Raw genomic sequence first — 70,965 nt, 5'->3', positions numbered from 1 at the left:
TTTTCACTTGCTCAAGGGGAAGGAACACATACTCGGATGAAGCTGATATACCTTACCTCTACAGTATTTCACACAGTTTCAAGGAAGTCTCGGCAAAGTTTAATGTTGCTGTCGTCTTAACAGCTAAGTGCAAGATAAGAGGCTTTTGCGTGGCCATTAAAAAAAGGCTTGATAAAACTATGGGTAATCGTCCACAATGGACAGTGTCACGTATAAAAAGGTTCACCACTTTCAAAAGTAATGAAGTTTATTGCGTTCCACTGCCTTATGGCTGCAACTACTATGGGCAGACAGGCAGATGTCTGATTTTGCACCTGACTGAGCGCTTTCAATCTACAGGGGGGTAGGCAAATTCTAATCTGGCACTGCACACTCAATCTTTTGAATGCAAATATGAGGATGACCTCTGTCTTTGAACACCTTATTTCCGCAACACATCAGTGGTTTACGGAAGGGAGAAATCTGTCGGTAGATACTTGAGGTTTACTACATCGGTAACGCTAAGGACACGTGTGACTAAGCCATCGGTAAACTTTTGCCATAAGGAATTTGCTTTTTCAGATTCGTTAGTATGCCAGTGGCTTTCGATTGCATATCCTCCTTTCACTGCTTTGGGGTACTGTGGGCACGCATGTCTTTGCGGATCTTCTTTTGCGGCTTTCTTTCAATAAAATTTCAGTTATTAGTCCAGCCTCTTGTTGAGCTCATGTCCTCCTGTGTTGTGTCTTCTGGCTGGTTTTAAGTTGAGTCAGTATCAGTATATCTCTATTGGCTACTACCTGATGCTGTCACTTGTGTTTTGCAATTTTATGTTATAGGCTTTTCAAGAGCGCATCGAATATAGGCTTTTCTTTTCTTGCAAAGCTTCAAGTTGCGACTGCTTATTTCACATTTCTTGAAGTGCTCTTCGTTGAGATCTGGCTGCGTACATGTGCTTCAGGTGCTCGGTTTTAAACATTTTGCCTCTCTGAGAAGCAGCGCCGGCATTCGATGACTGTAATTTGCGTGTTCGAGGCCAAAAGGCGTACGCAGGCATCCTTTGCATGCAGATCAAGATGATCTTGGCCCTCTCCCGGTTTTCAGCTGGTTTTCAGTTTTTCATTTGGGGTATGACGGGGGAGGTTGAGCGCAATTTTGTAGGATTGTCTAATTAGAGCATCCAGGTCATCTCTTTCTCTGACTGTGAGGGTGACGTATGCTGTACAGTAGATGACTCTGATAAGAGCGAAGGCTTGGATTAGTTTCCTGGTCTCGGCTTCTTTAATTCCTCCTCGCCTATTTGCAATGCGTCTTATGAGAAGGGAGATTTGGTTAACGGTGTTTCTCAGTTTCCTATTCAGTGTGTCGTTTTTTGGTTCCCAATATTCTTAGTGTTTCCACTTCTGCGATGGCTGCCCCTTCCGCGTAGATTTTGATCTGAGGTGCTTTATTCTTTCTTTGATGCTTTGGGTGTAGGATGAGGACTTCGGATTTTTTGGGGGGACACGGAAGTCCCGCTGCTTGTGCCTCCTCTACTACTACATCTGCCGCTTGTTGTAGCGTATCTTGAATCGTGCCGATACTCTCCTTAGTGGTCCAAAGGACGATATCGTCCGCGTACAAAGAGTGTTCTAGGTCTGGGATTTTGGCGACTTCGTGTGCCTTTTTGTTGACGGTTATATTGAATAAGAAGAGGGACAGGACAGATCCTTGTGGTATTCCTCTGTCTCCTAAACTGAGGTGTCGGATCTGATTGTGCCAATTTGAATTTTAGCCATTCTATCAGAGAGAAAGTCTTTGATGTAGTTAAACGTTCTTTCGCCTGCATTCAAGGGGCTTTCCGAAGCACTTGCGACTTTATCTTTCCTGCTGATTTCATCAGGTCACTAAGGGATTAGGCGTAACATTCAGACACACCATCGAGATGCATCCAAGTATTGTCACTTTGTTTTTGCTGGCGCTGCGGTTTTTAGTGAGTGCAAGTTATTTTTGCGTGTGTGTGCATAAAGCTTACGTGCTTAGGTACGTTGCGTGCGTTTGCAATTTCAATAGAATTTTTGCTTTTTTTGCATTTTTAATCACAAAGTAAATGAAAAGGAAGTATTTCTAATGCCTATTGGAACAAACAATGGCAAACTGAAGAATAGCCGCTACATGGCAACTCAAAATAGTTTTGAGTAGGTAGCAGTGCTACTACTAATCTTTGCGCTACATATAAAAGAAAAAGTGGGGAAGCGCATAGGGAAGTGCCAGCAAGCAAGGAAGTGAAGCGCATGAAGACAGTTCTCGGTCGACATTGGAGCTGCGTTCGACAGGCTCCGAGGAACGCGAGCAGGCAAGTCGGCTGGCTGTCACGAGCAGTCAGTTTGGGCAAAGCTGTCCGCTTCCACTCCACTGTGTGAATTAATTGAATTGATCGGTGATCAATTCTTATTGGCTGGAGGTATCATTACTTCCTTTTCTTCTCCTGCTCAGAGTGCATAAGCCGCCACTGCCACCCGCCATTCGAACTTTCGCCGGGATTAGTGGTGAGGCTGCACATGTCGATGCTGTCGCCGGCTGGAGCTACATGTTCCGACGCGGAGCCAGCGGCGTGACGGTGATCTGCTACCCATTCGACAATGCCGAGCACAGGCTCGAGCCAGAGTTTTGGCTCCTGAGCTTGGCTGATATGAAAGGATGAGGCTGCAAGGTTCCCCCGGGTGTCCTCAACAAACTGCTCAATTCGCTCAGGGGAGACGGCGAAGCACAGCAGACCATGTTGTACCACCCTGAGGGATCACAGATCGGTGCGTTCAAGCTTTGGAGCAGCTTGTTTTAATTTGTGCACCGAACACTTGTGCAGATACTTTATTGTCATCTTTGCCTGATTGTACAAGCATTAAAACGGCACGCTCAACAGATTTTTTGACTCTAAGTCATAATGGGTACAAAACCCAACACTGATGGTGTGCGGACAGTTTAACCTCATTGAAGACATTTTGGGTGCCTTGTACAGTGCTTTTAAAAGTAGTAACTCTGATAACTTCCCTGAAAATGTACCTTTCTTCAAGAAGCTGCCCATAACAACCTGACTAATATACATATTTGTTTCCATTCAGACATTGGCATGGATTCCAGTGTTGTGCCCCTTGAAGACTCTGGTTATTCTCTGGTTCAAACTATTAATTACTTCTCTCCATCTGTTGAAGACACATACCTAGCTGTAAGTGCTCAACATTGTAAAAAAATGCTTACATGCATTTAGTAACCTGATGGTAGATTGTATTCTCAAACGTCAACATCACAGTGCTCTGCTGTCACTTAAGTCGACTGTACAAAAAATACCAAGTGTTATTTTTTGCAGAAAGTTATGTGCCTGTAGTTTTAATATCAGGTGATAAAACGAAACAAAGCAGTATTAAATATATATTCTTGTAGCCGTAGGAGTATCACCAAACTTTTTCTATAATCAGAGTTTCTAAGTGCTAAGTTTGTTAACTTATTGGCTAGTCTGGATAACAGGTCACTTACTGAGCAGTCTTATTGGGCTCAAAACCACACTATAAATATACTTTCTATAAACGTGTAAATAAATTGATTGTAACGATGTGTCAGTACGATAGCAGCGTTTGTTACCTTACGTCAGCGGTTGTTCTAGAGCCAGCCAGCAGCGCGTGCTCAGCGATAGCACTGTCGCTACTGCGTTGACACATCTTCGTTGTTACACAATAATGAATCAAATAAATGACAGGCCTCATGTTGGTGTCCTGTGCTGGCACCATGTGTACAAGATCTTTTCTTATTCATTGTTTTTGTTTGTTGCAGGGCAAGATAGTGTGTGCCAATGTGGTGTCTGATCTTTATGCAATTGGCGTGACCCGCTGCGATAACGTGCTGATGGTAATGGCTGCCAGCACTAAGCTCACTCAAAAGCAGAGGGACATTGTCGTGCCTCTTCTCATCAGGGGAGTCAAGGTAGGATCGGCCCCTGCTGCAGTAAAACCTAAGATGTTTGCATCAATGTTTTTAGGTGTGTGGAGACCATGGGTAGCCTATCAGAGCTAATCTGAGTGTGAGGGCACTAGTTGTGTAAGCTCTCAAAATTTGAATCCAGTCTCAGATTTCTTTTTCAAGTTTGTGCGCCTACCATGGTGAAGAGATAACATGAGAGAAGATCTACAAGAGATGTCTGTGTCAGAGAGCAGCTGTTCAAGTGTTTCAGCTTTTAACTCTTTTCACTGCCCGAGTTTATGCCCCAGTACTGAAGTCATAAGCATGGTGCAAATAGCTTGAATGGTATTTGTTTCCCCACAGGACTTGGCTGAACAAGCAGGCACAATGGTCACAGGAGGGCAGACTATGCTCAATCCTTGGCCTATGATTGGTGGTGTGGCATCATCAGTCTGCAGAGAGTCTGAAATCATCTCGTGAGTGCAGTAATCCTTTCCCTTTTTTTCTTTTTCCAATGAATTAAGTTTTCCATGCTATTTTTGTCTGTGTTAGCGTTTATGAAATGCAAAATGTCAGAATTCAGGCTCTGTCTGTTGGGTACTATGTCTGATGAATTTTTCCAGCATGAGCGTGGTTCTCAAAGTTCAGATAAACCTTACTTAATACCCAAATAATCACCACACTGATGATGTAGTTTGCTCGTGGAAATACCTGACTGTACAGCCAAAGCTCATAATTTGAATTTCTGGATAATTCGAACTGTACGACTGGGTCTGGCCATGCTCCACTGGGGTCTGTGTGAAACAAAGCCAATTAATTTGTTAATTTGAACGTTAATGGTTTGTGCCACCCATAATTCGAACAACACACCACCGCGCCTGGGGGGTGGGGGACGCGGTGAACCAAGAAACATTCCCACTAGGCTTCACCACCTCTTTGGAGAAGTGGGCAGGGTTAAAATGGCGTGAGAGGCTGGGTAAACGAGGGAGGGTTTCCTCCCTGTGCTAGCGGTGGCAACTAACTGAATGACCTCTGAGCCGGCTTGCTTGTATGTGTTGGTCTCGAAGGCTTCAGTAGCTTGCTGTGTTGGGTTTTGCTGTTGAGAAATCGATCACATGGCCAGCAACGATATGCTTACAGTGAATCAGACATGTCGCAGTGTCTCCAGCACTCCAAATCCGAAACCATGCGGTCGTGCGCGAAACTACGACGTGTGCAAAACGAATGAGTTGGAGCTTGGCTGATGTTTGCTGTGTGTATTTGTCTCGGTTTTTCAGTGCCCTTTGCATGTGATTGGTTGCGGCCGGAGCAGTCAACCTACTCGGTGTACCGCATTTAGAATTGTCTTCTGTTTGCAGTAATTACTGTGCCAAAATGCTTGAAGAGAAGGTTGGAACCATGCATGAAGTCGATGCCAGAGCATTATCGAAGCAGGATATCACCAAAAAGCGCACTCATTGGTTTGGCAGTGTGCGCCTTGAGCCAGGGGAGGCTGCAAAATCGGGCAATATACGTGTGGCCGCCCGGGTTACCTTTGCTTGTCGACTTCAATGCTTACGCAACCTCGCGACTCACAAGTGTGAATTTGCAAGTCACAGAGGTTGCACTATATGGTTTGGTCGAAAAGCGCCAGACGTGAGACGGTAGTCGTTTTGACCATGCTCAGTGGTGGTTGTATGCCTTTTGCAACTTCAGTGGGGCCCTCCGCTGCGGTAGTTTGGAAGCACTGAATGCTACGCGCCTCTTCAGTTTTGAAGGAGAAAAAAGGCCGTCAGATAAAAGGTAGGAGGTGATGAAGGAATACTTTAGGACAATGAAATGGCTAATCTCACTACCCGACTGCTTCCCAAATCCATATTCTGTTCACTTTTGTTTGTTCGAACTTCAGTCAGTTTGAACTGTCGTCGTCCCCGTCGAGTTCATATTAACAAGCTTTCACTGTACTGTACAATTCACTTCTGCACAAGTTCAAACCATGTCTTATTGCAATTGTCGTCATTATATCAAGTGCTACCCCGCACCCACCAAAGATGTTCTGATACCATTTTGCACTCCACTAAGTCAACGCTGACGCTTCTTGCAAGTAGAGTACTTATAGCAAAGGCCCAGCAGGTCAGTCGCAAAGACAGTGAAATTTTGAGAATGGCACTATAATGTAAACGGAAAAAGAATTGCAGCAAAAACCCTTGAACATATGCCTTCCCCCAGAGCAAAGAATGACAGCAATAGTAATGCTATGCCTGTCTCAACGTTATCCTTGGAGAAGGTTTGCTACAGAAGTAGTCACTGCGTCATTAAAAGCTAGCTGTTTCAGAACAGAAAAGGCTCTACACAAAAACTGGAATGTTCATCAGCCTGGCCATTTAACCTAATTGCTAAATATTACGCTTCCTTTACAGGCCAGACAATGCACAGCCTGGAGACGTGCTGGTACTGACCAAGCCCCTTGGCACCCAGGTGGCTATGAACGCTCACCAGTGGCTGGAGAAGCCGGAGCGCCATGCTCAGCTGGACAAGGCTGGCATCAGTGAAGATGTACGCAGGGTCTACCTCCGTGCAATAGACTTCATGGCACGTCTAAATCTCAATGGTTGGTGCTGATTTGTTCGTGTCTGCAGTTTTTTTTTAGTTGCCTATTTGCTTATGTGCTTATTTACGGCAGTCTCTGCAATGCTGTCCTGAAGTATTGTAGAGGTGAAACATGTACACTCACAGAAAGAGAGTGGACAGATACTAAAGTGCATACAAACTGTGAGCAATTCTTTAAGAAGGTGACAACAAAATAGTTGATAATTGAAGTACAGTGCAGTGGTCAGGGCAACAATAACAAATTCATGTCCCATGATGAAGACAGCTTCAACTACAGTAATCGTAACATAAATAATGAGATGGGATATGATAGAGCATTGAAAACGAGAAGTGCAGGACATTAGTGCAAACAAACAAAAAGAAGCTCCAAGAATTTGATCACGCACTTAAGGAGATGTTGCTGCACTTGGTAGATTCTGTAAAATATGCGAGAGCAAAGGACACCATGACATGTAAATGCACAAAGAAACTGGGGAGTTCATTTGGAGAAAAAGGAATGGGCAAGCAGGGAGAAGGATTAAAAAGGCAGAAGTGAAGAAGGGAAGATGTAAAAAGAACGCAAGAAGAGTGATGCTGTCGCAACTAGACAAGAGTTGGGAGAAAAGGAAAGTCGTCTTGTTGAAATATTCTGAAATATTGGTTAGGGGACTGAGGCTTCCCCTCACCACCAGTTGTTTGTTTTCTGTTGTGAAGCATCCCATCTTTGTGGCTGTCTCTTTACTACCACAGCCGTTCACTCCAGTGTGATGCCAACGAATAAGGAAAAGAAAAAAGGAAATAATTAAAGTCGTGTCTTTGGATAGTACAAACAAGGATACAGGTTAGATTAGATTGGAAAACACTAACCTTGAGAAGGTGGTGGGGCTGGGAAGTACTGTATTTTGCCCATCTGGATTTTGCTTCCTTGTTTATTGCATGGAAATATCTTACCTTGTTAGCAGCCCATGGGAAGGGGAACAGTGGTAACCTGGCGACCAACATTAAAGACTGCAGTAATTTAGTTACTACCACCTCACAGGGTATGTTGGTAGTATCTTTGCAGTCTCACATTTTGCAAGTGCAAGTATCTGTGTTCCATTTACTAGTACTTCACTGTCTGCATGCAAGAAGGCTACCACAAAATTGCAGACTTTTGACGAGGAAAACTTTTCATTTTGATCAAAGCAGGTCTTTATCAGACCAGCTACATTTTTTTCCTTTTATATCATGAAATGAGGCATTGTACGACTATTCATCAGTTGTGTATTTTGTGACCAAGTGAGCATTGACTTTCACTTCACTCCTGCTTGTGCAGAAACTGTGTTAAAACAAATTTTTTGCCTTTGTTGTTCCAGGAGCTCGGCTGATGCACAAGCATGGCTGCCACGGTGCTACAGACGTGACAGGCTTCAGTCTGCTCGGCCACACCAGAACTTGGTGCAAGTGCAGCAGCGCTCAGTGGGGTTTGTGATCCATACGCTGCCCATCATAGCCAAGGTTCCTGCCCTGCTGGCCGCCACGGGCACCTCCTTCAAACTAACGCACGGGCATTCGGCCGAGACCTCTGTTGAGCCACTGACTGACAACCAGTCAAATTTTTTTTCACTATTGTAGAATTTCCTTCTCATGTCTTTCACAGCTTCTTGAAAATAAATACAACACAACTTTTCAAACTTTCACTGTCAGGAAGTGCTAATATGTATGCAGAGTTTAGAGTTACATGAAAGTGATGGTGTTCCTGTCGGAAATCCCCAGTTGTTCCTTGGAAAGATATGTTGTTGTCTCCTTTTGGGTGAAACTCTTTTCAGATTTTTTTTATGTAATTCAGATGCTCTGCTCTGAGTAGTACCAGGAGAAAAGAAAACAAAATTGACAGGATGATCATGAAACCTGATGCGAGAACGCTGTAATAGCAGTTGTATTTCGCTCAGTTATTACTTTGATGCTTTTACTTTAATGAATGCTTTTACTTAAAGCCGAGTGCAACAGAATTACTCTAGAGGGTGTCTATGTTGGCGGCCCCCTAGCTAGTGGGGCATGGTGAGGCTGTGGCCGGTTGGGGATGCTTCTGGAGGGCAGCTGACTTTCCCACTGTCTCTTTGGATTTGATTTTACTGTTGCTCTTTTTGCTCTGCTGCTGCATGGGCTTCTGGTGTGTGGAGGCAGGCAACGGGTCGGTGATGGATGCGTGGTTCTTGTGGAGGGTGGAGTAGGGAGGTCTTTGGCACTTCTCAACGCTTCACATAGAGAAAATTTCTTGTCTTCACATAGATAACGCTGCCCTTAGTACAACTGTAGCCATAAATTTTTTTTTACTTGGCAATGCAAACTTCCTGGAAACGCCAATAAATGGCAACAGCGACATGGCGTGTGTCCCTTCCACAAGCTCTTTGATAAATCGGAGCATAGCGACGGATTCATCGCACGACTTAGTATCTTGGATCACCCACCAGACACCCAAGATGCAATGAACAAGTTAAATCATCATTTGGGTTGTTTTCTCAAATTCTCTTGCCTAATATTAGCATATGGAATTTATTTATTTATTTTATTTATTTATTTAGTCAATACCTTCAAGGCCCTTGAGGGCATTAGAGGAGAGGAGTGCATGAAAAATATATAATCAAAACACAGGAATTGCAGCAATTTTGCGGCAATACAGGATTGCGGTAAAACAGCAGCAATTTCATTTCAAGTTTATTTCATAGGTTGCAGTGACAGTTTATACTGTTATAATTTATGGCGTTAGTGAGTTACAAGTTTCCATTTTTTCTTTCTCAGGTGGACTGCTGATGTGCCTTCCAAAGGAGAATGCCGAAGCATCGTGCAAAGAAATTGAGCAGCAGGAGGGATACCCAGCGTGGATCATAGAGGATGTTGTTGAAGGGGAGCGGGTAGCAAGGCTGACGGACTCTCTACGCGTGCTCGAAGTGCCTTCAGCCGACAAGGAGTCTGAGCTGTGGTAACACAGGCTTGGGAATAGGGGACAGGGAAAGAATTGGTTGTGACGAAGGTTTCCAGCCTTCCAAGGAGTTTTGAAAGAGTGAGCTGTGAAGTTTTTACTGATGGGGTACCTTATGGCTGTCATATGCAACTACGAATGCCACATATACGAGTGGCGACAGCTTTGGTCTTATGCTGCATGCCACTGACATGAACATTAGCTAAATGGACTCCAAACAAACATTTTGTGTTGTGTTAGCGATATTTTATGCACTTTATGAGCACACCAATATTTTTGTTAGTCATGAAAGATAGTCTTCTACAAGCGTTCGTTATGTAAAATATTTTCCCTTATATCATATAGTGGTGTTGATGGTTTGTTCAGTTAAGAGACTGGCTGTTCCTTGAAGAGACCTTTATGAATCTGCGCTGACTGAATATTACGGTGGTGTGGAGGATGGTTTGTCTCCCGTGGGCATCTCCCACAGCCTGTCATTGCTTAAGCCTCAGCCATTTGCCATGCATTGGGAATAAAAATATTGCAAAAATTCTGGCTCTTGTCTGCTGAGAGTTTGCGTGGGCACACTGAAGCTTTATCCATCAGTATCATCATTAAGAGCAGACATTACTTAGCACCATTAGATACAGGTTGCTTCATCCAATTCTTTTATGTGAAACGACTTTTGAATTGAATTTTTGTGAAGACCTAATTTGCTCGTTTTGTCACGAACCATATAAACAGCACATTGCAAGAAATTGCTCCCGTGAATAATGTGGTTAAAAAGAGCGCTAAGGAGCTTGTCACTTATCCTTTTCAAAATTTATTCCTGAGGACTTTACCTGATTTTGTGAAATATTAAGCTTGAGAAAAATTACTTGTTTACAGTATCTCATTTCGGAACATGAACATTGTGCTTGGTCTAGTGTCTACTTTGGGTTCTGCACATGTCAACAGTGCATATAGCGCTCCTGCACATTACTGCGTGGTGGATGTAAATGTTAGGCGATGCAGCATGCTGTAACAAGACGGATTCAAACTAAGCTGCACATGATGCTGCCATCAGTGAGAGTTACAATGGGAACTTCGGTTGCAAGTGAATTAAACACTTGAAGGTTCCCATATCTGATCATGGGTTTTGGTTGCTGTAGCGTTTGGCATTGTCTTTAGCGCTGTCTTGTTGCCACTGCATGCCCCAAGTGATTGTGACGAAGCTAGCGCAAGGCACCGGCTACGTGCAAGGAGTGGTCACGTGATGATAGGTGAAGTCCATGGCTCTGTTTAACAGCTAGCACTTTAAAACGTTTTGGAAGCGGCGTGGCCTTCCTTCCGTTTGCCCCATGGCGTGCTGCAGCAATGTGCTCCCGAGACTCTTCGATGCCTGCTTCTTGTACTTTGATGCAGGTGTCACAGTGCACGGCTATCAGGAAACCTCTTTTTTCCTCTCTTCTTTCACTCCCTCCTTTATCCCTTCCCTTAAGGCGTGGTTCAGGTGTCTGCCAATATGTGAGACAGATACTGCACCATTTCTTTTCCCCAAAAACCAATTTTCAATTTCATTTTCATAGTGGTTACGGGTGTTCCGCTGCTAAGCTTTAGGATGGGGGATGAAAAGAAAATTTTGTGTTTTGAAAGGATAGGGTACCATCTCGGTGAACACCTCAACCCTGCCGTGGGGAACGGCAGAAAGTATATAAAGAGTGAAAGAAGGAAGAGAGAGAGGTGCCGTAGCAGAGGCTTCCTGATAATTCAGACCTGGCGGGGTTCTTTAATGTGCACTATAAACTGCCACTTGTTATACGGGACATGAACGTTTGAGTGCAGTGGGGCCGCGCAGGGGCTCAAGGACCTGTGTGTCCTAAATTTTTTTGTAGCGGGAGCTACACTAGGCTACCAGTCGAGCATTTCGTGGTACACGCGAGGGGAAAGTTGTGCACATGCGTCGATACCATGTTACATGGGAGAGGCCAATTGTGCTCATGCGCCGTTACCATGGCAACCGGGAAGGAGTGGGTGGCTTCGTCGCCGCTCACCCTCCTTTATTCCTTCCCTTATGGCGCGGTCCAGGACCACGTACCATCAGCAAGGACCGTATGCCTTGCTATGTGTAACAAAATTTTCTTTTCTACAAATTATTACATTTTGACTTAATAATTATTTTTAATCCCTCTCATTAATATTATTATTAGTATTAATATTATTTATTTATTTCGAAATCAAAACTTTTGTCCTTTCTCTTCATGAGGTAGAATCCACCGGTGTTGCGTTCCCGCATGCTTTTCGTTTTTAATAACTGAGTACAGGCGAACAGCCACCCGATTCTTGGCCGATCCCCCAGTGTGGGCATGTGTCATCCTTTGATAGGCTAACAACAATGACATATAAACTCGTATGACATCATAATCATCATCATCATAATTTTCATACACACGTAGAACGGCTGCTGCCAAGAACACTCGCACGTTGTGTCACGGCAGCTGGTGGATTGCGGCCGCTAGGCCTATCGCTTGTTCTTCTCTGGATAGTCCTCTGCTCAAACCTTCCTGGCTGCGCTAAGGCCCTGTCACGACCGGCGCCGGGCGGCCAGCCTTGCGTTATTTTGCTCCTAAAGAAGCTTGAGTTCGACGAGGGATCTTTGTTTTGCCTAAGGTGAGTAATTTTGCCTCCGCGACAGCGGCGCCCTTTATCGCGAATGCCTATTTAGCCTTGCGTGGAAGACTGCTCGCGCCAGCTGCAATGGCCGCACAGTTTTCTTTACAATATTTCTCCAGAGCACGTGAGGCCAGTAGGACTTCGAGATGCATTGCAGCGTCCCGACAGCGTTCGTCTTCTGTTAGACACGCAGCACGTTTGTGGCTCCCGTTTCCCACTTACGTGCAGCGTTCCGAGCATGACGCTCTGCCTCGGCTGCATCTATGACCCTTCCACAACGAGTCTTATGTGCCACTTCGCCTGTGGTAGCTCTATCATAACTGCTGCGGTTGGTACTGCACAGGAACGCAGAACGCTGCGTCGTCCAGTCACAGCAGGTTATCTTGGGACGCGTTTGTACCCGCTGCGGTGGCTCAGTGGTTGGGGCGCTCGGCTACTGATCCGGAGTTCCCGTGTTCGAACCCGACCGCGGCGGCTGCGTTTTTATGGAGGAAAAACGCTAAGGCGCCCGTGTGCTGTGCGATGTCAGTCCACGTTAAAGAACCCCAGGTGGTCGAAATTATTCCGGAGCCCTCCACTACGGCACCTCTTTCTTCTTTCACTCCCTCCTTTATCCCTTCCCTCGGTTCAGGTGTCCGCCGATATATGTGACAGCAATTGCGCCATTTCCTTTCCCCAAAATACCAGTTATTATTATGGAACGCATTTGTCGTTGTTTATAGCGCTTTTTGTGACATCTTTTGTTGCCCCGAGTGATTAGGACCAAGCTAGCGTGAGTCGCCGGCTACGGGCAAGGAGTGGTCGCGTGATCCTGGGTTAGGTCCATGTCTCTTCGGTTTAAAAGCTAGAGCTTTAAAAGGTACTGGACGCGGGGCGGCCTCCCGTCCGTTTACCCTGCGGTGTGCTCTGCAACGTGCTCCCGAACGAGCTGTCCACGAGATTTTCTTCGATGCTGCTGCCTGTACTTTGATGCTGGTGCAGCTGTGCACGTGATATCAAAACCCATCTTCTGCTGTGGCTTATTGGTTATGAAAAAGCTATTAAACCTTACGCCCCTAATCCGGGGCAGGAATAGCGCACTGACATCGCCTTAGCGTTTCGCCTCCATCGAAACGCTTAGGCGCCCGTGAGCTTCGCGATGTCAGTGCACGTTGAAGATCCCCAGGTGGTCGAAATTATACCGCAGCCCTCCACTACTGCACCTCTTTCTTCCTTTCTTCTTTCACTCTCTCCTTTATCTCTTCCCTGAGGGCGCAGTTCAGGTGTCCACCGATATGTGAGACATACACTGCGCCATTTCCTTTCCCCAAAAGCAATTTTCATTTTCATAGTGGTTACAGTGTTGCGCTGCTGAGTTGTAGGACGCGGGATGGAAAGAAATAAAAAATTGGGGGGGGGGGGGGGGGAGGAAAGGTACAGGGCCGTCTACTCTTAGTTGGAATGTCGCTCCGTGCTGCCGGCGCTCCGAGGGGCGCCTCTCGCGGGCGCCGGAGGGACTATTGCGCAGGAGCAGTGAGAGCTGTAGGCGGGGCTTCACGCGTCGTCTGCTACAGTGCGCTCTGTATTGCGGTGAAGTGGGCTTCAATTTTGAACTGCGTCCGCATAACGCCCATCGGAGAAACGTGAGAACCAAAACACTGCTGAGAAGCCTATCAGCCGCTTCTATCCCGTTGCAGCAACAGTAGCAAAGCTTTAACTACTGCGTGGCGCGGACTTTCTCCTGAGTGTCATTATTTGTAAGTTTCAAATTAACCGTGCAAGCAGAATACATTGGTACTGTTTCTCCAACAAAATAAAAGCAGCTGATAGGCTTCTTAGCAGTCTTTTGTTTAGTCAAAAACATTTTTGCGATCGGCGTTATGCGCACGCAGTGCAAAATTGAAGCTCACTTCACCGCTATACAGAGCGCACTGTAGCAGACGACGCATGAAGCCCCGCCTGCAGCTCTCACTGCGCCTGCGCAATAGTTTCTACGGCGCCCACCAAAGGCGCCCCGTGGAGCGCCGGCAGCACGGAACGACATTCTAACTCCGAGTGGACGACCCTGTACGTTAAATCTCTGACATCTCGGTGAACACCTCAACCCTGCCGTGGGGAAAGGGAGAAAGTAGAGAGTGAAAGAAGAAAGAGATAGAGAGGTGCCTTAGCAGAGGGCTCCAGATAATTCAGACCTCGCGGGGTACTCTAACGTGGAGTATAAATTGCCACTTGTTATACTGACATTGGCAAAACGTATATATGGAGAACAACCTATGCTTGCAGTGCTCAGAACATGTGTCAGTCAGGAATCGATAAAGGAGTGAGTGAAGCAAGGAACGGAGAAAGAGGTGGCGTAGTGGAGGGCTCCGCCAGCAAGCTCGGCAAGCCGTGGCATGTCTTTTTATCTTCATTCAATTTCACATTCCTGTTTATGCACGCCCCTGCGGCTCCATACTGCGTCTTGCCATTCCTCCTTGTCCTCCTCGCAATTCCAGCTAGGGCGGCTGCTAAGTCTTGCACAGCGATACGAGAAAGTTACTGTGCACTTTCCTCAAAACACGCAGCCGTGCGCACGTGAGCGCATTCGAATGCCGCGTTAACGAGGTGCGTTCTAGTCCACGATGGATATTGCGAAAGGTGTGTGCTGTGGCGTGCTCGGAGATTCGCCATGCCGGCAGAAGGGATTATTCTACATTCCGACGGGAAAGTCGATAGCATCCTGATATCGAGCTGAATAAGAACACACCGTTAGCGGCGGCGAAGACGGAACTACTGAACTACTTCGACCGATATGCCGGCGCCGTTGGTCGACCACATCTATCGGAAGAGAGAGTGTTGAAAGAATTCGTATGGGGGGGGGGGCAGTCGGCTTCCGCTGAAACCCGTAAGCATAGCTCTACAATTTTTTTTATTGGAATGTACATTGGCATGGTCCACCCTGCCAAGTGGCAGTTATTGTTTGATCGCGGGAGGTTGGTCAGCCAATGAACGCTGCGGCCTATTGCTGCAGTGCCGCGTGTCTGCCACAACGTTGTCAGCGCTAATGATTGCAGTCCACATCTCTCTAACCACCGCCGCGTACCTCAAAGCGCGATTGAGGTGTCCACTGACCCAGAGAGCCAGCTATGCGCCTTTCCTTTCCTCAAAATCAACGTAGACTTCGATGTCAGTGGCAACGCTAAGAACAGCTTTGTATATCCTGGATTAGCTAAGCAAATCCTCAGCCAAATTTTTTGTGCTGCAGAGTGGGAACAAATGCTAATCTGAACCTTCATGAATCCTTGCCCTTTTGAAACTATAGCAATGGAAGCAGCGCCACGCAGGAGAGGTAGTCGAACCGCAAGGCTTGTCAGAATTAGCGGCGCCCTGCTCGATGACAAGATCTCCGGTTCGTTGCTCGGGCTCATGCCAATGCAGACGAAAGTGGGAAAATGGTCTCAAGCTATGATTTCGGCGCTCACTGACTATGCGCTACGTAGCTGTTGTTCCGAACCACTCCATTGCGATGAAGAGCCGTAATCAACTAAGTCCTTGCGATTCTCAACGCGCCTCGTCCTTCATCGGAAGGACGGTACTGGCCCATAATAGACCAAGGCCCCTTGACGTATTTCTGGCCTACAAGCTTGTCATTCATCCGAAGCTCTCCGCTGCGGTGTCGCGCCGTTGTCGGCCCTGGGCAACCATTGGCGAGTGGGGCTGCTCGTGTTTTCAATTCATTCCAAGCATACCGATGCGATGCCGAGGTGTTATTAGTTGGATTGGTGCCCCATGTGTTCGTTATTCACCCGAAGCACTTCGCTGCTGTGCAGGCCCGTAATTGACCTAGGCATAATATTGCCCTGTACGGTCATCTTTCATCGAAAGCACTCCGCTAAGGTGTCGGCCTGTAATCGACCTATACCACCTAAACATGCGGCCCCTCGTGTTCGTCATCCATCCGAAGCGTTCCGCTATGGTGCCTTGCTTAGGCCACCTAGGCATAGCAGTGCCCCACGTGGCAGTCGTTCATCCGAAGCACTACGCTCCGATGCCGTTACGCAGTCTACGTAGGCCTTACACCTTGGTAGGTGACCTCCCTGATCGGTGGAGACTACTTGGAGGAAAAGAATCCTCTTCCGACACGCCAATTGCAACTTTCTGGTGCAAGAATCCTGATACCCTCTGGTTTTTGCAGCAGTCATATAGGGCGTTTTGCGAGATGTTCGTTGTTCGTCAATTGGCTAGACCCCTCTGCGATTCCGAGCAAGACTAGAAGGATGCGGTGCTTAATGTGTCAGGATGTGGTAGCGCTGTGTTAAAAATATAATAATTTGTCTTTGAGGAAAGGAAATGGCGCAGTATGTCTCATATATCGTTGGACACCTGAACCGCGCCGTAAGGGAAGGGATAAAGGAGGGAGTGAAATAAGAAAGGAGGAAAGAGGTGCCGTAGTGGAGGGCTCCGGAATTTCGACCACCTGGGGATCTTTAACGTGCACTGATATCGCACAGCACACGGGCGCCTTAGCGTTTTGCCTCCATAAAAATGCAGCCGGCGCGGTCGGGTTCGAACCCGGGAACTCCAGATCAGTAGCCGAGTGCCCTAACCACAGCCACAGCGGCGGGTGTGTGTTAACTGCAATCACAGTTTTTATGCCAGAATGAAGTCGTGGTGCCCAACATCAGGGATGCTGTCACTCATGCCCATGATGCAGCTTCTGTATTCAGCTCTAATTACTTATGCAAAGCCTCTTCGCAGCTCGCACCAAAGGCCAAGACAGCGAGCAGCTCCAGGTCCACCCGTCGGTCTTCTTGTGTGACTTCCGCTCAAGCAGAAGACATAGTCAAACTCAACTCATAAGCCAGTCGGCGAGTTTGAAATGGCACGATAGTCACCTGCCAATATGGAGCCTCCTGCAAAGCCGTTTCTTCCGGGGCCGATGGCACCGACGTCCGCGTTTCGCGCTCGCGACCGGCAGGACAACTGCCGGGAGATGGCGCTAAGCGTCCATTGTCTGGACTCCGGCTGGGGCACGCCGACAGCGTCTCAGCTTCGGCGGCTGCTCGGTCTGCAGTGCACCGTGGGCCAAGTGGTGGCCGGAGACTGCGGCGAGGTGACAGTCTACGAGAGCCCCACTTGGACGGCAAACGTGACGCTGCAACTGGAGCGGTCACCCAAGGACTCGTTCATGCATATCGTACTTAAGTGGTGAGTGCGCTACAAGTACTTCTGGCTTTGCCCTTAGCCAGTCATCGGTCGGCGTCAACAATCATATTGTCAAGCCTCTACTGTCGCGTAAGTTGAGAAACTCCTCATATGCGCTGACATGGGTCCAAAAGTCGGAGGTTAGCAGATTTGTGCGCACTGGAACTAACGTGACTGCAGTGCCATTTGAGCAATGCAGATGAATTGTGAAGCACTGCTCAGAATATGGTGATCGAGAGGAAGAGGTTGTAGAGCTTCGTAAACAACTTACTGCGCAAATTATTATCGGCATCTCCGTCTATTCAGTTTCAGAAACCGGGGGGGGGGGGGGGCGTGTTTATGGTTACATTTCAATTCAGAGTTTCTTGCCTGGTGCAATTAATGAACTATCGGTTTCTGCGGGCTCATAGCCGCCATATTGAGGTGGCTAGGGTGGTGAGAGTACCGCCATTTGTGTTAGAACATATGGCTTCTTAAGCTTGTACCAGCTCTTGGTTCCGCGCGTCAATTTTACATTCACTTCCGCAGGTGCGACCAATGCCAGAACGCCTCTAATAACGGCGCGGCTGCGGGCAAGTCCGGCCCGCCTGAATGGTGGCTCGCATCCGAGGAGCTCGAGGAGTTCTGCGACCCGTACAGCACCCAGATAGCCACGGAGCACAAGGACGTACCCGTAAACGCGTTCGCCCTCGGCTGCTTCCTCGGGTACAACACTTTTGTGGCGCACTTTGACAGCACCAACACCATGCCGCCTCCGCCATCGCCACTCTCGTCGGCCAAGTCATCGTCCTCCCTCTCCGGCAAATCAATGTCTGTGAAGCGGGGAAAGAAGGGAAGAGCGGTCAAGTCTACCTCCCCTTCAGATGGGACAAGCTCATCTGCGAAGACGTCTTGTCCCAACAGTGAGCTGACCTCGTCTGAAGGCTTTAAGGTGAGATGAGGTTCCCGTAGGGTGTTTTCTGACAGCGTCCGTCCAGAAGTTTGAGTTATGGCAGTGGCGGTTGCATGGTGGAAGGTCATGGAAATAAACTGCATTGCAGTCTGTGAGGACATAAAGTGTCGTATCCTAAAAACACCGTGTTTTTCTGCTGGGTAAATAGTTTAGATGATGCCGAGAGCCCCAGTCATAAGAGGGATATGAGAAGGGTAGTGAGGACTTCTCAATTCATCACTTTTCTGGAAGGCAGTGGCAGCTCATAGGCACAATAAATCTAACCCTTTTTTCCTAGACAGGTCTTCGGTACGTGATGGCAAAGCAGAGCTTCGGGCCTGATGGTCACGCACTTTGGCACATGGGCCCCTTATCCATCATCTGGTTCCTTACATGTCTAGTTGGCTTGCTTGGCGCGCAGCCTAAATTGTTGTGGGAATTGAATTCTGTGAAGAGCGGCTCCAGAAAGATTTAGAAACACTAGTGAGAGGGGAAGGGAGAGTTCTTTACACTGCGTGGATGATTTCAAACAACCAATTTTATGTACTCCTTCCTGTATCAACGACCTGCGATTCGTCGTCCAATTTTTCTTACGGTGCAGCGATTTGGGGTGACAAGGCTAGGTTGCATGACTTCGCAAATGATGAGGAAATGTATCGTCAATCTTAAAAGAGGACTCTGGAGGGGTTTGATATACTGTGCTTACAGTACATAAAGCTCTTCGAGGGCCTGGAACGTATTAGCCACGCTGCATGAATTGGCAAGTGCAAAACTGTACCAACATGGATAGGCATACTTAAAAAGTACGGCAGTTTCGCAGTCGGAGCGGAATAATTCGGTTTCGGCCCTTCTTCTGAATGCCTTCTCTTCCACCAGGTGACGCAGTGCAATGCACACTTTGAGCACTGTTCCAATGGGTTGTACCTGTACTTCGTGGATGTCCGCAAGCGTAGCTCCACGCGGTTCCGGCTGCTGGTGCGGTACTCGACCATCTGCCGCATCATTCTGCGCAAGACGTCGCCGACATCCACTATTGTCTACCTGCAGCTGTTGCACCCGCCGCTGCTTTACAAGGTGTGCGCTGGCAACAGCGCCACCAGCCAGTGCAATCGCGAGGGCGACTACCTGCCACAGGTGAGCAGCGCTATATCGTTAATTGCTTTGAATGGACTAAAAGAAAAAAACCCGTGTACAAACACACTCCTGTACTCTTACGGTTTCCCCTTCCGCTACAGTTTCCTTTAGTCGTAGAGTTCTACATCACTGCGTAGAAGGGCAGCTGTGGCGCAACACGGAAAATTGCAGGACTGCAAGGAAAGCTGTGTAGAAAACTGGACCACTGACTGCTGTGGTGAAGGGAATGTTAATGGGCGTAAAACGTATTTTAGGCGTCACCGGACTTCTGCTGCTTAAAAGAGCGCGGTGTAAAGCTTCACGACCACTACCAAGAGTGGACATACATCCTTTCGCTTCTGCGTCCTCTGCTCCTTGTGCACTTTCACTCTAACCGCCTAGCCTTTGTTTCCCAGTTACTGGTATCTGAATTTTTTTTCAACCATGTCCCGCTCCCCTTCTTTCTCGAGAGGCAGTAACGGACATCGGGCAATGGGAATCCACACAAAAATTCCAAAACGACTACGCCGGTATGCCAATAGTTTAATTTGACGGGGCAAGAGCCCATATATCCTTATCCCATTCACAGGGCATAGTGATAGTGTGGCAGTACAGTCGTGACCTCACTGTTTTTTGTTACACAAACATAAAGTTATGACAGTGGTGGCTCTAGAAGCTCCTTACTATTACAGCCATTAGTGTAGATTATGGGCGCTGAACTTAAGTCAGTCATCATCATCATCAGCAGCAGTAGTGTAACTGTGACAGCATAGGACAGAGGATTTTGCTCTTATCCCCAATTAACCCTGTCCTGTGCAGCTGCGATCACCTTATCTCTGCAAACTTCCTAATTTCATCCGCCCATATTAGTCTCTGCCTCGCACTGCTACACTTGCCTTCTCTTAGAATCCACTCTGTTACCTTAAGTGACCATCGGTCATCGTGCATTCGCATTACGTGCCCTGCCAATGGACTGCAATGCTATTTTTGATTTCTTGATTTTAACCAGAACATCATTAACCTGATTTTGTTCCTTGATCCATGAAATAATATTAAATTGATTTGAGTCAGCCTCAAAATAAGCCGCACAACAGCTTGCTCACCCACCACCTTTCCTGTCGCAGTTCGACCTGTCAGACACCACCCCGTGGGACCGGGCCGTCGAGTTCGGTGATGGACCCTTCAAGTGCGGTGCCGACGTTCTGGGCAGAAGTCGCATGATGCGCCTGACGCTCAGTGGACCGCGCCACTGGGCGCCTCTCTGCAACCTGATCCTGCGCACGCGCAAAAACGCGCAGGTTTTTTACGCGCCGGTGCGCGAGTTGCAAGCGCGCGAGTTGAAGGCAGTGGCCAGGCCCAGCGTGCAGGACTTCGGCGTCGTGTACGCCTTGCTCAGCGTCTGGTCCGAGAGCTTTCAGGTAGGGATTTAACTCATTGCGTGAATTTCTTGTAAGCTCTACCCCAAGAACAAGGGTCAAAAGCGGACGAATTAGAAATGTTCCAGGACGTCGGCGTGAAACCTCCGATCCTCTTGAATATTTCTTGTTTCAAACTTCTCGCTTTCTGTAGAATAAGTCAAAAGACATACAAGACAGACAGTACAAGACACCCTTTGCGTGTCTCTATATCCGTCGGAATTGGATCAAGTACATCACGTAATTTCCATGTACAGGACCTCCAAGATTAATGTCAAGTACGTTCTAAACGTAGCTGCCGCATGGGCTGAGTGGTTACGGTGCTCGGCTACTGACCCGGAGGACCCGGGTTCCAATTCCGGTCCCGGCTGCCACGCTTTAGTAGGGGCGAAAGGCAAAAGCGCCCGAGCGGTGTGCGCTGTCGTTGGTCGATAAAGATCCCCAGGTGGTCGGCATTACTCGGCAATCGCCTACTGCAACGTCCCTGATAGGCTAAGTCACTTCGGGATGTTCCCCCCATACCACACTATACCATTTCAAATGCAGAATCAATAAGGATTATCACGAGTGAATGCATATTGCTTCCAAAGTAAGGGTTACATCGATGGGTCGGATCTACGCTGTTGACGGATAAAGGTGATCTTCGTTCGGGGATTTGCTGCGTTGGCGGTTCTGGCATATCGCGCTGTGCCATGACCTGGCGTAAATATAAAACTGCGTCACTATTCTATGCGCGCATTTTTGCGGACCTACAATGTCATTTTGGGTTTCAATAGGGAGCTTCCCGAAGCGAAGGAGAATTAAGCGAACGGCGCTTGAAAACTGCACTGTCGAACGCAACACATAGATTACCACCTTTGCAGGTCACCGATGAGCTGGCGATGGATGCTCAGAGCTGCCGGGAAACGCTCCTCGAGTTGTCTGCGCGCGCCGAGGAGTGTCCCCGTGCCCTGGAAGAAGCCCTCTTCGAGATCTATTTCTCGCTTAGCCAGGGAAAGGTGAGAGCCCGGTTTTTCAGGCTGGCTTTAACAACAAAAGCTTAAGGGCCCTCTTTATGTCCGTAGCCCGCTCGCCTCGCACCTGGCCTGGCGTTCAGTAAGATTTGTTTTCTGAACTATGTTAAGTAAGCTTTTATTGCAGAATTCTGTACTCAAGACAGCAGCAGAAACCGTGTTCTCAGAGTGAAAGCTCGACTCTTCCCACTTCAACTCCCAAGGTCATGTTTAGTGCTCGTTTAACCTTGAACCGGCGCAACGAAGGCGTAGCAAGGAGCGTCATAATATGTAACTCGCTGTGGATTCGCCGCAGCTGCGCTCGCTCCGGGCCTCTTCGCTGCTCTGCCACGTGTCTAGCAAAAGGTTGCAAAAAACAGTTGCTTCGCTGGCGCTTGGTCTCTGCCTCGCCATGGATAACACGCGCACCAGACCGACTCCAGGGCCAAACCTTATGTACAGTTGCTTAACAATTGCTTTCGCTCATATCACTAGGTTAAACAGGCGCTAAACCTCTGTTAGCTTTTTTTAAATTAGAGTGTAACTACAGATGTGTTTTATGTAGCAGAGCATGTTCAGTTCGTGCCCATGACAACACTATACGCGCACGTATGCAGCAGTGGAACCTGGTTTTTTCTTGGATAGTGATGGTAAAATTAGGCCAGTGGCAACGTTAGGAAGCCAGTGTAACGAATTATGAAATTAAATTGAAAGAAATACATTCAAGTTTGCAATATCTTCTTTCTTGGGAACGCGCGACCGACCAGAAGCGATGGACCTCCTCCACCATGTGGTTTACTGGGAAGCACAAAAAACGGACGAGGGACGGATTAGGGGACATAGAAACACGTTCACAAGTGCTTGTGTCCCCTACTCCGTCCCTCGTCCGTTTTTTGCACTTCCGAGTAAACCACATGCATAAACAACTAGCCTGGCAGGTTGTTCTCCTGAACTCCTCCTCGAGTTTCCCCAAGATGAACACCTGAGTGGCACCTGCTTCTTTCCCGACGAAGTTGTTACAAGTGTAGTGCACTGTTGGCATCAGCATTCCGCCTCATTCCTTCACGGCGGCTTGCAGGCTATATAGGGCAATGGTAGCGGAAGTGTGGACTACCAGAGACTGCATCGGGAAGTGGCATGCTGCTTTCTTAGCAAAGTTTCACTTGAACCTTCCAAAGATGTTGTATCTGCATTATTGTCGGCACTTTGCATGCCGTGACCAAGCTTGCTCACGAGATTTTCCGTTACAAAATTCAAAGTCCGGTTTCCTGTGTATTCCCAGCATATCGCAAAAAATGTGGATAACGCTTGCTTTCATGCATGCGAGCCACCGTTGTCGGAAATTTTTTATTGTGTGCCTGATCGTCGGATAAATAGCATAGGAATGTGTGCACGCTGATATTAATATAGCTGCTCTTTGAACGGTTGCGAACAAATGAGGGGATAGGTCGTGCTATCTCTTTCACTGTGTTAGCATACGGTGCATACGGACGTTCAGGGAGCGCTTATTCAAAAGGTCTAAGCGTAACACCACGCGGGCGCCTGGGAGACCTCTGATGTTCGTGCAGAGCTGCATGAAATGGTGTAGACCGCGCTACTTTAAGGTGGCTACAAGTGCGTGATATTACAGAACTGAACGAGGAGCTATATACGAGGAATATATATATTAAGACATGTGATCGGTTAAAGAATGCATGCTGAAATGCAGTATGCTAACTGTGTGATAATAGGGGCACACAGATAAGTGAACGGTGTGTAGCTTAGCAATTTTGTGGAGCTTGATCTCAAGGTGTCATTTTAGGTGGAAAGTGAGGAAAAAATTCACTTGGTTAAGGTGGCTACAAGTGCGCGATATTACAGAACTGAACGAGGAGCTATATACGAGGAATATATATATTAAGACATGTGATCGGTTAAAGAATGCATGCAGAAATGCAGTATGCTAACTGTGTGATAATAGGGGCACACAGATAAGTGAACGGTGTGTAGCTTAGCAATTTTGTGGAGCTTGATCTCAAGGTGTCATTTTAGGTGGAAAGTGAGGAAAAAATTCACTTTACACATAAGAAGTGCCGGTGAACCCTGAACATAATCGTGTTTTTAAATTTTTTTTCATTTCTTCTCGGACTACAGTCCCTTTCAATGCTTTCTGTACATCAACACTATTGCCTCTTTTTCCTACCGATCATTGTGCAACACTTCAATATCCAGCATATCAAGAACAGTGTCCTTGTGGCGCGGTACCGCGCAGGTGTTCTGGTTCCGCAGTGCCCTGGAGCACCTGTACTTCCGGTATCGGGCGCACCGGCAGCGCATCGACGTTTTCACAGGCTCGGTGATCGCCCAGGAGCTGCCGTCCCACATGGTCAAGGTGCGCAAGGTGATCCTGACGCCCACTCGGCGCGTCTACATGCCCCCTCAACTAGTGTGCAAGAGCCGCCTGCTTCAGCACTGCGACCCAGATTACGCCCTGCGCATCGTCGTGCGGGACGACGACTGCAAGCTCATCTCCTTTTCGCTGGGTGCCTGCAAGGACGACTTTCTTAGCGCGGTATGCTTTTGGGGGGTTCATGATCGCCTAGTGAACAAGTAGCCGTAGCGTGCTTAATTTTTTGAAAAATGCAGTATCTGAAGTCTCAAGTAAAAAAAATGGCTGGCGGTTTAGCATTGCTAAGCACAAAAGACTGGGCGAAAGCACTGTTTTTTTCACATGTACACCACCGCCACGTAGCTCAGAGCGCTGTTGAGGTGTCCTCTTACTCGGGGATCCAGTTATGTTTTGAGAGAAGGAAAGGCGTGTAACTGCCTCAAATTGTAGGTGGACCGCGCCGCCTATTCACAGTGCGACTGACGTGTCCACTCACCAAGTGAGCCGGTAATGCATTTGCTACTGAAAGGCTTCACACGCACAGACACCGCTGATACTCGAGGATTGCGGCTACTTCCTTTCGCACTGAAGGGCACAGGGAATCAAAATGTCATGCGACAAATCTATACTGGCAGTAGTGCTACATTTCAGTCTCACATTGATGAGCTTCTATTTGCCTATTTTAATTTGATTTCACCGTCGCTTTTTCGTTCCACTGCTGTATGGATTCATGTAGCTGAAGTGCAGAGGAGGGCACATAACTGCATGAAGATATTTGATAGGATAATAAGGAAAGTTATGCATGGGATTGGCTCCTTGAAATGACAATGTAAACCGTCCATTTAGTTCCTCTCTTTTACCTTGGGCTTGTTTTCTGTAGGTGATCAAGCCTCCGCTGTCGTCGGGCCTGAAGATTGGTGGCCGCCGGTTCATGTTCCTGGGTTGCTCGACGAGCCAGTTACGCAGCCACGGCCTCTGGTTCTACGCGCACGACAATCAGGGCCGCACCGCGGAGCAGATACGCGATGGTATCGGCGACCTCTCTACCATCGCCAGCGTGCCCAAGTTCATGGCACGGCTCGGACAGGTCAGAGGCCAGTCACGTTCTTGTTGAGAGAGGTGATGGGAAAAGCGACTAAATCGCATGAAAGTGGGTGAGGGAATCTCTTCTTCGCTTTTAATAACGGAGCTTTTGTTTTCAAGAAGGCTGAGCCAAGTGTCGATCTCTGCCATTCACCATCATTCATCACACTTTCAAGGCCAGGTGCATTGCATTAATCCATATTTGTTTGGATCGCATTGTAGCTATGTGAGCCCTTCATTGATCAGTGGTCCGCAGGGATCAGGCGCAATGTGCAGTGACTCATATCTGACTGTGAAATTATCCACAAGATCATAAGTTATGCCTTGCGCGTTTTCGAATCGAATGTGGGAGTGTCATAATGCTCCAGAGGGGGAATGGAAAGTAAGACTAGCATTCATAAATAATTACGACTCTGCGCGGACTGTCTCCGGAGATCTAACCAGGCAAATCAGCCTCCTTTCGGAGTACCAATGCCTATTATGGAGGTGTTGTTTCCATTACACACTTTCTACTGCTGAGAAGCCACTCTATACTTCTCTATACTTGCGCAAAGGTTTCACAAGTTTCACAACTCCCAGCTGCACAAACATGAATTCTGTATCACCAATATTATCGCCCGCCAGCTATGGCAAAGTGGCCCACTCGGGAGACCTCTTTTCCTGCGTGCAGGCTTTTTCGCAGTCGTTGGGTCTGTTAACGGTCCCGAGCCAAAACACGTCTGTGGAACCGGACATCCGCCACGCAGCCCCTGGCCGCAGCAGCGATGGTTCCCATCGCGAGTACATCTTCAGCGACGGCATAGGGCGAATATCGCACGGCCTGCTGCGCAAGGTATGTATATTATAGTACTTATCGACAACCAGTGTAAACTTACAACCTTTGCTAATGTGTCGCTCAGGTCACCAAGACAAGCGTGGCTGTGCCGGCGGCGATTTTGCCCGCGCGCCAATTAAGTTGCTCCCGCGCGGGTAGCGACGGAATTCGCTGGCGCCAAGACGCTCCCGCGCAATTACTATGCCTCTACATGAATCGACTAGAGAAATTGGCAGCGTGCCAAGGAGCGGCAGGGCTTTCTGAAAAATTCATTGTTGTCACACCGCTGCCAACGCTTATACATTCACGTTGGACACCTGGTAACTGTCCTGTGTGAGAGACAGAGATAGGGAGAGAGAGAAAAAATTTATTACCACGAGTCAAAACCGCACTTCAAAGTAGTCATCCTCCGCAGCGTGTCTGTCCGTCGGCCGGGATCCCGAAGGTCACGGAAGCAGACAGAGCTTGACCGATGGTTTCACTTTGCACTTAACGGGTGGGCACAGTCCTGCGAGTTTTTTTTTTGTTAATAGCAGAAGCCTTTTTTCATGCCTCGCGCCTCCCACAGCCATCTCATCCGATCCAACTTCCTGACAGGAACTCTCTCCCAAAACTCTGCCGCCCATTATAATGCTTCGCTTCTTTTGGACAGGAGAGGCCATCGTATGTCTAAATAATTTCATGCGGGTCCTTGAAACCCCTGAAAACCCTGGAATTTGATAGGACTGTTTTCAAGGCCTTGAAGGTCCTGGAATTTTCGAAGATGCTTGAAAACCCTTGAATTTTTAAAATTTTTATTTTTAATTATCATTCAGTGATTGTACAGTATTGTGCGTTTTTATCGCTGACACTTTCCAAAATTTCCCCGCCTCAACCGCTGGCTCGTTTGCGGTGAAACTGCACACAGAGCTTGCGTATTATGGTAACTTTTGTATCGTAGCAAGTTTGACAATGGTACTTACTTAGTTTCAGGCGCACATGATGCGAAAACGTAAGCGTCTGCGAGAGATCGGCGAGCCAAAACCCGCAAACGACGCTTTTTCGCTGAGAACCGGCAGTGGCGCCATCTGTTTTCGGCAGCGGAAAGCGTCACAACTAGGCCGCCGAGGCGAGCGTTGCAAGGAGCGCGGGCAAATGATGAGATACGCCTGGAATTGGTTTGTTTTTCAGTGCTATAATTTGAAAATATTTAAGATGAAGCAAATGCCGAACGGCATATTCAAAGGGCCCGCGCTCCTTGCAACGCTCGCCTCGGCGGCCTAGTCGAGACGCTTTCCGCTGCCGAAAACAGATGGCGTCACTGCCGGTTTTCAGCGAGAAAGCGTCGTCTGCGGGTTTTGGCTCGCCGATCTCTCGTAGACGCTTACGTTTTCGCATCATGTGCGCCTGAACTAAGTAAGTACCATTGTCAAACTTGCTACGATACAAATGTTACCATAATACGCAAGCTTTGTGTGCAGTTTCACCGCAAACGAGCCAGCGGTTGAGGCGGGGAAATTTTTGTAAGTGTCAGCGATAAAAACGCACAATACTGTATTTAATAAAATATCAACCCACCTGAAATCCCGGTGCGATATTGTTAAAAATAGAGTGTAAGTTTCGTACAGTCATGTAAGCGCGTGCCTAGCGGACGCTCGTGAACGTCTAGCCACAATGACGCTGGCTTGTCCACCGTTTCCTCTCAACCATTTCCTGTGTACTTTTTGAGCCCTTCTACGACAACTCCCTTGGCAGTGGTACCTTAGGAGTGCACTACTCTTCGGGGCTCGAGCGGGGGTGCTGCGCACGAAGAAGTGGCAAGCCCGGTATCCGGCCAGGTCAATGCGGACATCATGTGCACAATGTGTAGGCAGGATGAGGATTCGATAGAGCATGTTGTTCTGTTGTGTAGATCACTCCACCCCTGCCAACCGAATGCATGTACCCTTCTGCAGGCGCTAGGTTTCGACTCAGGTCAGCCGACAGAGGGTGGAACGACCGACAGCGAGGTGAATGAGCAAGAAGCCTTTTCCAAGGCCAGGGCGGTCGAAACAACTAAACGCCGCCTTGAAAATTGGAATAGGCTCAAGTGATGGGTGGTGGTGACGACACGGCGGGCAGACTCCGTCGTAGCGTCCCAAAAAAGTTGGCTAGGACTTCAGTGTAATGTCCGCCGGTTATAAGCCCCAAGATCCAATATAACCTAATCCACTTTCCAGTTGAGTAGACAAATGGCCGCCATTGTGTGTGTGGTTGCGCGGTCGAAGCGTTACATTCTGTGCGCGTTTAGCGCTTGCGTGTGCGGTTGTATCGTCACGTCTAGAGCACGTGTAACGCTTATACGTGCGTGTGCTGTTCCATCGTAACATTTTCTGCGCGCGTAGTGCTGATATGTGTATGTGCGGTTGTATCGCGATATTTATTGCCCGTGTAGTGCTTGGGTGTGCGTGTGCGGCGGTATCGTGACATTTTGTGCATCTGCAGCGTAGTGTGTGCCAGTCAACGTGCGTGCAAACAATGCCCGGAAAATGCAAATTTCAGAGGTCATGGCTGCACAACGACGACTAACGAGAGTGGCTTGCGTCGGACATGTCAAATCCGCACAAGGCAAAATGCAAAGTTTGCTGTAAGTATTTCGACATCACTGTCATGGGGGAGTCGGCACTAGAAAGCCATCTAAAAAGTGCAAAGCATAGAGAGCACATGCAAGCCGCCGGGAGTAGCTGTATGGTAAGGAGCTTCCTGACGATATCTGAATGTCAAGCTAATGAACCACAGCCAGCGCCATCGCAGTCGTCAAACTTGATGGATGCGTGCAAGAAGCATGAACTTGTGATGGACGCAGGGCATTTCACAGCGGATTAGCTGTGATGCTGTACACGCAGCAGGTGGAATTTTCAATGTTCCCATCACTAAGGAATTGAGAGCATCTGTGACTTCTCCGAAGAGCCAATACCGTGCCTTTTTTAAAACACATAAAAAGCAGGAGCGTGAAGATGCGAAACAGCGGAAAAAACGGTGCATTGATGAAGAGATTGAAACTCTCAGGAGGAGGAAAAAGAAACTTGAAGCCGTAGTTGCAGAATCCGCCTTTTTCATTTTCCTGTGCTGCCACCTCGCGTACAACGCTGGAAGCTCACTGGTAGGGTACTGCGCGCCCAACCCGGCCGGACTCAGTGCCGCTGCGGAGCACGTTTTGTTGGAATCTGTCAACGATGGCGTGTCCTGGGCAGCACCTGCTACCTGGAGAATTTCTAGGGTTGACTGATGGCTTGGTGCGAAGTCTGAGGCAGGCTGTAGTGCCCACTGAAAAGCAAATTCTTCAGTATCTCCGATCATCCGGCATGCGATGCGAACACCAGCTAGCAAGGGCCGCCGCTTCAGAGATGAAGGCTACATTCGGAACATAATGTTCAATGAAATATCCCCGATCAGTGAGGTTGGCGTTTTCCGCTCTATATGCCTGCCATTCATGAAAGGTGGATACTACATCGTGCACGCCGTAGTACAGAAAACGACTGGGGACAACAGTTTTCACAAGCAATCGTGCTCAAGCGCTGCAGAATAGCTACACGAGCTATAAAAGCACAAGCGTACTCGCAACAAAGCAGCTCTGTTAGCATTTCACTGTATTTTCCCACAACACACCGCTGCATTGGTTAAACAAGCATGCGCGTCCCTAAAGACGAGCGCGAGAGGCGCACATTAATCCATTCCGGCGATACCACGCAAAGCTCTTCATCATGGATATGGTTCGAACACACGCATAACGCACCTTCTTCTTCTTCTGCCTCTTAATACATGGCACATACCCACACAGGGGGATTGGCGAGGGTGTAGTGGCATAAACAAGGAAATTTCCATAGGAGATTATGACAAAATTTTAGCACCATGCGTGAATGCTCTCGTAGCTTCTTTTTCGTTGCCCGCTCCATCGCGCATTGAAAGCGGCTCACAGCACTTGCCCATTTGGCCTTCTTGCTTGAGAAAGCAAAAAGCGTCGGAACGAAGTCTGGGTGCCGCGGTGACATTCGAGGCCTTCCTGCCCATGAATAAAACACTTCGTGATAGACTGCACACGCATTTAAACACAGTACCTCATCCGTACCTGTCACAAAGTGATTCCCGCACAGTCTTGACGTGCTTGACGGTGCCCAAGGGCGGCACGATCGTCGAGCCGGCGAACTGCTTTTATCCACGCTTCGCGTCGAAGGCTGTCCCGGGAAGCGCTCGGAAAGCGAAAAAATCCGAGTTTACTTCCCTTTACATATTGGGCATTGCTGCCGTATGCAACACATTTCGTAGGTATCGCCAAATGCGTCGCGCTGAACGCCCAACGGCTGCAGCAACGCACCCCGCGTAGGAAGCCGGTTTGTTTACACTTCCACGACCGGTCTCGAGTGGAGCGAGCGACCCTTCCAATATGTTTCGTGACACCGCCGCCAGGGGATGGGCGCATGCGCAGTCGCGTCGTGAAAAAGGCGGATTGACAGCTTCAGCAGACTTGTATGCAGAAAATGCAGAGGCAACCAGTGGCCTGACTTGCATAATGAAGTCGGACATCCTAAGGAAGACTGCAAAGAGCAAGCAGTAGGATGTCTTGGACATAGACATAAAAATTGAGGAGAAGCAAATTGGGGCCACCTAAGGACTGATTGAGTGTTTGCTTTGCTTCATTAGCGAATAAATGTTTGCATCATCTAACAAACTGAAAGTGGTCATCCGTGTAACAAACAATGATGAGAAGTGGTTGAAAAAGGAAATATGCTGTTGCCATCGTTTTACCCGAAGACAAGTTTCTTTGTTAAAAAATTGGCTCCAATGACAATCCCCTTTTTCAGTGAATTCTCATCATTTCACGCCTCTGTCTACCCCTGAACATCTGTCTTATTTGGATTTATAATTGCAAATGTGGTCCTTGAAAACCCTTAAATTTTTGTCATATACACCAGCATGAACCCTGTCTATTGTGAGCAGTGGACGTGTCATCAATGTCCAAATGCTGCCCAAGTCAAATGTCTAGTCATGCACCATGCGTGGGATACGTTTCTGCTCCATGAACTACAGAAACCTGTGATGCATAGGACGGTATTTTTGCAGCGATATCTGTATACGAGACTTCCTCTGCGGCAGGCAGTGTCGCCATCGGTGGTGAGTACTATGTCCTGAGTAAAACTCGCCTCCTTGCAGTTTAGAAAGTCTAGGGACGGTGCTCTCGGCAGTGTGTCCTTTCTGGTTATGATGACCCAGCGGATCTGGCCATTGTGACCCTAATTACGTGAAACACGAGCACCACGCCAGGAGAAAGCTTGTACCGGTACGGAACTGGTTATGTAATCCCGCAGCTCATGCTTATGACAAGGTCCTGGCGGTTTTTCCTATTTTTGTTTAAGTATAATGTATGGAGTGACCTAAGTACATAGTCGTTCATAGAAGCCTTCATTGTCCGCCCTTCCGCAGGTCCACCACGCCTTGGAGCTAGAGGAGAGCGAGGAGCCATGTGCCGTACAAATCCGCTACGGCGGCTGCAAGGGAATGCTGTTGCTGGACCCGACGCTGAGTGGCTGCCGCATTGTCTTCCGCGAGAGCATGCGCAAGTTCCACTCGGACCACTCCGACCTATACGTGCTGAAGACGAGCAAGCCGCGTGCGTTGTCTTCATGCCCTATGACCGCAACCATCGACAGAAAGCGCTTAGAGAAGCAGTTGGACACAGAGACACATAATTCTCTCGTGCTCTCTCCCGCAGCCCACTATAGTCGGATGCAACTGAAGAACGAATCGACTTTTTCCTGTCAGTTAAAGGACTCCCTTCCAGCCAATGGCGACGGCCGGCTCTCATGACCCTGCTAGCTAGACAACGCAAGGAGCGGCGCGACAATGCAGGGAGGGGACTGTCCCCGACCAAAGAGGGAGTGGACAATTGCTTTTCGTCTGGCACTTCCCGCATGTCACGCTAGCAGGGTCATGGAAATCTGCTGACGCCATTGGCTGGAAGGGGGTCCTTTTACGGGGGAAAGCCGCTTCGTTTTTCAGTTGTATCCGACTGCAGTTACGCTGTGTCCTAGTGGGCTTGCGCTGGGCTCCTTATGAGTATCTTAGCGAATTTTCAGGGATCCATAGTTCGGGGTACTGTTCCACGCTTACAATGAATTGTCGTGCAGAGTATCCCACAATTTCTGTTGAAGTGTAGTGCCGTTTTTTTCACGTGGCCATGAACAGTCATTGCGAAAAGTTTACGGGAAGCAGGATTGTAGACGAAATTTTCCTCTGGGTCAGATTAACCTGATAACTGAAAGGCCAGAATACGGGAGGGGTACTTATTCTCTACCCACTGGAATGAATACCAAATGAATGGATAGCGACGAAAGGCTGCTTATTTGCGCGAAAATTTCAATGTACATTTGCTTCTCAGTGTTGCACTTACACAGCGGACTTAGAGCTTGAAATTTTGGCAGTCGCGCACTGTTCTGTACTTGGCTTCTCGCTACCACAAGTAGACAGAAGGCATAGTCATTGAGCACAGTATGTTACAAAGCGTGGAAGGGCATGCCTTACTTCTGCGGTGGACGTCGCTGATTTATTAGTGAGGATAATCCGTGACATGCATTGCAAATTGTAGGAATAGATTACTGCAACAGAGTTACATTTTGAGCGTGCTGCCGCGACAGTATATTTACGCCCGTGATGATTTACCGTGCTCCTCGCAGGCGTTCTTTACCTGAACCGACCCATGATCACCATCTTGGAGCAGAGTGGCATAAAGGCCGAGGTGTTCCTGATGATGCAGAACAAAATCCTCGATTCCTTCATCGACAGCATGATGGATCCCCACGAGGCCGCGCATGTGAGAAATTTTTTCATGTTCGCAGCTTTTGTGCCATGTGTGGTGTCAGTGTTTGCACTGTTCTACTTATAACTGAAGCTCATGTTCGACAGCCGATCCCATACTAGACGAATAACTGAACCGTATGTACGACAGCTGATCCTATTTTAGTCGAATGACTGAAACCCATGTTCGACATCCGATCCCATTTTAGTCGCATTTAAGAATGGATTCAGGGTTTCGGCGAGGGGGTCGACGACCTCTGAAGTGGGACGGTGCTTGTAAACTAATAACGAAACTGGGCGCCTTACTAATTGTGCAGGTTCTCCGTGCCTACTGCGCCTTGTGTCTCCCGTACAAGGAGCTGGCCGGCGTGGGCATCGACCTGACAGTCGAGCCCTTCTTTCGGGCTCTCGTTCGCGCCGTCAACAAGAAGGTCCTGAGTGAGTGAAACGCACGAGCTTAACCACTTTTGTTCATTTCGTAGTCTGGAAAGAAGTGTAGTGAGGCAGCACCCTGGCCCCGACTTCGTCCTTTTGTTGATTAGTTACGCTAATTTCCGGGATCTTTCAAAGTTATCTCAAATTTCCAATTTCTTCACCAGATGCTCCTTGTCAGTTTGTTGCGACGTTTAGTGCAATCATAAGATTCTTACCATGAGGTTAATGTTACGGACAATAGATTAAAAGCTATAGGTGACACCATCGAGAACCTGTCGCTTGCATTAGCCAGGCCTATTGTGGTAATCATTACAGTTGTTGCCCTTTGCGTCTAGAATAACCACACATTTCTAGAAGGTGGTATCTGGTTTTAAATGCCTTCAGTCAGTATCACAGTGAACAACAGATATTTTTGACCCGCGTACAAGCCTTGTTATAGCCGACGAATGCGTATATGGCACCTAAAGGACCGGCTTAACATTCAGCGAATTGACGACAAAGGTTATGGTCAAGTAAGAGATGGTCCATAAAGATAAATGTTTTCTGAGGCAAAGAACTTCAGCTCGTAAGGCATCGAATGGACCTCACGGAGCTGTCGAAACTTCTCTACAACAGCATGTGTGACCGACGAACCCTTGCCTCTTCACGCCGGATAATGTATGCGCCTTTTGCAGAGGAACTGAGGACCAAGGCTCGTATTCTGGTTCCTCCGAACTACGGGCGCACCATGTTCGGCGTACTGGACGAGACCGGAACGCTCGAGTACGGACAGGTGTTTGTCCAGTACTCAAACGACATGCTACGGTACAAGGTCAACGACCCTGCGACCATCCTCGAAGGTATCCCAGCAACCTGTTTTCTTGCTATAGCAAGCATAGCGCAGCATGGTCTCGGTGCGTTTAGGCAGCAGCTTTCGTATTTTATTTGAAAGGATCCATTAATATGAACGTAGTTAGAAATGGTAGGGGAATAAAGTGCCTGAGTACATCCTTCGAAGGTGTATGTAAACGTGCTGCGTGTTCAAGGGCTGTTTTCGCAGAAATATAGATTCTTGTAGTCGGATCTAAAAGTAGAATTCTCCGGCGGTACTACTACGTTATTGCAGTCTGTATAGATGGACACACGCCTAGTTTTCTCGTGTGCCGATTCTGACCGAAATTATCTCGTTTCAGCCTCGCCTGCGAGCTCTTTCTCTGGTCACAGCATTCTCATATCTGAAGCCGAAGCTAGGACTTACTAATGCTCAGTTGTCCAAGAAATGTCCCGGATATATCTTGGGAGTTATCCATGGTTTGCATGAATCGATGCTTTTATGTTGACAGCACCGGATATGCAATAAAGAATATACAGTGGTGAGGTACCCGTGCGTTGTGCGCTGCTAATCGTGGTAATCTTGAGAAACTGGCATCTGGAGCAGAAACAGTATACTATACTCACCGCCAGCTTAAACGCCTATCTCTCCCTTTTGAGAGCGTGGTAAGACTGCGCATGTGAAAGCCTTGCGCCTCGCCCTCGTAGCTTCACTGCATAACCACAAGAAGCTGTCCGCGAGTATATCCATTTTATTCATGGGCTTGCAATGAAAGGACCATTATTATTTTCATTACATCGCATAGAGGAGCCGAAAAGTTGATGCATGAGATTGTTTTTTTTTACCTGAATTTTCATCCACACTTTGCGTTAAAGTCACTGAGTATTCCATGCATGGTGGGATGCGCAGGCGACGTGATCGTGACCAAGAACCCGTGCATGCACCCGGGGGACATCCGCAAGCTGGAGGCAGTTAATGTGCCGCAGCTGCATCACGTGCGTGACTGCATTGTCTTCCCTCAAAAGGGGGAGCGGCCACACCCCGACGAGATGGCCGGTACGCGCCCTTCCTGGCATGCTCCCTGTTGACACTGTGCTATGCGGAGACGGATGTAGCCGTCGCTCTCTGCACTTGTGACGGATAGCGTGCCTTAGTTCACGTGCGCGTTAGGTCAGGGCTCTGCCAAGGCCAGGACCGTGCAGGCTTTGACTGATATATGCTGTGAGCACCATCACAGTATGAGAAAAAACGTACTGTGAGGTTCCATGACCTGGGGCATAAAATCTTTCGCAGTTTCTCATTTCGGAGTCACAGCGATTCCTCTACTGACTGATCTCTATTTAATTGGGTCATTTAGCAAGGCCCTTCACCATCACTGCTTTGAGAGACGGCCGGACGCAGCTTGTTTCCAATGGTACCCTTTAATGTAATCTCTACCTGCGCTTAGGTTCTGACCTGGATGGCGACGAGTACTCAGTGCTGTGGTATGAGGACCTCATCTTCAATAACAACTGCAATCCCATGCACTACTACAGCGACCCGCCCAAGGAACGAAAGGCGTCCATTGGGGTGAGCAATATCGCTTATTTTGTGGCCTCTTAGTCTGCTTAGTCTGAGTCAGGGGGGGTGGGGGAAGGGCTTCATAATTCTGGATAAACTATTTTAGGTGCTATTAGTCAAGTTGTACCGACTGCAGTATTATCTATAATGAAATATATTTGAAATTTTTCAGCTACATCAACGGTCAGCGATGGAATTCGATGAAATCTGGATTGTCGCTGTATTTTAAACATTGATCACAAATGGGTCGTAATGGAGTCTTGATCTGCTACAGGCGGCCTTTTGGTTCGAAAAGATGCAGTAGTCGAGTTATGGTTCCGTTGTCCAATAGGCTGTAACAGCGGTAAACCTACTGTCTATGTTCGGAATTTTTATTTCCGTGTAGAAAGCAGAAATAAAAGGACGCCTGGCAGCTCAGTTTTCGCTCGCGAGAGGCAACGCTCTTTGCTCAATGGTGACATTACCTTGCAAACCTTGCGTCTTTTTGACCATTTTAGGTTGAAAGTGGTGGCTCGACCATCGGACTGTGTCCGTACTTGAATAAGACGAGCTGTCGGGCTAATTGTATCATGTTGGTTTACCAATATGAGTGCCTTGTTGAGTATTGAGGTTTACTAATATATGTGTCCTGGATGTTGACCAATGTGACCGTGCGTAGCTAAGTCAACACAACCAAACCGATCCAAGCAGATGATTATTTGCTAAGGAAACCATGCGAAACTTCTATAAACAAACTTGGCTGATTTTTTATGAGATGTCACTGATGACGTCAAGAGAGTGTGCAACGTGGCTTACTTTGTGTGAGAAAGCGAGCACATGTAACGCATTGCCGCGGCTGTGCTACTATATACGTAGTTGACTGGGAAGGGACGGCTGCTAGAAGTCTACATTTCTCGCCGGCTCAAGAGTAAAGTCAGCAGCACAGGCCTAGAAGTGACCCGCTCATGCTCGTTCCCTCAAAAGTGCCACCAGATATTTTGCACACGTGTAAAAACCCTGACCTTCAGTTTTTAGATAAGTGCAAATGGACGGGGAATGAAATCTGTTCATCGTCCGTCTCACGAGAGAACTTGCCATTCGTGTACGGTGGCCACAGGTCCAGGACATGGTGGACTTCTTTTGCCAGTACATCAAGGGTGACAAGATCGGCCTGATTGCCAACGCGCACCTCGTCTGGGCCGATATACTGGACAGCGGCATCAACTCGCACCGCTGCCGCGAACTGGCGCGCAAATGTGCCGTCAACCTTGACTTCGCCAAGTGCGGCGACCTCAAGGGCTTGCAGAACTCTGAAAAGCCACCCATGTACCCGGACTTCATGGAGAAGCTCGACACAAAGAACACCTACTGTTCGCGCAAGGTTCTTGGGCAGCTCTACCGAAATTGCAAAAAGGTATACTTCAGCGTTTGCCAACTTGTGGCTCAGGGGACTGCAGTTACTCTAATGGCGAAGACGGCGGAATTGTACGAAAAACTCTGCTTGCGAGGATAGTGCAGTTCATAATGCACACGTCTCTTCCGAAACTCGTGCTTGCTCCAGGTTTGCGTTCTTTGGCGCTGCCTTTACTCCCTGACTGCTCACTCAGACTTTAGATCTCAGGGCCTCATCTGTGACTGTTCCAAGATGTTTAGGTTTCACGTTTTCAAATGAGCGACAGGAGTGCTGAAAGTACCGATGTTCGCTTCAAGGCTTGAATCTGCAAGGTCCCAGTTTGAAAACACTTGAGCAAGTTTGCATCAACCGGCAGCTTAGGGCCATTGGAGTCCTTGCATGAACCTGCCAGTCTTCATGTAGGTTCAATTTATAACATTTCATGAACTATGCCAGAGAAGTGAAGCTTCTGACATGAAGGTTATATGTTTTCATGGATGATTGCATGTCGATCATTGCATAAGCAACTAATTGGTTGCGGCCATGCTTTTTACATTATGTTTAGCAATATATTTGACTGTCGGAACTGAATACGTTGCTCTATGTACATAGCACATAGTATACTCGAGATATACTCCATGGCTGCTTCTGGCAATGTACTTTGTACATTTTGTTCAACGACAGCAGCGAATAGAACTGTAGCGTTTGTATTCGAGATGCTCAAGAAGTCCATTGAACTCTGGCGGCCTGTTTGGGTTTTTCGTTCTATGTATCATTGCTAGAGAGCCGACCATCAGGGTGCGATTAATGAGCTTCTATACGACATGCCAGTGTTGCTAGATACAAGCGTTTTGACTTGTTTAAGCTGCCCTAGGTTGCTCTCTACCGACTACCTTTCAATATTATCACGGGGAAAATCTTGTAACTTGTCGCATCTAGCAGTAGTTCTGAGGACACAGGACCAGTGCTCCTCGACTATCGGGGACCAAAGTAACTGGCCTGTCCTTCACGCCGAGGATCGACACCACGAGTGCACACGGCATGCGCGCTCGCATGAAGTGTGGCACGGTGGTGAACTTGAAAATGGAGGCCAGTTAACTTTTGTCCCCGATTGTATGTTCACGGATGCTGTTTGCATTGTTTACTCTTGATGTGCTGAATGCGTGCAACACACTGTTGTGTCGTCCTTGTGTGGTTCCAATGAACAGGTTGAACTGAGCACCGAGTGCCTTGAAGTGGTGGAAGACAGCCTTCCGGACCCCCGACTGCTGCTCGAGGGAAGAGAAAAGTTCCTGGTAGAAGCCACGTCCACCTATAAGCGGTGTGCACTAATACCTCTGAACACTACTGTATACGAAGTGTGTTGCACTAAAGGAGTTGGAAGAAATTGCACCCTTTATCTTACTTAGGCCAATGTGCTCTAACTACTGTGGGACGAGAAAAGCGGCCATAAAACCATGGAAATCACTTGTCCTATTAGGCCTCTTGCAGTTAGTTGAAGCACAGACTGGTTTGAAGCCGTGGGTTGTGAATACTGTTTTTTCACTAGCGAGGCCTGTAAGGAATGAAAATAGCTCGTGGTGAAATATTACCCCAATTTAGTGCTCACAGTTCGATTTCATTGACAAGTTTTTGTTCTTTAACAGTCTCTACGGTAATCAAGTCTCTATGATAATACGAGGCACCAGCAGCTTCATACTAACCTTACCACAAGTGTTTCAACGAAGGGTGCTGAAAATTTTCAAAATGAAAACTTTATATACCATGGAGAGTACACATCTTCCTGCAATGGGTTGATGAAGGTCTTAGGCATTCAACAATAAGCGCCTTCTTTTAGCCCCCGGCAGCAAACATGGCGTAACTCAATGGGGCTATATTAGACTTGTAATATTGTGAAAACTGGAGAGTCCTGAGAGATTCTGCACGAACATAGTTATTATAGTGGCCGACTCTTCCTTCTCGCGGAAAAAGTCGGACCTGCAAAAATGCTTCGTGCGCTCACGCCAACTATTTCCGACAGCCGTAGAAAACCAATGGGATGCACCGAACGTCCAAAATTCTTTTGCTAATTTTTATTTTTTATCTCCATGTGGTTGCAGCCATCCAAACTAGGAGCATTTGTTCACAATTCCCGTGCTTACTTGCATCACTTGCACAGTTCAGTGACAGTACCTTATCCTTTTCGGTTGCTTGCATCAACGCCGCAGTTCCGTGACAGTACTCATCATTTTTCATTAATTGCAACACCTGCACAGTTCATTGACAGTACACCATCATATTCAGTTTGTGTCACCTGCACAGTTCAGTTATAGTACCTCAACCTTTTTAGTGGCCTGCGTCACGTTCACAGTTCTTCACCTCAGTAAACATGGCACATACCCACGCGGGGAGATTGGCCAAGGTGTAGTGGCAGAAACAAAGAAATTTCCACAAAAGATTACGACAAAATTTTAGCACCAAGCGTGAATTTTGAATAATGTATCAATAAAAACGACGGAAGAATATTTAAAGTTATATAACAGACAGAATGTTTGTGAAAAAAGAAGAGCTCGAATAATATTAAAAGAATTAGCAAATCAGCCTACCAGTTGCAATTCTGTATTTATGGAGAATCCTAAAAATTGAACCCAATGCAAATCCTTTGGCGCTCGCACCAAACGATAATAACTTTTGCAGAGATAATGGGAGCCCCTAACCTGGAGAAATGGACCTTCAGGTAAATCTTTTTCTGAAGTGCGAACTTTGGACAGTAGAGGAGAAAATGGTCTACAAATTCAACCTCCCCGCATTCGTCACATAGGTTTGTCGGTGTCAACCCACACCTGCATTGATATAAATTCAAACTGGGAATCCTGCACCGCAACCGCGTCATTGTTACTTACAGAGCATGGTTTTACATGAACGGACGTTCCAATTATATGCTAAGTGCTGATAATCAGTGTTATCTAGTAAGAGAAAATGTAACCTGGATGATATGTGTTAGAACCACTAAAACCTGGAAATCGCCAGCAGGCTGACATTCGAGACGTGTGTCAATGAGCCGTCAGGAGCCGACCTTGCTACGTAATCAGCCACCTCATTTGAATGAATACCTGCATGGCCAGGGACCCCGACAAAACAGACATCCTTCAAAGTGTATAAGACAAAAATCGCTGGAAACGGCTCAAAAAATCTTTTTTGAAGTTTCAAGGGAGACAAACTGACAAAAAATCAGCAAGGATATTAACGTGAGGCACACGACATGGAATTTTGTGCAGGCTCATTCGAAGATCCAAAAATTCTGCAAAGAATATTGGAATACAATCTGGGATGGGGACAGAATAGCTCCATGCCAAATCCTGTGAAAAGATGGCAACTGCAGCTTTTTGGCAGTTGACGGAGGCGTCGGCAGAAAGCACCGTATGATAGGGGCATTCCTATATGTGATCAGAGAAAAGACCGTTTTAAATGTTTGCGGTCATGTGTTTTGCATGAGATGGGAAAATGTGGTTGAAATGGAATTCCACTGCTGCCGGCGTGCCATCAACCCACTGCAAAGAACTGAGATCAAAAGCAATCGGTGTTAAAAGGTTCTGTGCTAACAATTTGTGGCACTTGATACCGTGGCATTTGATACCGTGGCCAAGGCCGGCTGAGACACAAAAATAGGAGTGCTGACATTAGTCACCGGGTCTATCGACTTGAGGAAGGTACGCACCGTGAATATTTGAAAGCGGGAATTTAGATCAGGGATACGAGCTTCCAGATAAAGCAGGGCATTTAAAAACTGATTTTGGGAGACCAAGGCAGAGACGTAGGGCTCGTCTTTCCAGTGAGATTAAGGGTTGAATCTTGTAATTTGCGCAACCAAAGGACAGAATGCAACCAAATTCAAGTATAGGTCTTAAGTAGGCTTTGTATAGTAACAATAATGTGTCGCGGCACATCCCAAGCTTTTTATTGGCGATTCTTGTCAGCCGACCTGGAGCGCGTTCTCCTTTAAACACATTGCTCTTTATATGAAGGCTCCAATCTAATGCTGGGTGATAAGTAACACCTTGATATTTTACGGATTCCACTTGTGGAATCTGGTTAGAGCGATGGACTAATGAAAGGTGCAAAGGCGTGTCTGGAGGAAATACCAAAACGCTGCATTTGTCTACATTCAGAGATAAATTACCACCCTGCAACCATACTCCAAGAGCATCCAAATATCCCTGCAGAATCTGGTAATGGAATGGATATCCCTGGACGAGGCGAAAAAAGCTATGTGAGCTGCATACACAAAAACTGTTATATCAGGACGAATGGGGATGCCACTGAGCAAAATATTAAAAAGCAGCGGGGATAGCACCGATCCTTGCGGCACACCTGTTCATTGATAATATGTATTAGAACATAGGGGTAGTGCAATAAAAGTATCTGTCTTTGAGCAATTCAGATATCCGCGCACAAATGCAGGTTGTAGGATGTTACTGAGCAAGTCTGTTGAGCAAAAAAGTGTTTTCTACACTGTCATAGACCTTTGCTACATCGAGTGACCAAAGCTGAAACTTCTCTTCTGCGTAGCAAAAGCCGAATTCTGCTCTCTAGATCCACATGCACGGACCATGTAGAGCGTCCGCGGCGAAAGCCAATCTGGGCTGAGCTGAGACCGTTGACGTCATGAACGTTTTGTGAAGCGACTGTGCACTGTTCTTTCAATTAATTTGACTAAATTTGAAGTCAGCTCAATTGGCCAAATATTATCTAAGACGTATCCTTTTCCTGCATGTTTCATCAATAAAATAATTTTCGCTGTCTTCCAAATGCTTGGAATCCATGCATTTTCCAACGAAGCGTTGACCATATCTAAGAGGTCGCTTGTAAAATCTTGGGCTAAAATTTTAATCGTACCAACAGTGACACCATCTGGTCCAGGAGGTGCAGGATGCAACATTGCCAATACTGAGAGGAGCTCTGATGCATCAACCTCGGTATAATCCGAAGAGGGTGAGATTGTGCACAAAGGGACGTTTCTCTGCATCTGGAAGCGTAACGCCAATCCCTGAGCAATGCACTCCAGGGTTTCCTACGCTTTTTGTGGAGATAACACTGTTGAACTAGTGAGGAGAGAGACTGCAGAACTCTTGTTATGTGCCATGAATCGATACAGGGCCTTCTGATTGCGAGGATTTGAAAGATATATGTTTAAGTTTTGGTTATACTCCTCCTTGGTTTCTGCAGTTGTTCTTTTGAAAGATGCAGAGAATTTGTTATTTAACCAGTTAGCTGGACTCTGGTTGCAGGATAGCCTCTTCCAGGCCGCTTTTCTGCGACGATAGGCCTTCTCACATTCTTCTGTCCACCAAGGAGACGGCTGTTTTTAGAGACTGCTGCGGGTACAGCGAATATTGAGGGGTCTACTGCATTTTGCAAAAATGAAACCGTCTGCTGAGCTCTGTTTTCTCGGCTTGTACTAACTATAGAGGCAAATGAGGCAGACATCTGATTTTTATAAATATGGTGTTTCACAAATTTATGGGTTACACAACAAGCTTTAAGCGGAGATAACCGGATAGTGAATGTTATAGGAAGGTGATCTCTATATGTACCCGAATTTTCTGTCGGCCAGTCAGTCACCTCTAGAATACCTGCTGATAATGTTAAGTCAGTGGTTGAGCGAGCAACCCCTTGCATAAAGGTTATTTCTCTAGAATTGCAGCAGCATACAGAATTTGCAGACAGCCACGACCAGAGAAGCTTGCCACAGTAATCAGTACGACTTCCCAGTCACTATGGTGAGAATTAAAATCTCCTGCGATGACTGCACTGCTTGTGCCAGTCACCAAGCTGTCAAAGAGTCTGTCCTGTGTGCACCTAAAGGGAAATAGACGTTAGCAATTGTAATATCGGCACAATGCAGAAATGAAATTTTGATCTCTAAAAGCTCATAGTCAGGGAGAAGAATTTTCTTATAGATGCCTGATGACATATATGTTTAGCTAGCATGGTTACCAATCCGTCTCCCCTGCCAACTTTTCGATTTGACCTCAAAACTCGAAAGTTTCTCATTTCAAATGATTCACAAGGTGATAACCAAGTTTCTTGTAAAAGCACAATATCAGGTTTATGTTTGTGAATAAGTATTTCTAGATCTGGAAGAGAAGACAATACAGATCGGCAATTCCTTTGTAACACTTTGGCACCTGCCATGATTACTGACCAATTGAAGAGGCAGAAACCGCCTCTTTAAGGATATCAACATGGGGAAGAAGTTTGGGTGGTCCTTTTTTAGGTTTCATCTGTGGAGATCTAGAATTAGATGGTGACGAGGAAGAACGGCTCTTGTGCATAGGGCATGACATTTCGACATCTGTGTGCAGATGTCTGTGCGACATGCACTGCTAGAAACAGAGATGTTAGGTGGGACCTGGGGAGCATCAGGAGGTGATGTTGAGCGGCCGGCACTAGCTGCACAAGCTGAAACAGATGCAGACGTTGCTAGCAGGACGGATGTTGATGGTGAAACGGATTGGACTGCAACAAACTGAGCCGACACCTCAGAAAAAGTGCTCAGCATTCGCTCAACCACATTATTAAGGGCTTTTTCCACTGCGGTCACAGTTGAGGCAGTCAAGTTGGACTCAATGTCCCCAACAGAAGCGCGCACGACTAGCGTATAAGTCTTTTGTCCTGCTAAGAGCAGCATAAGCATCGGCTCTTGAGCACTGCTTCTCTTTGATAATGTCCAACAAGCTACGCTCTTCACTACGTTTTGTGCAGTCGGCATCATCAGCTAGATAATGTTGCTGCAGAGGCAGCAATGAGGCTGCTCTGAGGTGCAGTTATCAGCAGAATGACCTTCTCCACATAAATGCCAGGGGGTCTCTGACTTGCATGCTTTGCCACTATGCCCGAACCGGCAGCAGTTGATGCATTGAAGAGGGCGGGGTTCTAGAGGGGCCACAAGGTAAACAATCGGCCAGATTTTTAGTTCAGTAGGGCAGGGAGAGCCAGCAAAAGTTGTTACTACAGACTCAGCAGCAACACGCGAGCCATTTACTTCTCTACTACAATGGTAGACTCAGAGGACCTCAAGTCCTGCATCCTGAAATTCTTCTAGAATTTCTTGCGGGGATGGTGCTGGGTCGACACCACGTACGATAGGCTTGACACATGCAAGCTGTTCGGCAATGAATGCTTTCACCAGCAACGAGCTGAAAATTTTGCACTGAAGCAAGTCAGCAACACAAGCGATGCCTGAGGACTTGCAAACAATGCCTCAACGGCCAAATGGACGCATTTCAGAGATCGGCAGATAATGGGCTGTCAATGATCTTAGCTCCTGTTGACTTAGTTTGGGGGTTTTCATTTTGTTTGCACCCTCACCGATTGGGACGAGAACCACGGGAATTGCGTCAATGCCATTTTGTGGAAGGACTTAAGCGGCACGCTTTGGGCTGGCAAGCTGGCAAACCAAGCTGCCAACCCTTCACCTGGGGAGGTCAACGACATCTCTCAGCAAAACACACCGTCAGGTTCACATGAACTGCGCTGTAACCTACGCCTTAGCCAAAATCCCCAACGTAGTACGGGCTCACCAATGATGAACAAGCCGGAACCACCAGGAGAACCAGAGAACAGCAGCTGCTAGCAAAACACATCAGCCTAGCAAACTTCTTCCTCCCCGTTTCCAGTCACAAATCACAGTTCAGTGACAGTGCTTCATCCTTTTCCGTTGCTCCAGGTATGCTAAGAAGATTCGGGCACTGCTGAAGTCGTACCGCATCGAAAGTGAAAGCGAGGCCCTCTCCGGGGCTGTGTCCAATCTCAGCAAATATATGAAGGAGAACGACCCTACGGACATGGCCATGGTGCTCGAGAGCCAGGTCGAGCATGTGGTGCGCCGAACGCGCGAGGAGTTTTTCTCTGAGCAGCTCGACGAGGCTCACGAGAACCTTAAGGCCTCCGCCTGGTACCAGGTGAGGCGTACAGCGCTTTCAATCTGGTATTAAGCTGTGCTATTGTCAGTGCATATTGAGGGAATCTGGGCGTTCGAACAAACGAGCCGAAAACAAATATGGCTCATCAACGCAACGATAAATGCAGCCGCTTTATTATCTTGATAACAGTGTCGTAGTCGTGTTGCTTTCTTGTCCTTCACTTTGTTATTTAGCCGTATGTGGAACTTAATGGCCGAAATAGCATCTCGGGGAGGAATACCAGCATCCGCAGATTTAATGCGGATGGTGAAGCGCGTGGCTTGGAGGACTGACCCCAGTGCCATGGACCGTTGGCTGTTATGTCTGAGACCATGTTGCACGGTGTGTTTGCGGCGGCTGACGATAACGGGTGGCCATAGGATGGCCTGCCGTCGCTATCGTCGTTAACGGTGCTGATGTCACTCGAAGCGACATGCTCGATAAATCGTGTTAAGCTTGCAGGCGGCGTCACAATGCAAAATAGGCGGTGATAGATCTGTATTACTAATTAACTTTCATTTGCGGTCGAGTGTGCGCATCTGCGTGTGCAAAAGGAGCCGCTGTCACGTCACGCCTCTAAAGGTGAAGGTTCAGTGTCTCCGCAAAGTATTCAGCGTCTTCTGAAGACATTTCACTGCAATGTATGTTTTGCCGAAGGTCCATGGTCTCGCTTCGGCGTGCTTCGTTCGACGCGACTGCACACTCAACACCTTACGGCGACTAGTTTAAGGCTAACACCTTGTGGAAGACAAATTGTAAAAGTATTATGCCGGGTTGGGGAGCAGGTGACGTACGAGCTTCAGTCCTCCGAAGGTGGCATCCAGAGCTTCCCCTGGGTGGTGTCCGATGTGCTCATGCGCATCGTGGTCAACACGTCCTCTTGCCTCCCCGTGCCGGCATTGCGCAACAGTTTCAGCCAACGACTCGGGGCGCTGCTGCTTGGCGTGGCGCAACCTGGTGGCGGTGACCAGGACGGCGCACAGCACGGCGACACGCAGGTGCTGACCAAGTTGCTCAGGCTCATGTACGACTAAATCGACTCCAGTCGTGAGTTCCTCTTCATCAAGGACGCAGAGGAGTTGGGCCTCTACAAGAATATCATGCGCGAGGCCTGTGTCAAGGTGCGTGGCGCCAGCAAAAGAACTGCGTTGGGTGGATTTCTTGGGCTACGAGACCACAGAGTAGACCTATAAAGCTAGAGGGCTGGGCTCCTTTATGTGCTTCGTGCATAAGGCTCTTCTCTGCATCTCGCTGTTTCCTGGCTAGAGTTCGCCATCCAACGGCCGTAATAAGCAGGATAGAGGCAGCAATGTGGTTCGCCTGCTGGAACAAAACTCTGTGTTTTTTAAACAGAAACGTGGCATACAGCTACATGTGGCAGCTTTGAAAGGAGGTGCCATGCGCTGTTGTATTGGAAGCTTGCGAAGTGCTGGCGTTTTGTCTCGTGTTCTGACCTCACAGCTGCGTCGACGGTCTACCAGGATGATGATGACCTTGTAACTCGGCATAAGCACCAATTTGTGTTGATTGTGTGGCATGACTATAAAGTTTTAACATAGCACCTACGTACTGTGCATGTACCGGATAAGCTGCGCTTGGCCAGCGGTAAAGTAGACGCACCTGCATTAGATAACCGGCTGGTACGATCACAACTGAGATAGTATGTCTCCGCTGTCATAACTGAGTAATAACGAACAGTCATGCTACACTGACGATTTCTCCTGCCTTATGTTCGGCTTTTTTCAAACAAATAGGAAATGCGCACGATCGGGCACTTAACTGAGATTGAGGTTTATTTTAATGAAAGTCCCGAGAGCTTAAGTAGGTTTAGAGGGTATTTACAAGCTCCTTCAAGACATTTCGCACGCTCCCATTGCGAAGCGAAGGCGACTCTATGTGTTAACACAGTAAGGGAATGTCATCGCTCTACCCAGAAAAACGTATTCAAAAATAAATGCACTTAAGGATTGTGTGCCATCCTCAGCGTGGGGGAGTTATCGGGGAGTTATCACTATTCACCTCCCATTGCAGGTGTCCCGCTCCCTCTCGAGGGACATGCCGCCACACAAGCTGGTGATCCTGTGCCTGCGCTTTGCGTGCGCATGGTGCCTCAAGATCTTTCAGGGCGGAAGCGACGGGGAGGTCATCTCCAAGGAGTGCCGGCGCCGTTACCGGCTGGGACACCTGGCCCTGATCACGCTCAACCGACTTTCCATGTCCGGCAACCTGGCCTACCTGCGCAGGGCACCCGAGGGGTGCCCCTCCACAGAGCTGATCAGGTATATTTCACACCTTTCTTCTAAACTGGAGTGACGTCGCTTGAAGAACTGAATGAATGCAGTGACGTCAAGGTGCATTTGCCCCTAACGCTGTGACGTTACCGAACTCGCCTGTAAAACCTGTAAACAACCAGTGTTTGGTGCTTGCCGGCGTCGCCGACATCATCAGGAATGCATCTGTCCGGGTTGGCCGGGCAATCCTGACATCGAGGTGCACTTAAGCCTCAGACGGAGACCAAAACTGCCTGTACAAAATCGTTTGCAAATAATTATTGACCCTGCGTACCGGTGTCTCGAGCGCATTGTCATGATTACTAGGCCCGTAGACCTTTTTCAAGGCAAGGAAACTGACACAGAATTTTTCTGTTTCCGTTTAAAGGGAAAAACAATCAAAATACGCAGCAGACAGCTTTTACTGAGAAAGTTAACAAAAACAGCCACTGCATGTTTCGCAAATCCAACCTGCGAATTTACAGCTTTTCTAAAGCACCCTTACTCACAGTGCATCGATATTTGTATTCACCGCAGTATCCCGAAATACGTTAATTGCATTCCGCCAACCTGTTGGCTGTCCCCCCAGGATTTACATCAACCGGGAAGACGAAGAATTCTTCCAAATCCTGCTGCGCTACGAGGACATCCTGACGAAGATCATGAAGGACTGGTGTGGCGTTCAGGACATCCAGTGCGATCTCAAGACGGACAGCATGGACGAGTGGTTTCTCCAGCTAATGGTCACCGGGAGCCGCTGGGCACTGGAGCGCCTCAAGGAGATCGTTGTCTACCCGTCTTTCCGCGAGGTGCTGTTGCTCGCATTCGAGCGGGAGAAGAACGCCATCGCTGGAACACTACAGTGATTACCTTAATGCTTTTACTTTAATTTATGCTTTTACTTTAAGCTGAGGCTTTCCACAGGCAGAAGAATTTTTCTGTAAGGTGTCTAGGTTGGCAGCCCCCTAGCTAGGCATTGACTGGTTCGGGAAGCTTCTTGAAAGCAGCAGACTTTCCCACTGTCCCTTTGGATTTGATTTTACTGTTGCTTTTTTTGCTGTGCTGCTGCATGGGTTTCTGTTGTGTGGAGGCATGTGGGTTGGTGATGGATGCGTGGTTCTTGTAGAGGGTGGAGTAGGGAGGTCTTTGGCACTTCTTGAGGCTTCACATAGAGAAAATTTCTTGTCTTCACACAGATAACGCTTCCCTTAGTGCTATTTTAGCAATTTTTTTTTTACTTGGCAATGCCAACTTCCTGGAAACGCCAATAAATGGCTACAGCGACACGGCATGTGTCCTTTCCACAGGCTTTTTTAAAAATCTGAGCATAGTGACAGAATACTTCGCGTGATTGAGTATCTTGGATCATCCACCGGTCACCCAGGATGCAGTGAATGTGTTAAAGCATCATTTTGGGAGCTTTCTCTAATTCTATAGCCAATATATTAGCATATAAAATTTATTTATCTATTTATTTATTTATTTCAATACCTTCAAGGCCCCTGGGGGCATTACAGAAGGAGTGGAGTGCATTAATAATATATTTATAATCATAACACAGGAATTTCACCAATTCAGCGGCAATACAGGAATTGCGGCAAAACAGCAGCAATTTTATTTCAAGTTTATTTCATAGTTTGCAGTGACAATTTATACTGTTGAAATGTATAGCACTAGTAGGTTGCATTTTCCCTTTCTCGAGTGGACTGCTGATGTGCCTTCCAAAGGAGAATGCCGAAGCGTACTGCAAAGAAATTGAGCAGCAGGAGGGATACCCAACGCGGATCATAGGTGATGTGGTTGAAGGGGAGCGGGTAGCAAGGCTGACGGACTCTGGACACGTGCTCGAAGTGCCTTCAGCCGAAAAGGAGTCCGAGCTGTGGCAACACAGGCTTGGGAATAGGGGACAGGGAAAGAATTGGTTGTGAAGGTTTCCAGCCTTGCAAGGAGTTCTGAATGAGTGACCTATGAAGCTTGTACTGATGGGGTACCTTACGGCTGTCATATGCGACTACGAATGCCACATACACGAGTGCCGACAGCTTTGCTCTTATGCTGCATGCCACTGGAATGAACATGAGCTAAATGGGCTCCAAACAAACATTTTGTGTTGTGTTTGCAATACTTTATGTACTTTATGAGCACACCGATATTTTCGTTAGTCATGAAACATAGTCTTGTACAAATGTTCGTTATGTAAAATATTTGCCCCTTATTTCATATAGTGGTGTTGGTTTGTTCAGTTAAGAGTCTGGCTGTTCCCTGGAGAGACGTTTATGAATCTGCGCTGACCAAAGATAACGGTGGTGTGGAGGATGGTTTGTCTCCCGTGGGCATCCCCCACAGTCTGCCATTGCTTAAGCCTGTTCAGACATTCACCATGCATTGGGAATAAAAATATTTTGCAAGCGTTCTGGCTCTTGTCTGTGCTGAGATAGTGGGTGAGCACACTCAAGCTTTATTCATGAGTATCATAAAGAGCAGAGATTTTTAGCACCATTATGGACAAGTTGCCCAAAGTTGCACTGAAGAGGAATCTGAACTCATCTTTTCACTGCGGGAACTCTATCTACACATTCCGGGCATTCTTAGAAACGTCAATTTATTGTCCTGTGCTGCCGATTACCCTAATTAAATCGGATTAAACGTACTGGCTCCCGCCTTTTTTTTTAACCCAACGTGGTAGGGAGGAGGAGTCAACCAAATCATCAGTGAGTCCCTCGGCGGCTTGCCTCGCTGCCATCGGTAGAGTGATATGTAAATCAGAGTCCACGTGTATTTTTATTTCCGTGGGCCTAATTTATGGCTATATTGTCTGACGTAAACTGTTTATTCACAGAAACATAAAAACAATAAAAGCGAAAGCGAGCTGCCACTGGACTCGCTCAAAGGCACTCCACGCGTTGGTTGACTCCGCCTACCTAGCACGTTCAGTTCAATAAAAGGGGGGAGGGAGCCGGGACGCTTAATCCGATATATTTCTAATGCCCGAGATGTGTAGATAGAGTTCCTGCAGTAAAAAGACGAGTTCAGATTCTTCTATAGTGCACCTTTAATTACTGTTAAGGCCTAATTTTCTCGTTTTGTCGCGAATCACATAAACAGCACATTGCAAAAAATTGCTCCCAGGAATAATGTTGTAAAAAGGAGCACTAAGGAGCTTGTCACTTATCATTTCCAAAATTTAGCACTCGCGAAATATTCAGGTATTGCGACTTTACCTGAATTTGTCAAATATTAAGCTTGAAAAAATTGACTTGTTTACTGTATCTCATTTCGGAACATGAACATGGTGCTTGGTCCAGTGTCTACTTTGGGCACTGCGCATGTCAACAGTGCATATAGCACTCCGGCACATTCCTGCGTGGTGGACGTAAATGCTAAGCGATGCAACATGCTGTAACAAGGGTGATGCAAACCAACCTGCGCATGATACTGCCATCAGAGTATCAATGGCAACTACTGTTGCAAGTATAATAAATACCGTTGAAGGGTTCCATGTCCGTATTATCTGACCACTGCAGCAGAGTTTGAGAGTTATATCCCAGCTGCAATAACCATATTTCAAATAAGGCAAAAATAAATTCAAAAACTGGGGGGGCACTCAAGCCTCGCCTTAAGCTAATGGATCAATTCCCCATATATAGAAAACTGGGCACCCTGTACTTAGCATTCATAGAACCCTGGGAGTCCTCATACCGCTCCTGGCGCAGTGGGGCAGCGGTTACGCAATGCGCCACTAACCTGTGAAGGCCGATGCTGCCACTGGTGGGACATGTGCGATCCAGGTTGCTCTTCTCAGCAGCCTCTCTCAACCAATCATTAATATAACTGCCACGGTGGGCAGTTAGCGCATAGTCCTGTGGGCACGTTGTGATGCCACCACAAGGTGACATGACTTAGCTGGCCCATCTACCTTCTAGGTTGCTTCTCTGGGGACTTTTCGCTTCCTGTGACCGACGCCAAATGTTCTGCCACATGAACTCCCTAAAGCTATCGCATTAAAATCACCTGTGTTCTTATTTCCACGCACACTGCAAAACCCTACATGGTCAAAAACAGTCTGGAGTACACCAATACAGCTTCCTCACAACCGACTGTCTATTCTGGGCGCATAAAAAGGCAGTGGCCAGTAGCCTTAGCCCATCTGCTAGCAGACCCTTCTCGTCTGCCGTCTGTGAAGAAAAGTCCTCTTTATTATAATGTGCGGGGTGTAAAATCTCTGTTCAACTCAGATAGCTTTCGCTGTATGAATCGTTTCTGGATACATTCAAACACGCCAGCATACTACAAAGACCGACATGCATCTTGGCTTCAATGTAAAACGTATATTTTACATCCACGTGGAATTCATTCAATCTGGGCCCACGAAGTAAGCGAGGCCCTATGCAGTGAAATGAATCCCTGCGCAGAGTGAACGCTTCTCGCAGTCGCTGAACCCAGCGATTGTCATGTGCCCTCTAGGCCTAACCGGAATCATCTAGGTGCTCGCCGTAGCAGCAGTCCTCCGGGACGTGGCGGTCGTTGACGACGACGCTGACTCGGGCAGGCTGAGGTTCGCCGATAGCCTCTTGATGGGCCGGTCCAGTTCCTTGAGCGCGTTGTGCGGCTGTCCCAGCAGCACATTGCGCTGGCCGCATTCGCCGTTGTAGTCGTCCATGTCAACGGTCACCACGGCGATACCGCACATACGCAATCGCTTGGCGAACAGCACCTGCGCGGTATTCGTCGAGCATTAACTGCCTAGCAGGCGTAAACACCACAAACCCGGAAGGCGTACCCGCCCGACGGCTCACTCTGGCCTCGGCTGCTGAGCCCAAGGTTGCGATCTTAAAACCCGGCCGCGTGGACCGCATTTAAATGAAGGTGAGAAATGCTAAACTGTCTGTGCACGTTAAAGATCCCCAGGTGGTCGAAATTATTCCGGAGCCCTCCACTATGGCATCTATTTCTTCCTTTCTTCTTTCACTCCCTCCTTTATCCGTGGTTCAGGCGTCCGCCGATGTATGAGATAGATGCTGCTCCATTTACTTTCCCCAAAAACCAAGTAAGGAAACGAAATGGTGCAGTACTTGTCTCACATATGGGCGGACACCTGAACCGCACTGCAATGACCCGCCGCGGTGGCTCATGGTTAGAGCGCTCGACTACTGATCCGGAGTTCCCGGGTTCGAACCCGACCGCGGCGGCTGCGTTTTTATGGAGGAAAAACGCTAAGGCGCCCGTGTGCTGTGCGATGTCAGTGCACGTTAAAAATCTCCAGGCGGTCGAAATTATTCCGGAGCCCTCCACTACGGCACCTCTTTCTTCTTTCACTCCCTCCTCTATCCCTTCCCTTACGGCGCGGTTCGGGTGTCCAACGATATATGAGACAGATACTGCGCCACATCCTTCCCCCCAAAACCAGTTATTATTATTATTGAACCGCACTGCAAGGGAAGGAATAAAAGAGGGAGTGAAAGAAGTGTGACGTTCCAGAAGAGCTGCTATCTCAGCAGGTGGAACGCCAGGTTGAAGCGCGCGCTCAACAGCGCCCATTCGCTGGAAACCGGTGACCGCCACAAAGCTACAGGCGCGGTATGCGAGATTTTGAAGAAATCGTATGCTTCGCTTGCCAGGGTCGCGGACACATCGCCAGGTTCTGCCAAAACGTGCGCCGTGGGGAGCCACAAAGAGAAGCAGGCGAGACACGCCCTAAGCAAGCCTACAGCGGGGCTCCAGATACCGAGACAAAAAACTAGATAGTCCTCCCCAGCCTGAGGAGCGTGGGGAGGGAGCAGTGGATGATGAGGTGGTGGTAGTTTGTGTGGCCGACGAGGCATGCCCTGTTGTGCGTTGCAAGTTAAATGGTTGTTGCATGGAATTGTTGATAGATACGGGGTCAAAGGTGACATTGCTTAAGGAGAGCAGTTTTAACACGCTTCGAAGGAAGGGGGACCGCGAGGTGTTGGAAGCGTCTGGTGGTATGGCAACCAAATTTGTAGGCATAACGGGGGATCCTCTTGGCATAAGTGGACTCTACCGGTTACACTTCTCTCTCGGCGGAATTGCATTGGAGCACCCCTGCTACGTATGCCCGGACACGGTGTCTCTGCCAAACGGAGTGTCAGGTATATTGGGGCAGGATTTTTTGAGAAAAGGGAAGGTAGTAGTCTCATTCTCTGAGGAAGAGGTTAATGCGGGCGGCTCAAAAGTTCCGTTTTTGAACAGGAGAGGGGCTGAGATTCGCATTACCGATATTGACACCCGTCAAACAGTGGGATCATTGGAGAAGGTATATTCGCGGGTTGCCGTCAGGCTGGTCGATGAGGCAGTCGTTCTTCCTTGGTCGGAGCACATTTTGTACGCGTTTGTGCCATCAGATGTAGAGAGCGGCGCCGTGGGAGTGCTTGAGCCGGTCGACTCTCTCAGCAATGGCCTGAAGGCAGCCGCGTGCCTCGTGACAGTTAATGACGCCCACAGAGTGCCCCTACGGGTGGTTAACTGTAGCCAGCAGCCACTGAGCCTTCCCAAGAACAAAACATTGGCTTTCTTCACCTCTGCGATAGAGAAACGTGAGCCCACCGATACGGTACTCGCAACTGTAGAGCATGCTAGTCCTTCGGCTGCTCCAAAGGTGTCGTTCGATCTTTCTCACGTAAAATCCAGGGAGAGGGAGGCTCTGGTTGGTTTGCTGAACGACTACTCGGAGGTATTCGCCGCGTCCAACCTGGATTTGGGCTGCTGTGGCGTTATAAAGCACAGGATAGAAACCGGCACTTCATCGCCCGTTTACCAGCGTGCGTACAGGATTCCTTACTCCCAACGTGAGGAGATGGAGCGGCAGGTGCAGGACCTGATTGATCGCGGCATTGTCGAACACTCAAAGTTACCCTGGGGAGCACCAGCACTATTGGTGGAAAAGCCAGATGACTCGTATCGATTGGTAGTGGACTACCGCAAACCAAATGCCGTAACTCGCATCGATCCATACCCCATCCCCAATATACAGGAGACGCTTTCTCAGCTGGGCTCTGCCAGGTACTTCACGGTAGTGGACATGGCGACGGGATTCTGGCAGATAGCAATGGATCCGGCAGATGCCGAGAAAACGGCATTCAACACGCCCTCAGGGCACTATGAATGGAAAAGAATGCCGATGGGTCTGGCCAACAGCCCTGCTGTCTGGCAGAGAACCGCTGATGTTATCCTGGCAGGTCTTCTGGGGAGGCTGTGCTTCGTGTATATGGATGACATAATCATATACAGTGACAGTTTTGAGAACCATTTGCGCGATATTGAGCAGGTTTTGGTGCGACTAAGAGGAGCGGGTCTCAAGCTGAAGCCCTCTAAGTGCCAATTCCTCAAAAACGAGGTGAAATACCTCGGGCACGTTGTTTCAGCTGACGGCGTGCGACCGGACCCTGAGAAACAAGGTGTGTCTCGGATTTTCCCTCCCCGACAAGCGTCCGCCAGGTCCGGCAGTTTCTCGGCCTGATCGGTTACTACCGAAGGCACATAGAGGAGTTCGCCAAGCTCGCTAAGCCGCTCACCGCCTTAACAGCCAAAAATGTCGCCTTTCGCTGGGACGAAAACGCGGAGGATGCTTTTGGGGCCCTGAAAAGGAAGCTAATGAGTGCACCGCTGTTGCGCCACCCGGATTTTAATTTGCCCTTCGTTATGGCCACAGATGCGTCAAAGTTCGCAGTTGGTGCCGTGCTATCTCAGGTTATCGAGGGCAAAGAACATCCCGTTGCTTTTGCTAGCCGACAGCTGAGCCCCACAGAGCAAAAGTACGGAGCTACGGAAAGGGAGTGCCTCGCCGTTGTCTGGGCAGTAAAGCACTTCAGATGCTACCTTTACGGCCGCAAATTCAAGCTAGTCACGGACTGCCATCCTCTGAAATGGGTGATGAGTGTCAGGGACCCTAGCTCGCGACTCGCTAGATGGAATCTACACCTGCAGGAATACTGCTTTGAAGTTGAGCACAAGTCAGGAAAGACACATCTGAATGCTGATGCACTCAGCCGCACAGCTGCCGTGGCAGCTATAGATGAGTTTGTCCCCGTAGTCGACCCCGCTGAATTACGCACAGAGCAGTGCAAAGATCCTGACCTGAAGCGAATAATCGAAAGCTTAGAGGGCACACCGTCTCACCCCGAACAGCTAGGTTATTTCATTGGCAAAGACGGCACCCTGTGTCGGCGCACGAGGCCAACCAGGAAAGGGAGACCAGAGAAAACCGCTTGGGAGAGAGTTGTCATACCTCGGTCGTGGACAGAAAGGGTTCTTCGCGCGTTTCACGATGCGCCATGCGCCGGTCATTCTGGCGTAGCGAAGACACGCAGGCGTGTGGAGCGTTTGTACTTTTGGAGTGGCATGCGACAGGATGTTAGAGACTACTGTGCGAAGTGTCATTCCTGTCTCGAAAGAAAAACACCCAAGGGACAAAGACCAGCTCCAATTCAGCCGTTCCCTGAGGTTTCGGCTCCCTTCGAGCGGACAGGTATGGACATAATGGGCCCATTGCCCACGACCACTTCCGGAAACAAGTACATTTTAGTATTTGTCGATCACCTTTCAAAATACGCGGAAGCGGTAGCACCCCCAGATCAGAAGGCAGACACGGTTGCAAGAGCATTTGTCGAACAGATCGTGCTCCGACATGGACCCCCGAGGCAACTCTTGACAGATCGGGGAACGAACTTCGTGTCGCAGCTAATGAGGAGAGTTTGCGAGCTGCTTAAGATCGCTAAGAAGCAGACAACACCGTACCATCCGTCTTGCAACGGCGCGGTGGAGCGACTGAACCAAACCGTGGCCGGGTTCCTGTCGCATTTTGTTTCGCGCGACCAGCGGGACTGGGACTTGTGGCTCCCGTATGCAATGTTTGCCTACAATTCCGCAGCACACGAGAGCACGGGCGAATCGCCATTCTTTCTTCTCTACGGCCGAGACCCGGACCAGCCTAGTGAAGTGCCAGAGGGCCCCCGTCGTGTCCCATACGCTTCACTGGACGACTATAAGGTTGAGCTAGAATCGCGCTTGCAAGTGGCGAGGGACATCGCAAAGGAGGCCTTAAAGAAAGCGGCGAAGCGCAGGAAGGAGGTGCACGATCGCAGTGCTAGAGACGCGCCGTTTGATGTGGGGGACAGCGTGTACATTGAAAACTGCCAAAGGCAGATTGGGCTAGCTTTCCCCGGTAAACTTCAGAGTCCGAGACGTGAACCGGCGCTTGATAAGGATACACGCAAATCGCCTCAAGTCGGCACCGGTTCAGTATTCACGAAATGAGGAAAGGGAAAGCGCGGATTTTGATGGGGACAGAAGTGAAGCGGAGCGCGCAGATAGTTCGCAAGAAACGCCCTCTCCTGCATTTGTTCGGCAGGCGCCAGAGGTGACGGCCGGAATGCCACCGGATTTACTTCATGCATTGCTAGAAGAAGAAGAAGCGCGCGAGGTTGCCGCGCAGATAACGCCAGGAGAGGCTCCTGCCACGAGCCCTCGCGAGTCCCAAAGCAGACAAAGGGTCACAGACTTGCTTAGTATGACTCATGAAGGCCGATATCCGCTGCGAAATGGGAAAGCTAAGTCGGACTAATGGCGTAAACAGAGCGGAGTTGTGAACTGGTTAGAATTGTGTAATGCCGCAGCTCATAACATTGCTATGTGCTTATGTGTTAAGTTATCGGAGTTGGTAGTTAAACCTTTCTGTCATTAAGTAACACCTTCACAGGAGAGCATGCGGAGCGCAGGCAGAACCTGCCCTACTTCCTTTCGTTATCTATATTTTTGTCTGTGCCGTGATCGTGCTAGAAGTGGGAGCTCCTTTGTAACTGTGGTAAATTTATTTCGTCCAGTTTGGACTAGAAAGGAGAGGCTTGGGTGCTGAGTTTCATGTTTATTTGTAAAAGAAGATCAGTGCTGCCCCTGGAGAGGCCAGTTATGACAGCGGAGGCATATGGTGTTGTGCAGTGGTGTTGAGTGCAGCGAAAAGCGTTTTGTCGGACGCACTGTGCGAGGCGATTCAGAAAGACAAGGGGAGCTGCATGGACTCAAATGTTCGGAGAACATTCTTCTGGAGGGTGAGCGAGTGTGACGTTCCTTGTGTGTGCTACGAGCGTCCGCGTTCGTCCGCGTCCCAGTGGCGGCGAAAGCACAACCGGACCCCCTTTCATGTTTCTACTGTATATGGCTGCAAGCAACTTGAGTGAGATTGCTTTTGGGCCTGCCGCCGTGGACCGCACGGAGACGACCCAGATGACAGCGGCATCATCAATTACCGAGCCATACTCGTTGAGAGTGACGACCAGAACGAAGGGGTTTAAGCCCAACCGGACCCCCTTTCCATAGTGTCGGCACGAGACGAACGCCGCCGCCGCGGGGAGACGGGCGTTATCTTCCCCAATTGCCGTGGCCGTTCCGGGGGGGCCTCGTTTCGGCGGGCCTGGCCCCGTGGCAAGACGGCGGGCATCATCAATCAACCCTCCTGAGCACATCCCAGGACAAGGGACCACTTTCCCGGCCTTTTAGTGACCTCGCGTTCCGGCCTTGAGGGGCGAGTGTCATTTGATGGAGAACGGAGGCCGGTGACCCGCGGGAACCGACAGCGGGCCAGAGCGCGCCTTACCACAGCTGACGCTATGCGCTACCTCGACGACAACCTTCTTTCCTAGGACTCAACACGTGAGGGGGGCGAGACCATAAGTGCGGTGGTGTGTTTGTGCGCCCAAGTGAAAGCCCTAGCCCCCCCCCACTCCGGCGTGGGCGTCCTCACCCTAGGGAGTGTGGGGATAAGAGGATATAAAAGTCGACAAGGAGTACCGAAGAAGCACGCTCAGGACGACATCGTTCGCCAAGGGGGCCTTCAGCGCCGAAGCCCGACGGCGTGCAGCTTCTGCCAGCAACCGTTCGAGCTCAACTCCGGAGCCCCTCCATCGTGCGCATGAAGTCGTCGGCACGTAAGCTCGGACGCCCCAGCCTCTGAATCTTAATCATGTATAATTATTGAATATATCTGTTTGTTTAAACTGAGCCATACGGTGTCTCATTGCCTCTCCGTCCCGTGTGGACCTGCGCATTATGGGGGGTCATCACAGAAGAAAGGAACAAAAAGGTGCGGGTTCGAACCCGACCACGGCGGCTGCGTTTTTATGGAGGAAAAACGCTAAGGCGCCCGTGTGCTGTGCGATGTCAGTGCACGTTAAAGATCCCCAGGTGGTCGAAATTATTCCGGAGCCCTCCACTACGGCACTTCTTTCACTCCCTCCTTTATCTCTTCCCTTACGGCGCGGTTCAGGTGTCCAACGATATATGAGACAGATACTGCGCCATTTCCTTTCACCCAAAACCTATTAATATTATTAAAAAGGTGCCGTAGTGGAGGGCTCTGGAATAATTTCGACCACCTGGGGACCTTTAACGTGCACCGAAATCGCACAGCACATGGGTGCCTTTGCGTCTCGCCTCCATCGAAACGCGGCAGCAGCGGTCGGGATCGGACTTGAGAACTCCGGATCAGTAGCCAAGCGCCCTACCCACTGAGCGATGCATCGCGGCGGGGCAAACAAGATGTCAGTGTGCGTTAAAGATCCCAGGTGGTAGAAAATATTCCGGAGCCCTCCACCTTTTCCTTCCTTTCCTCTGTCAGCCCCCTCCTTTCATGTTAAAAATCCCAGGTGGTGGTAATTATTCCGGAGCCCTCCACTACGGCACCTCTCCCTTCCTTTCTTCTGTCAGTCCCTCCTTTATCGCTTCTCTTACGGCGCGGTTCAGGCAAGATAACCGCCGGTCCTTAAGGGTAACGGTGTGGATTCGAAGAGAAAGTAAGCGTAGCAGGGGGCGGCAGAAGGTTAGGTGGGGAGATGAGTAAGAATTTTGCAGGCAAAGGGTGGATGCAGCTGGCAAAGGGCAGGGTTAATTGGAGAGACATGGAAGATGCCTTTGCCCTGCAATGAGTGTAGTCAGGCTGATGATGATGATGATGAATAAATTTTTCCGCCTTTGCCTTCTGTAGGCTTCTTGCTGTCAGCTCGATGACATTTATTCGGGCGCTCATTGATTGCCTGGTTTACCCGATATATTTTTTCGGACAAAAAGTATGGTGGGGCAGCCAGAAAAAGAATGTAAACCAATATGCCCCTGCCTGTGCCACTAAGTATAACAGGACAAGAGGAGTATTGAAGCATGTCGATAACATTAGACGATGCGCAGTTAAAGCTTGCCTTTATACCGAACCTGAAGTCGCCTGTCGCGTCTCTAACAGTAACGCCGCTTTTTAAATGATTTCATCTGTCTTACTATGAGGACACTTCTGCATGCCACGAAACGAGAGAATTGCACTAAAAGCTATCGCTGCAAAATCGCATTCTGAGCCCCTTTGCACAAGTACTCATCTATCAATATACGCCAACATGATCCAGCAGTACTGTTATTTTCATGATATTTATTGACATTAATAGCCATTGTAATCATCGAGATCATCGCTTTGTCTGCTTCCCGGAAAAGCTGCTCCCGGTAGCTCGCGGCGTGTGGCAAAGGCGGACACTTGTTTCCCTTGTCCTCTCCGTGTCTTCTCCCTTGGTTGTGTTCGGCATGAGCTTAGAAGGAATGTTACGGACATGCACCACGCATTAGGTATGTAAGAGACTATATACTTGGTTCCTACAGGCGGGGCTAGGGCATCGGCGCTCGAGCCGAACGCCAGGTTTGAAATGTATTCAATCTAAACGGCGAATTGCAGCAGAAACCGGCGCGGGCGCGAGAAAGCGGCGGAGAGGTAATGGTGGCGATGTGGCGCCGGTACCGACACAGCCTTTGTCCAAATTTTAGAGCACATGGGGACTCCTTTTAATCTTTGTACAGGGGCTTTTGTAGCGTCTGTGTAAGTCCGAATATTCAGAAGAGTGAGGTCTAGAATTACTATTCTCTCCACGAGGCCTGTTGATTTACAACAATCCACACTTTATGCATCAAAAGAGAGCTTCCTTAGCTGTAAACAGTGCACACAGAGTATACTTTATCTCTGAAATTTATATCATTGCAGCTGGATCCAATTGACGCCATTTACTCTCCACATTTTTGTGTGTCGACAGCAGCCACTTGAAAGATGACTGGTGCGAGCGTTACCAGGACATAAGTCCTAAGGTGCGCATGGTTTTTGATTTTCCCAGATATTGTGGCGCTTCAATTTTCAACACTTTTTTCCGTCAAACGATCACAGGGTAGACGCAGGTGCCCGCGATTAAAACGGCTTGCCTCCGTTCGTAACCCCCTCTCCTCAGACAGCCCCTTACAGTGCTGCTGTCGTCTTCATTGCGGGAACTCTCATGTGAGCTAGTGTCCTTTAAAGCATTGGGTCGTGCATGGCGATATATGCGCACAGGCGTGTTCCATGCGAGAAATGCTGCATTTGCTTAGATAATCTATAGAGACTCCCGCTCGGACTCTACCCTGCTTCACTGCAGCAGCGTCGGTTCACTGTTCACTGAGAAGCTGTAGCTGCCAGGAAGCAGTGGCACGGCTTATCATCAGGGCCGCATTGCGCGCGTATTTTTTGTAATGTAAAAAAATGCTTAAACTCGTGTGCGACATTTATCAGCGCTCTTCCTTTTCTATTCATGTCATTATCAGAAATTCCCATTGAAGATTACTATCGCTGGAAGCCTGCATACTTCTCGGACGAAACATGGCGTAAACTCCCGGATGACGTCAAGAAGCGCTACGGTGGGAACGTCGAAAAAGATGGATCAATAAAGGAAAGGAACGTTTGTACTCATTTTATAAGTTAAATCATGTTAATTATAATTTCTCATCGCTTTTAGAACCTTAGTTGTGTTTGACTGATTTGTCGAGAGCTGTATCATCATTGCAATATTTGTCAAATCAGGCGTGCAGTGAAAGCATCATTGTTATTCTGGGGTAGTTGAATAGCATCGTGTTTCTAGCACGCCAAAACAGAAACTGGAGAATAGTTGGCTGCGTTTATACTTCTTGAAATGCGTGCTTTTTGGTTTTGTGTGCTTTTGCCTACAGGAAGCCTAGTTGTGGCACTCGGCTTGGAGATGCTATGTGACCAGGCACTGTATGCTCCGAAATCTTATGCCACAAAAGAGTGCGATGAGATCCGGCGACTTGAGTTGCAAACGCTGGCTGTGGCTCGGTGGCTCGGCATCCTGTCTGCTAAGGTTGTGAGCAGGAGGAAACGTTTCTCCGTCATCATTTCTGCCAGAGAGGAAAGCGGTGCAGTAGGAAGCACTGGGGAAGGCCCGAAGCGGAGGCGGGAGCAAGAGGTAGCGAAAGAGGGGGATTGGGGGATTCGACATGCTCGAAACGGGAGTAATAGAGTGACTCTCCGCTTAATATGTGGTCCCGGGTTCGTACCCCGGACCAGGACGAATTTTTCTTCAACCGCGAAGTTCCTGAGAAAGCTGTATAGCTAACCTTTGTAGTCGTATGGCTGCGTATGGGTGAAAACCAGTGAGTAATGTACCCTTATTACAAATATACTCCACCTTGGGGAAACATCTCAGCAGGTATATGTGTAAGTTGTTAATCAGACTCTATGCTGGAAGTTTCGAATGGGAAGCATGCATAGCGAACACGTCTAAAACTGGCGCCTCCAGCGCTGGTGCGGATTTTGTGGTTTCGGACATCAGTATTTCCGCTCCTGCGACACGTCGTGTCCAAGTGCCGTAAGGCGAAGCTATAATTCTGCCTTGGCGCTCCGACCCAGTGACACTCAGCCGTCGCAGAATTCTTAGTAATTAGGAAACTGACACTGCCGGATGGACCTTGTAGGCAACGTGCTAAAAAAATAGGGGGACACTAAAGCTATGCCTTAAGGGTATGACGTACGCCACAGCGTTAAGGGTTATTTGCTCCATTCTTTCGTAATTAACGTCTCTTTCTAATCACACATACTCATTAGCATACTTAAGCAGGCACACTAGAACACGTGAAACACAAGAAGACACTCGAACCCTTCCCTTAACCAAGTAAAACGAAAGTGCCTCTTTGGCCTAGGGATAGCGTATCTGACTTGCACTCCATGGGTCATGCCTTTGATTTCCAGTATATTGCAGCAGTTTATTTAAACCATAGTTAATTTACATTCCTACGTCGTGTTATGATGACATTTCAGGCATGCTAATACCTCATATAGTTAAATATAAATATGGTTTTTGGTCGTTTTCATTCCACGGGTGAACGTGTGACCTTCAGAACGCTGCCGACCAATCCTTAATTAGTGCGACAACGCGCACGGCTTTTCTTCTGAACGTCTGCTTTGCACTGTCGCATTAGCTCTGATTTCCTTTCTTTCTGCTTTTTTCTCAGTTCCATTCAAAGTAACTTCATGGTGTACAAACAACGAGCCATTTGGCAAGTACAGTATTAAATAATATGCTTATGAGGAGAAGGATATGAACAGGCAGTATCACCGCCTTAAAGACAGAAATGCATTCATATTCAGCTTAGAAAGAAAGTAGAGTGACACTCCGTCCAAAGTCACTTGAAGAGAGAACTCACCTTTCGGGGCACACTTAGCATCTTCAGGTTTGACGGGATGGGGTGCGCGAGGCGCTATTCGGAGCTTCGTGGTGTGCGGTGATGGAAGACAGCCTGCAGATTTGTTTACCTTGCCTGGCGTGTTTGCATACTCCAAGGCTCTTAAATCTATCGCACCAGTGGGGTTGGCCTTTGAGTTAGCGACCCTCGAATTCTCAAAATCGGCTGGATGATCCCGGAATGCTGCACGAGAGCACAGAGAAAGAAATTCGGCATTAGTGCATGTTGGCCGAGGCTTGAATCTCCCGAGGTTTTAAAATGACGCGTGACAAACCTGCATTCCCTGCTCTTGAAGCAGGCGCCCCGGCATTTCACTGCTGCCTTTGACATAAGGAACAGTGATGCGGCTTGGTTTGGAGGCTGGGTAGTTTGCTCTCTTTTCAGCTTGCAGTTAAGGCGTCAGACACCCATAGTGATAAGTTCGTGTTGTCGTTTCGGCAGAGATCACCCAAGATGCTTCCTCTCTCTAGCTTTGGTTCCATTTGTGAGAAGCATTTTTTTCTTAGCTTTCGTCAGCGGAATGAGGCCTTGGTTGCTTTGCGTGTTGTCGAATATTTTGATCGCAATTTTAGAAAGTACTCAGAATAAGTGGGTTTGCTTTAAACAGGGAATGCCAATTATGGTCCTGTTCACTGCAATTGCCTGTCAAGAAAACAATCTGTTGATTGCCTCATATCGCAGGGTGAGCTTCGTGTCCGGTTTTTATAAGTATACAAGAATGTCTTCTCCTGCGGAGTTCTTTAGGATGCACGGTATAACGTGGGTAGATTCGTGAAACAGCCGACACTGGGCCCCCTTCATTTTTAATATGCTGCCGCGCTTCAGATAGACCAGCTTGCGGGGCCACACAAGTGTAATATCGCATTAAGTAGCAGGCCAATACATAACTCGCCCCTGTTGTTTAAAGAAGCACCCGATGCATTTCTTCTCTTTCTTTCCTAAATATTTTGGCTGTTCTGGCCCGTTTGCTTTCATAAGCAACTACCCACAGACCCTTCCTGAGAAAACGGACGCACTTCCCGAAAGAATATTTGTGTCAGTGGTCGGACCACATCAACAGTCGATTCGAGAACCTCTATAAAGGTTACGCTCCAGCGGCCAAATTAGGTAAGCATGCTCTTGCCTTATGAAACCCTTTTTACAGCGAGAGCTGTAATAGCTTTGTTATAAGCCATTTAGGGGGTACAACGGCAGCCGTAGAGCGTAACGTTATGCGGGCAGCTTTTTGAATATGTGCAGTCTTCGTTGTCTCCTCGTTGTATATTAGTTTGTCTGCAAGTAACGTTGGAGCGCACGTGTGCGGTGTTTCTTGCATGCGCACGTAGCCGCGTTCGCTCGTGTATCTGCTCGTGTTTTATCTCTGGCGGAGCCTCCTGAGCCCCCGCAGCTCGACGCTGCTGACAGGCCGCGCCCATGGTAGCCGAGTTTTAGAGTCAGACCTGTGCTCCTCGGGTACAGCGTCCGATTTCATATGGATGGGACTTAACTACGTGGTTATATGGCGATAACTATGGTAGTTTGACCTTGTGTCATATGACTATGACCATTGCGTACCTGACCTTGAGCTTTAATTTGAGACAGTTGAGACAATATTTAACACAGCTGTCGCCCGTTAACTACGTTGAATCCTCGTTGAACCCAAGCCATTTTTTTAATGCGAAAGCATTTCTTGCCCCATGAGTGGCGTGGACAAGATGTGTCACCACGGGCAGTACACAGAGCGTGTCTTCATGAACTGTCGATCGTCTAGTAAGCGTGTGATTATGATTTGTAATGATTAATGTACATTCAATGAAAAGTGTAAATGACCACATTGCTAGATAAAATTATTGATGAAATAATGAACAAATTATTTCGCTAATTGCTCCGTGTAATGCGCCAAATTAGTGAATTAATAGTAATTCCTGCGATTGAGCAAAGACTAAACGTTGTAATGTAATTGACTGGTTACGAGCTAATAAACTAATTGTTTGATTACTTGAATGATCAATAAAGTAATTCATGAAAGTTGACAAAACTACATAGTTATGTATTATAAATTGACTGACAGAAAATAACTCAATTAAACGAATCGAGAAAAATAACCATAAATAAATAATTGCATTACTAAGTAATAGAGGCCGCAATGGAACTCGCAAAGCTTTCGCATTTCCGCTTGTACAGATTTAAGTGCACGTCATAATTTTTTACAGTGAAGGCTATAATAACTTTGTACAAGCGATTTAATAAAAGCAATTTAAGAGGTACGATAGCAGCTGTGTAACGCTTAGCGCGGTAGGTGAACACCACCTCCTTGTGCCACAAAGCGCTACTGAGGTGTCCACTGACTCACGAGGGAGCTAGTAGAGAGTGTCCAAATTTTCTGGATGTGACATTTGAGCGAGGCCCCGCCCGCTTGGTTGTTGAACAGTTGACACTACCTGAAATGATTCAGCATTTTTCGGATGTGTCTCCTCTTTTCGCCTCTCCTGATTCATGTGCATTCACACTTTGTTCGAGGTCCATCCAGTGACGAGGCAGAGATTGTGGTACGGAATGACAGTTCGGTAAAGATTGCATTCTGCACTCCTATCGCCTTGCTCTCGCGTTACGTTGCATGCGCATACCTGGCAGTAAGAGATAAAGGGTAATTGGGAAAGTTAGATAAAGTTAAGGTTGACAAAAACAATAAGCTACGAGGCAAGATACGTTAATTTAATAATAAAAATTCGCGTTCAAACGTTTACCCTTCCTGGAGGTGCTCCGAAATACCGAAATTTTACGGCATAGGACATGGTGAATTTGATGGTGATGTCTTTGGAATCGTATATGGTTCTCTAGACTCCATTTCCGTTTAAAGCGCGGGAAGAAACAACGAAGAAGAGTGCTTTCGATAAAAACCTCTGCCGTGGGACATAAACAGATCACTTCATCCGTATAGAGTTTTAACTAGGTCTGCGTTGTAAGATTTATGACTTTGTGCTCGGGCAGAGAGTTCCATCATAGTTGCTTATATGCCATATTTACTCGCATAATTTATTTCTGGAAAAATATCTGAAAATTTTAGGCGTGCGTATATTACATCGAGCAATATATTGAGAAACAAAATTGAAAGCGACAAGAGCTGTGCGGAGCTGGTGGAATAAGCACTTCATCCGGTACGACACAGCTTCAGAATAAAAAAAAACCAAACTCTTGAGCCCGGCTTCCATAGTCAGGAGCGCAGTCGGCTACTTATATTTTAAAACAGAGCCTATTAACTCACGTGGCTGCCGATAAATAGACTCCAGGACAGTAGAACTAGAGTTCACTTTAGCACAACTCGCAGTACTAAACGAGAAGCCCAACGGCAGCAAGTTGCTATATTACGCAGTAAGGCAGATAGATGGTCATGGGTAACCCTGCGTTACCTGGCGTTGTTTCTAATGGTTCACATATCCCTCGCGGGGCATTTGTACTGGCTGTTCGTCCGATAAGGTGACCTATGGCAGCCTCGACAATCGATAGATACGCCTTTTATAGTACGGCGTAGTTCTTTCGGCATTCAGATAGGAGCGTCCCTGGCATACGCTGCTGCCATCAGCAGGCCGTGCGCAAAAAGAAGGGGCGCTCTATTGCCTGAAATAAAAAAAAGCAGTTTTCAAAGCCAAGCAAGCAGAGGCGCCCGTTTTGCGAGAGCGTCTGTAATGCGTGTAAATACGGAACTCAAACAAAGCATTTGCATAGACCACAAATATTTGGCCCGTGTGGCAGTTACCCAAGATTCTATGCGCGTGACTACAACGCCGCTGTCACTTAGAGTGGGTTTTTTGTATATTGCTCTCTCGTTATGCAACTTGCGAAGTATTGGCAACAGAAATTGTGTGGGTCGTACAAATATCATCAGGTCTGAAGGCGTCCAGTTTGCGCTTCTGGATTAACGTTGAACAGTCAGGCTTCAATATGTTGCACCAAAATTTCGGCGGATGGGCGTTTTGAACTTCACCAGCTTCCTTAAGTCGCTACACGCGGCATGACACGATCCCGGGATCTTTGGTCAGCCTTTTGCCACCGTAACGAATGCGTCCCAGCGGCATATCCATCGTTAAACGTTTGTTGTGCACCTACACATTCTGCGCGCTAATATTCAATGCCTTTAGGCTCTTTGCGATCGTCAGTGTGACTGGTGTGGCAGCGACTTTCTTTAGACTATTCGGAGTTCCGGCCTGCGTATTTGTGCAGAACAGAAAATTCGTGCATGAATTGAATGTGCCAGTCGGCCTTGCGAACGAGAGAAGAGACTACGCTCACTACCCGTTGTTCGCGGGTAAAGTAAGTGATTAAAAAAGTGGTTTTGTGAGATACTGTGATCGCTTATAAGCGGTCATGCCGGCTACGCTGGCGCATGTCATGAAACAAACGCGATAAATTAACAACTGCCGTTATTTTCTAAAATTTCCTAATTGTTTTTAAGTTTACCCTGTAGTTGTTAGCTGCAATTAGCATTGCTTAGTGCGGCCTCCGTGCATCCAACATTTCTCATCAGTAGAGGTGGGTGAATATCCGAAATCTTTAGATAGCTCATCGGATGCCCTTGTATTCATTTCGCTGAGCGAATCATGTAGTACATGTTCAAATTGCTTCCAAACGAATCGACTGCGCTGTTAGGTTTTCCAGTAGTTTTCGAATATTTGGCAGCAAGTTCAAACAGAGACGCCGTAGTTACCTTTTTTTAGAAGACAGTCTAAAAAAAAAACATTTGTACACAGAAATTCTTGACAAAAGCATTTTTGAGCGGAAAACCGTTTATGATCGCATTTTTGTGCATAATGTAAGACTTCATTATAACAATCAATGTATACGCAGATCGTCCGACCGAAGGAAACTCGGAGCGAATGCCCGCCTGTGCCCGAATGCTTCCGGACTACTGGGAGGCTCCTGGGAGCGGAACGCAGGATCGGCCCGAAGAGCCGGCCTCATGGGAAGAGCAGCTTGACGAAAAACGTAAGTTTACGATTCGCGACTGACACGAGACTTGAACACAGGCCTGCATAGAGCAGTGCATATAGTTATTGATGCCGCAGTATTTTGAAGATACGAACAGTATTTTTTTATCGAGACCTGGCCTTTTTAGTTAGGTGGTTTACCAACAAAGCTGCTACGCTTTAGATCTTTAACCATCTAAAAATATGGCTAAAATCGTTTTTGTAGCTTGCGATGGAAGCAGAACGGTTGCCCGTACTGACACCGCATTAGCCGAAGTGGAGAGGAAGGTAAGTGAAGTTACACGGACGTTTACAATACCTTTCTTGGCGTGCATTGGCAGGTGCTCTCTATTTTTAAAGGGTGCAATCGCGGCCCAGAATGAACTAACTAAGCAGTAAAGCACCGACACCGCACGGCGAATGACGGCATTCGTTAATGAAAAGAGTATATGTTGCAAAATATCAATGCGATCACATTAGTGTTTACGTAAGGAGTAGAATCCATTATAAATGTCATAAAATTCGGTGATTAGCCGAAAGTGGTCACGTGACCCTGTGGCGTCATCGCAACGTGCGCAAAACCTTGTGAGCACAGCTATCTGCAGCTAGCAGTCCGAATATGACGATTGGTGCACCGGCAACTTTAGAGAAAATGACGCAAACACGCACGAAAGTTGCAGCAGAAACTGTAGCAGATGTGATCTAATGCTATCCCATTCCACTCTAAAGGTAGCTTAAGCGTCACCAGAGTTTCGATTTGGTTTATTGGGGTTCAACGTCCCAAAGCGACTCAGACTATGAGAGACGCCGTAGTGAAGGGCTCCTGAAATTTCGACCACCTGAGGTTCTTTAACGTGCACTGACATCGCACGTCCCCTAGTTTCATTCTTTCCGTATTCTAACTGGCAAGACTGTCCTTCCATTTACTATATATAGGTCTCCTCGCAGAATTCGATGATCCTGTATTGCGGATTCATCCTTTCTATGCTTGAGTGCATGAAACTCAGCACCATACTAAGTGCAGCGAAATGTTTCCTTTCGGCAGCTTTAAAACGCTGAGAATCGGAAGATGGCTGACATCGCAAAACAACTAAGGGAGGGGACACAAATGCTTGTGTCTTGTTCCTTCATGTTTTTCAATTACCCATTAGCTCAAACCATCACCGTTCTAAGTCTCCCGTAGAACTTCCGGGTAACATGCCACATGTAGGAAGTGGTTTCTGAAGCAGGGCAAGCCATTTAATCTCTTGGAACCTGATTCACCTTGATGCAGAGGCTGCAACGTTACTTGCCCAAAAAACTGCACGAAGACGACGGGACGAAAAGAGACACAGAAACGGACACACCTCTCTTTTCTTGTACCATCATCTTCACGCAGATTTTTTGCAATCACTATGAACCGACCAGCCCAACATCATGTCTAAAAACAACTTTTAAACCTCGCTGCCCCGTAAACCTACAGCTACCAGCGATCGCCATCCCTGGTCTTTTGAAAGCAAACATTGCTTCTTGCCACTCTGTGCATGCGTGCCTAACGCAGGCATTCGAGGCCGGTTGGGAGACTCACAGAGAAAGCCCGCCTTCGAGTTCCGCCGATGCGCTTCCGGACCATTGGGAGGCTCCTGCGAGCAGCGGTCGGGACCTGTCCGAAGAGCCGTCCTCACGGGTTGAGCAACACGAGGAAAAACGTAAGTGTACGATTCGCGATTGACTTGAGACTGGAACAGAGGCCTGCAGGGAGGAGTGCATATAGTTATTGATACCGCAGTAATTAGAAAAAAGAACATGCAAAGGCCCCTAGCTGCTTGCTTCGCTAATATACGATACATAATGAGAAACCAGTATTCATTCTTTTCGCGCACGCCGTTGCTCATGAAGATGTGAAGCATGTCCTTGTTACGTACTCACATCGGAGGGAATTCCTTTCCTATGTAGCGGCGACCGCCCATCACGTGACCGACGTTCCTCAACACACTTTAGTGGTGTGGGCGGGGTCGGGGGCCAAATGGTCGTTTTTCTCTGCAAAGCGATGGAAGGTTGCTTTCAGTATGAAGAATGTTTCTGGTACGTGGTTAGAACATTTTGCTATCGGCGGCAGACGTTTACGGGATGCATGCATCTGTTCGAAAAAAAAACACTATTTTTGAAGCATGCCTTGTCACTCATTCGGCTTGTATCAGCGGATGGAGCATGTGCAGCATGTAGAGTATGGAGCGGATGGGCATACAGTTGAACCTCGTTGTAACGACGTTGAAGGGCTCGGTGGTTACTTCGTTATGGCCATAGTTTCAGTATAGCCCATGTTGACCGAAGTTCCAACTGGAATCGTTATTGCTTTGTTATATCCGTTGTTTTGTTATAAAGAATTTCGTTGTAACGAGGTTCGACTGTATTTTGGTTGCTTTTTCGGGATATGCACGATGTAAATCGTATAAATCTTGAAAAAAATGTCAAGTACATTTAGAAAACAGCGATACCTGCTTGAACTCACTCAGTCCAAAAATTGATCACGTCATGTGCGTTCGAAATCACCCGACAAATCATAGTGCACGTCAATTTATGTGTTATATATACTTAATCACCACTCCGTGTAAGCGTTTTCATGCGTTTTTGGTGGGCACAAGCTTCGGCCGGTGCAGCTATCTGTACCACACTTCAGAAACGCCAACTTCACTCTTCTGGCGGGCTGCACGAGTCAACCCATTTTCACGCGTATGTTTATTTTTTTTTGAAGGGGGGGGGGGGGCTACCGGACACTTAATCGCAAATTCGCGCCGGGATGACGACGACGACTGCAATTACGGCGCGAAACACTTCAATCCGTCTTTAACAGCCAGCGCTGTAAAATTTAACCTGTATGCTCTAGCCCCCACTTTGCAGTGGAGCGGCTGGTGAACACGGCGGAATAATATACGCAGGTTAAATCGCGAGACGCCAGTCTCGTCGGTAAGTGCATGCTCGAGTTACTGACCTCAGGCAATTCCACAGTCAAGGGTGCCCCGCTTGGAGTGTTCACGTTGAAGGCGCTGCCCAAGGGACTGCACTTCGGCCCGTATCACGGGGTCAAGGTGTACTGCATCGAAAATGGCGGCTGCACCTGGCCGGTAAGCTTGCCCGGCCAATGTGTAGAACACTAAGACTCAGGTTATAAATATATCTTTATCATCAAGCCTTAATATTCGTGGGGCAGGGTGCGGTTGCTCGCGCCTTAGTAAGCAACTTAATCTTGACAACTGCAAATCGTGGCGACCATTTTTAACTTCGAGAAATGCCGCGTGGTATTCTGTGCGTGTCATACGTTAACCTATTCCTGTATTTCTTAA

General features: G+C 47.9%; 2 protein-coding genes and 2 pseudogenes across 4 annotated transcripts; 3 read left to right on the top strand and 1 right to left on the bottom strand.

Moving 5' to 3' along the window:
• The first annotated feature begins 759 nt into the window (after positions 1-759).
• Positions 760-9,962, top strand: LOC144112831 (inactive selenide, water dikinase-like protein; annotated as a pseudogene). Its single transcript, XR_013310492.1, has 8 exons — positions 760-2,314; positions 2,455-2,768; positions 3,081-3,184; positions 3,787-3,936; positions 4,276-4,388; positions 6,312-6,502; positions 7,836-7,943; positions 9,262-9,962. The product of XR_013310492.1 is annotated as an inactive selenide, water dikinase-like protein (transcript).
• Positions 9,963-17,024: 7,062 nt separating this feature from the next.
• On the top strand, positions 17,025-20,710 carry LOC144095515 (uncharacterized). Its single transcript, XM_077629240.1, has 4 exons — positions 17,025-17,239; positions 17,765-18,167; positions 19,044-19,301; positions 20,405-20,710. The coding sequence occupies exons 1-4, from the start codon at positions 17,025-17,027 to the stop codon at positions 20,708-20,710; spliced, it is 1,182 nt and encodes a 393-aa protein (XP_077485366.1).
• An 864-nt stretch (positions 20,711-21,574) lies between these two features.
• LOC144112830 (uncharacterized) lies at positions 21,575-49,567 on the top strand (annotated as a pseudogene). The gene is made up of 16 exons (XR_013310491.1): positions 21,575-21,693; positions 23,939-24,238; positions 24,936-25,142; positions 25,809-25,970; positions 31,392-31,578; positions 32,642-32,778; positions 33,080-33,200; positions 33,872-34,036; positions 34,918-35,064; positions 35,456-35,577; positions 36,665-36,961; positions 38,149-38,261; positions 44,649-44,883; positions 45,669-46,004; positions 46,915-47,162; positions 47,743-49,567. The product of XR_013310491.1 is annotated as an uncharacterized LOC144112830 (transcript).
• A 1,861-nt stretch (positions 49,568-51,428) lies between these two features.
• LOC144132811 (uncharacterized) lies at positions 51,429-69,631 on the bottom strand. Its single transcript, XM_077665477.1, has 4 exons — positions 69,551-69,631; positions 69,210-69,373; positions 62,661-62,882; positions 51,429-51,867 (listed from the first exon to the last, which is right to left on the bottom strand). Exons 1-4 carry the CDS (start codon positions 69,589-69,591, stop codon positions 51,815-51,817), a joined length of 480 nt encoding a protein of 159 aa, XP_077521603.1. The 5' UTR covers positions 69,592-69,631; the 3' UTR covers positions 51,429-51,814.
• Positions 69,632-70,965: the final 1,334 nt, after the last annotated feature.

Source organism: Amblyomma americanum, chromosome 1 (genome assembly GCF_052857255.1).
Source record: "Amblyomma americanum isolate KBUSLIRL-KWMA chromosome 1, ASM5285725v1, whole genome shotgun sequence".
Taxonomy (NCBI): domain Eukaryota; kingdom Metazoa; phylum Arthropoda; class Arachnida; order Ixodida; family Ixodidae; genus Amblyomma; species Amblyomma americanum.
The sequence above is the reverse complement of the archived record's forward strand: the minus strand, read 5'-3'. Positions and strand labels throughout refer to the sequence as shown.

Coding starts and splice junctions, on each gene's coding strand:
- LOC144095515 (XM_077629240.1), top strand. CDS start 17,025: ATGGCGCTAAGCGTCCATTGTCTGGACTCCGGCTGGGGCACGCCGACA. Junction 17,240..17,764: donor ATGCATATCGTACTTAAGTG/GTGAGTGCGCTA, acceptor TCACTTCCGCAG/GTGCGACCAATGCCAGAACG. Junction 19,302..20,404: donor AGGGCGACTACCTGCCACAG/GTGAGCAGCGCT, acceptor TTCCTGTCGCAG/TTCGACCTGTCAGACACCAC.
- LOC144132811 (XM_077665477.1), bottom strand. CDS start 69,591: ATGGGCGGTCGCCGCTACATAGGAAAGGAATTCCCTCCGAT. Junction 62,883..69,209: donor CTCGAAGGCGGGCTTTCTCT/GTGAGTCTCCCA, acceptor GCTCTCGTGCAG/CATTCCGGGATCATCCAGCC. Junction 51,868..62,660: donor TGCTAAGTGTGCCCCGAAAG/GTGAGTTCTCTC, acceptor AATACCGCGCAG/GTGCTGTTCGCCAAGCGATT.